Raw genomic sequence first — 72,089 nt, 5'->3', positions numbered from 1 at the left:
ACCGGGACACTTTTGCGGGCGACCATGCTTGTGCACGCACACCTTTTTTTTATGTAAACGTGACACTCAGAGAGGTGCTCTTATCATTTTGTTGAAGCTCACATTTATCAACATCTCACATGAAATAAAACAAACAGGCATTTTGTTATCTAGTAGCATAGTGGTATACAGATCAGTTAAATTATGGTCAGACAACAGATTTTGTAATGGCTGAGAATAGGCCAGGCTATGTCCATAGGCCAAATTTAAACTGATTTATTTCATGTGTTTGTGAGAACACCAAGAAGAATGCATATGCACATGTAGGCTATATCTCTAAAATTGTATGCACTATAGCATGAACTTAAAAAGTAAATATGTGACCTCAACAGAGCCTAGGTCAGAATCAACCTTACTAACCATTCCCCACAACTGAATGAATAAAGCAAGAAGATGTGTACAAAAGTGAACACTTTAATGGAAGGTGCAACAAGCTGTTCAACACAGCAATATGGCCAAAGTGTCAGAATGGTATGTTAAACAGAAACAAAAAAGAGACAAGTGATTTGAGAATATATACGGAAGCCAAGAGAGGCTCTTCATATAATCCAAGGCCCTTCATATAATCCTTTTTTTTTTATTCACCTTGTTATCCCGAGATAACGATATAATTAATTCAGGATCTCGAGAAAACAACACAACTAATTCGAGATCTCGAGAAAACAAAACCGTTATTCCGAGATCTCAAGAAAACAAAACAATTATTCCGTGATCTCGAGAAAACAAAACAATTATTTCATGATCTCGAGTAAACAGCTGAGAAATGGTTCATTCAGGTGCGCCAAGAGACTTGTGATATGCTGATTTTGGGGCTATTTCTCATTCTGTATAGACGCAACTTTGGTCATTAGAATGTCTGGGATAATCGATCACCTAATAAGGCAATATTTTGATCAGGGGTTGACACAGGGAGAGATTGCATTAAGTCTTTTAATAAGGGATAATTTCAAAGTTAGTCCGCGTCACCTCTGCAGAAGACTGGCCCGACTTCATCTCTACCGACGGAGGTACAGTGATCCAGCTGAGATCATGAAATAATTTTTTTTTTTTTCTCGAGATCTCGAATTAGTTGTGTTGTTTTCTCGAGATCCTGAATTAATTATGTCGTTATCTCGGAATAACAAGGTGAATAAAAAAAGATTATATGGAGGGCCTCTCGCGGCTTCCGTAAATATACACTCAAACAAAACAGCAATAAAGGAGGAGAGGGGCAACAGCCCGAGGAAAGCCCCCACAGGAGCGCATATCATTTGCAACGTAGGCTACCCAACTCAGTACAAGAACAAAACACTTACAATGTGTGCAGTAGGCTTCGTGCGCATTGTTCTGCACCTCTCGGAGGAAGGGGTAGGTGCCCTGTAAATCTTTGGAAAAGGTACATTTTCTTTTCGGCATAATTGCTGCGGCATTACTGCTGCTAGCTGCTAGACAAAGAACATTCGTGCCAGTTAATCTTTATTTTATTGTTGCATGGCAACACGTTCTGTTGTCTGGAATAATGTGGCTAAATAAACACCCATGCCACAGGGCCAGGGGGCAGTAACCAGGAAAGTTTGCGATTCCTGTCAGTTCATCAAAATAGTAAATGCAGACATTTCTCGGCTAATGATTCCCATACTGCTCAGTCGCAAACGTCGCAAGTGGCGAAAACCGGGACATATCCATGTCCCGACAGACTTTTGTCGGGACTCGGGACACACAACCCCAAATCGGGACTGTCCCGGTAAAACCGGGACGTCTGGTCACCCTAATTTTATAGCTATATTAAATATGTAAGACGGACATAAGCTCATATGTCATTTTAACCACATTTAAAAGTATTGAAGCAATTTTGATATGATATCATGCTGAATTTGGGATCAACAGCATTTTCCCAGCTTCCTGAACAGGAATTCCAAGTAACAGGCTCATCTTAATTTTTGTTTGTTTTATTTCTGAGGCAGAAGTTGGACTTTCAGGGTTACAAAATTTACTCAATAGCATTAGCTCTGGAAATGATTTGACCATCCTTGAAAATATGCGGAAAGGTCATGTCACATTTCAAGTGAACTTAAAAATATCCATGATTATTTTTCATAACATTATGGAATTTGCACAGAGGGAGTGTGTGTGTGTGTGTGTGTGTGTGTGTGTGTGTGTGTGTGTGTGTGTGTGTGTGTGTGAGAGAGAGAGAGCGTTTTAGTTGTGTGTGTGTGTGTGAGCATTTTAGTTTTGTGTGTGTGTGTGTGTTTGTGTAAGTGTCAAGTCAAGTTTATTTGTATAGCGCTTTTAACAACAGACATTGTCGCAAAGCAGCTTTACAGAAAATTAAAGACTTTAAACATGAGCTAATTTAAACATGAGTTGTGTGTGTGTGTGTGTGTGTGTGTGTGTGTGTGTGTGTGTGTGTGTGTGTGTGTGAGAGAGAGAGAGAGAGAGAGAGAGAGATGGCCATAGTAGCTGGGTGGCTCTGCTGTTTGCTGTCTGGCTGGAACTTTCATTGTGTCCCCCAAGTAGCCTGTAGCAGCAGCCTTCTCACAAGGAGAGGTTGCTGAGTTTCTTATTTTTGTTTGTTTCTAGGGCCTTTTGTTTGGTGTGTTGTCCATGCGGTTATCAGCAGTTGTCCCAGGAGCACCCCAAAGTATTGGTGGGGACAAGTTGTCTTCCCCAATACAGATGGTTTATAGGTGCATAAATACCCATCACCAGTACGCACATGAAGACTCGGGTTCCAGTTAGGTAGTTTGGGATAGGCTTTAGGGAGGGGGTGTTCTTTAATAACTCAATCTCCCTGTGGTTGCGTACTGTGTGACTCTTATTGCCTTGTTTTGTTCTTTTGGAGGTGCTGGCTAGGTACTCAGTGGGATTGAGTTAAAACATGGAGACTGAGCATAGTAATGCTTCGCTCTCTGAGTTTCTAAAAAGGCCATCACATAGCACTTTAATTCAGTTGGCCAAGGCAGATCTAGTTGATTTGGCAATTCATTTAGGCTGGTCAAAAATTGACAAGGTACCAAAGAAGTCTGAGATGAAGAGTAATTGGTCTTATTTTTGAGGGGTTAGCTGTATCTGCCAAGCTGTTGGAAGTGGCTCAGGCTTCAACAGTTCCCAGTCCAGTCAGTTCAGGGCTTGTTGGGGGAACATTAGTTGAACAGTCTATACAGCTAGAGAAGGAAAAAAGCTAAATTAGAGATGGAGAAGTTGGAATTTGAGCTGGAGAAGGGGCGGAAGAGGGCTGAGAAAGAGAGAGAGGTTGAGCAGTTGCAGTTGGACCTGGTGAGGGAAGGGAAGGCACGTGAGTCATTGTTAGCCAGTAGTAGAAGTGGACACTGGTTTTGACTGTGCTGAAAGCTTGTGCCTAGATTTGATGAAAAGTATCCAGACACATTTTTTACATTGTTTGAGCGTGTGGCACAAGCTAAAAGATGGCTGGACAGTCATAAAACTATGATGTTGCAGTGTGTGTTCACAGGAAAGGCCCAGAGAGCTTTTTCTGCCCTTAGTTGTGTTGAAAGTGGCAATTATGCTAAAGTTAAAGCTGCAGTTCTAAAAGCATATGAACTAGTCCCAGAAGCATACAGGCAGAAATTTCAGAACTGGAAGAAGGGGGACAAGCAAACTTATGTTGGATTTGCACAGGATATTTGGGCTCATTTTACTCACTGGTGCTCTGCCTCTGGGGTGGACACTTATTAGAATTTGTGTGATTTAACTGTTAGAGCAGTTTAAGGTTTCATTGCCTGGCCACCTTGCCACTTACATCAATGAGAGAAAGGTGAAGACAGCCTCAGTTGCTGCAATTCTTGCTGATGAATATGCTTTTACACATGCTGGTGGTTCAGTTATTGGTCAAGTCCACAGAGAAAATCAGTGGAGGGAGAATTTCAGGTTTAAGCCTAGTAGACCACCAGCGGTCTCTCAGAAGCCAACTCATCAGGCTGGGAGGCATATTCCAGGGACAGATGGAAGATTTGATCCAGCTAAGACACTCCATCATGTACCGTACTAACTTGATTGAGCATGACAGATGTGGGGGATGCGAAACCTATTAAATAACACCCCTACCAGCTGCCCAGCGGAAAGCAAGCGCAGATGGAGAGGGAGGTAGAGTACGTTACAGCATGGGATAGCAGAACCAGCATGCTCTAGCTGGGCCTCCCCATGTCTGATGGCAGATAAGGTGGATGGGTCAGATAGATTTTGTACAGATTTTAGAAAAGTAAATGCTGTCACCAAACCTGACTGTTTCCCAATGTCTAGGATGAAGGATTGCATTGATCAGGTGGGAAGTGCAAAATTTGTCACTAAACTTGACCTTTTGAAAGACTATTGGCAGGTGCCTTTAGCACCCAGGGCCAAAGATAATCTCTTCTTTTGTCACACAATAGGGGGTTGTTTTCCTATTCTGTAATGCCATTTGGGCTGCAGAACACCCCAGCAACGTTTCACCGGTTTATGAATAGTGTTTGCACAACATATTTAGATGACACAGTATTGGACAGGTTGGTGGGAGCTAGTTTAACTGTCAATTTGGCGAAATGTGACTTTGCTAAGGCAATAGTGACCTATTTTGGCAAGGTTGTAGGCCAGGGTGAAGTATAGCCTGTGCAGGCTAAGGTAGAGTCCATTGAGAACTATCCAGTGCCTTTGTCTAAAAAACAGCTGATGAGATTTCTGGGGTTAGTGGGATATTACCACAGTTTTTGCTGAAATTTCTCTATGGTGGTTGCCCCATTGACTAACCTTTTAAGGAAAAACACTCCTTTTGTCTGGTCCCCTCAATGTCAAGGGGCATTCACTGCTGTACAGAAACTGATTTGTTCTGCTCCTGTTCTTGCAGCTCTGATTTAAATAAAAAACATTTTAAGATACAAGTGGATGCAAGTGACATTGGTGCTGGGGCTGTCCTCCTGCAAGAAGGGGAGGGGGGATTGAACATCCTGTCTGCTTCTTCTCACGCAAGTTTAACCATCACCAGTTAAATTATTCAGTTATTGAGAAGGAGGCACTGGCTTTGATTTGGGCCCTTCAATTCTTTGAAGTGTATGTATACAGATCATAATCCTTTAACTTTCTTGTCTAGTATGCAGAATGCTAAACAACAGACTTATGCATTGCTTTACATGCTTGATGTGAAGCACATTAAAGGTTGTGACAACGTGCTAGCTGACGCACTTTTGCAGGCACCTTGTTAATCCCATGAGGACCCTATTAGTTGGCGGTCTTGTTGTTTTTTTTTTTTTTTGTGTGTGTGGGTCATTCCATGCCAAATCAACAAGAGGTTATGCTCGACCATCTCAGATTTCAATGAAATTTTGAGGGCTCAGAGATACTATTAAAAGAAGTTAATCCCCAAAAACTTGAGCTTCCTATCACCAATAGTTTCAGAGATACAGGCATTTGAATTTTTCAATTTTTTTGTTTTTTGCTCAAAACATACAATATTTCAAAGTGCAATATAATCTTTATTATGCAAGATAGAAACCTAAAATTTTGCACAGAGAGACTCAATGTCTTGTACTACAAGCTTCAACTTAGAATTTCAATGGTCATTGTATACTAGATGGTGATTTTAATAAGGAAATTAAAAAGACAAATTTACATTTTTTGCATTTTTAATTCATTCTGGAAGCTTGCCTGTGGCAGTAATGCTTAAACTAAGAATGTTATTCAAATCTACACTGAAATATCTACCAATTTCAGTTTTACCAAGTCTCCACTATTCCTAGTTTGTCTGTAATAGGGTTTTGAAATTTGCCGATTTCTAAAACATGCCATTTTCAGTAGCAAGAAATGCAATGTGGGATAGCAGTTAGGAACTTGTAATTTTTTTTCACTAATCCCCAAGACCCATATTTTATATTTCCAAATTTTTGTTCTGTGTCTCTCAAGTATTTTTAAACTACAGGGGTTTAAAATTCCATTTTCACCAAATTCGAATTTTTGATATATTTTCATATAACTGATATTTGAGGGTTAATAAATGCTTCAGTAAGGCTCAAGTAGGTTAGGAGACATGTTTCTTCCTCAATTTTAAATAAAATTTCAATTAATGCTCAGTATTAATTATTTGTAAATTGATTTTAATCTAAGACTGTGTAACATTAGCAATCAATGACCAGCTATTGTGTACCAGTCAACAGCCAGCCTTATCAATATCAACACAGCACAATAGGTGACCTTTGATACCAGAACAGGTGGCTCATATCTTATAGTTTTAGAGTCTGTAAACTGCATACTTGTTCAGATAACATTATATTGCTTGGATTATATTAAATACATTGTAATACAGAGCACTGAGAAAATTTACCAATGTTATTAACTGAATGTGTTTCTTTGCAAGGATTGGATATTTTGAATAGTTGACTAGGGAATTTAATTGTAGTTGCTTTCAGTTTGAGATCAGTATAAATGAGTTTGTTCTTAGACATCTAGAAATGGCTGAACTTCCTCCCTGTTCTATAGGAATTGGACTAAAGAAAGATGACTCCCATAAACTAACATACAACAGAAATTGTAAGTTAAATACACTCTCTCAGTATAGTTTGGAGCAAATTTAATTAATTAAACAGAGAACTGAACTTGAGAACATTTCAAGCACAGACACAGTATGTCTGCATCATGAGAAACCGTTTCTGATGAAATATGAAGAGCTACAGAAAAGTTGTTGTGATCCATATGAAAGGCACAAGAAAAAAGTTAAAACAGAATTAAGTTCAATTCTTCCTGAAACAGCAGATTCACTTTCAAAACTGATAAATAAAAATATTAAACCTGGACAAAAATTGTGTTCTAAATGTTCACAGAGAGTGAAAGAACATTTAAACCAAGCAGATTCAGCAGGTTCTACAGAATCAGAACAAGAGAGCATGTGTGTAGATGTGGATCCAACATACACTGGTGAGGTAGCTGAATCACTTGACAAAAGCCTTGTGTCAATTGATTGCTCTCCACTGAAAATTGCCAAGTATTGAGGTTTTTCACCTGACGTCACAGGGTCACGTGACGCCCCGGTGTCCGCCATTTTGAAGGTCAAGCTACATACTAACACTGCAGACAGAGAGGGAGAACCAGCTTGAAAAAAAAAAAAACGTGTTAGAGACACCGGATCCAGTGTAAATAGCTGCCGGAGCGCGCTCCGGCTTGCTCCCCCTCAAATTAAGCAGCGCGCTCTGGGAGCAAGCCGGAGCGCGCTGCTTAATTTGAGGGGGAGCAAGCCGGAACGCGCTGCTTAATTTGAGGGGGAGCAAGCCGGAGCGCGCTCCGGCAGCTATTTACACTGGATCCGGTGTAAATAGCTGCTGGATCATGATTACAGTAAACTAGTAAATACAGTAAAGGAAAAACTTTAGACTGAAAGGTTTTAACAGTCATCCAAATGACTGAACGTAAACATTGCTACAGTAACATACTAGCTATGTTGTTGACATTAGCTAGTGCTAACAGCTAGCTGCTAGTACACTGCTACAACACAGACACCGACCCTAATAATACAGTTCTTGGTCATTGCCTGGTAACAGCAAATTTATAACGGGCCATGTCTCAACAGACTAAGAAGTTATTTCAATGACATTTAATAACATTTTGTTTATCCTGAGGACTGAAAGTAAATGAAAATGTGAACAAACCTTAGCTGTAATAAGATGGCGACCACCGGCTCCAGGGACGACCCACTGATGTAGGCATGTTACCCAGCCTGACACAAAATATTTGTAGGCATCCAAACTCTTATACGCTTTCAGATCAATACCTGTGTATGGCGATGGGTTTTTAATGACATAGGTATACAGATCATGTGGGCCGAAGTCAGGTAAAGACGAGGGCTTCGTATACTTCCGTACGTCAGTGAACAATCCTGGTGGAAGCAGGTAAACGTCGTTCTCTAAGCCTGCTAACCTCAATTTTTGCAAAATCCCTCTGCTCACCCTGTAAATGCCCTACGTCGCTGGATAGTGAAGATGTTTTCTGCATCTCGCTCATTTTTCTTTTATGTTTTTCGTTTGTCGCCTTCCTCGCATTCAAACTGATTTGAGCCGTGACGTCCAAAATGGCAGCCTAACGATGCATCACATGACTTGGTCAAGTGGGTGAAAAACCTTAATAGCCACAAACAGAAAGCTGCATATGGCAAAGCAAAGCTGCAACGAGTAGAGAAACTTTACGTTCTAAAATGAAATTTTATTAATTAATTAAATTTGCTCCAAACTATACTGAGAGAGTGTATTTAACTTACAATTTCTGTTGTATGTTAGTTTATGGCAGTCAGAATCTTTCTTTAGTCCAATTCCTATAGAACAGGGAGGAAATTCAGCCATTTCTAGATGTCTAAGAACAAACTCATTTATACTGATCTCAAATTGAAAGCAACTACAATTAAATTCCCTAGTCAACTATTCAAAATATCCAATCCTTGCAAAGAAACACATTCAGTTAATAACATTGGTAAATTTTCTCAGTGCTCTGTATTACAATGTATTTAATATAATCCAAGCAATATAATGTTATCTGAACAAGTATGCAGTTTACAGACTCTAAAACTATAAGATATGAGCCACCTGTTCTGGTATCAAAGGTCACCTATTGTGCTGTGTTGATATTGATAAGGCTGGCTGTTGACTGGTACACAATAGCTGGTCATTGATTGCTAATGTTACACAGTCTTAGATTAAAATCAATTTACAAATAATTAATACTGAGCATTAATTGAAATTTTATTTAAAATTGAGGAAGAAACATGTCTCCTAACCTACTTGAGCCTTATTGAAGCATTTATTAACCCTCAAATATCAGTTAAATATATCAAAAATTCGAATTTGGTGAAAATAGATTTTTTAAACCCCTGTAGTTTAAAAATACTTGAGAGACACAGAACAAAAATTTGGAAATAAAAAATATGGGTCTTGGGGATTACTTAAAAAAATTTACAAGTTCCTAACTGCTATCCCACATTGGATTTCTTGCTACTGAAAATGGCATGTTTTAGAAATCGGCAAATTTCAAAACCCTATTACAGACAAACTAGGAATAGTGGAGACTTGGTAAAACTGAAATTGGTAGATATTTCAGTGTAGATTTGAATAACATTCTTAGTTTAAGCATTACTGCCACAGGCAAGCTTCCAGAATGAATTAAAAATGCAAAAAATGCAAATTTGTCTTTTTAATTTCCTTGTTAAAATCACCATCTAATATACAATGACCATTGAAATTCTAAGTTGAAGCTTGTAGTACAAGACATTGAGTCTCTCTGTGCAAAATTTTAGGTTTCTATCTTGCGTAATAAAGATTATATTACACTTTGAAATATGTATGTTTTGAGCAAAATGCAAAAAAATTGAAAAATTCAAATGCCTGTATCTCTGAAACCGTTGGAGATAGGAAGCTCAAATTTTTGGGATTAACTTCTTTTAATAGTATCTCTGAGCCCTCCAAATTTCATTGAAATCTGAGATGGTCGAGCATAAATTTGTCAGATATTTGTTGAATTGGCATGGAATGACCCGTGTGTGTGTCTGGGTGGGGGTGATGGCCATAGGCCTTGGGCAGGCTGTTTTGCTTTCCTGCCTCTGCTTTCTCCTTTTAGGCTCCATGATTGCCTGGCTCCTCTCATCTCATTGGGTGATCAGTTTTACCTGTTGGTGGCCTTTAAAAGCCATACTGTAAAACCCAACATGGCTTTCCCTGCTGGAAGACTGGCACCTCTCAGGCACTTCACCCTGGTTTTGGTTTGTGTCTATAGTTTGGTTTGCCCATTGAAATATTGCTTATGTTAGCTTTCTTATTCTTAAGACACCCTCACCACACTAATGATTCCTTGACTTAACCATTAGTTTAATTTTGCTGAGTTATCTTTAATAAAGCATTTGTTCTTTTAAACGCTGTTATTGTTGATTACTTTTAAATTATCTCTTTATTGTGCAAGTTATTCTGTAAATTATTTAATGTTGTGTGTCTGGATGTATGTATTAGCTCTATGTTTTGTTAACTGTGCTGCTGCCTGTCTTGGCCAGGATGCTCTTTTAAAAGAGATTTCAAAAGATCTCAGTGAGTCTTTTTTTTTTTTTTTTAAGATTTTTAAGAGAGATCTCAATGAGTCTTTCCTGGTTAAATAAAGGTTAATATTGTTTAAAAGGCCTTCTTTGTTATGCTCTCCAGCAAGCCAGACATAGTGTGTATGTGTGTGTGAGTCTATCAGCCTTCAGCAGTTTATCAGAACAATGTCTTTATTCAAAATCCTGTAGCAGAACAAAAATACAGCAACATGCTTCACCTTTTTCTCTCTGACGTCTGTATGTTTGCTATCCATTATATAATAATATTGTAATATTAATGGTATATTTCAGATATTTTCCACAGTATATTATATTGATGTATTTGTCACAACCCTGACCTGATTTATGGAACAATCAGGAAAAAAAATATCTTAAACTGTGGACATAAACATACTTTGTCTTTTCCAAAGAAAGCATCATGTCTCAAGAAAAACATGAGCAGAAAATGACTGACATGACCAATAATAATAATTATTATTATTATTATTATACCAGTGGTGTAGTGGGGGGCGGCACGGTGGTGTAGTGGTTAGCGCTGTCACCTCACACCAAGAGGGTCCGGGTTCGAGCCCCATGGCCGGCAAGGGCCTTTCTGTGTGGAGTTTGCATGTTCTCCCCGTGTCCGCGTGGGTTTCCTCCAGGTGCTCCGGTTTCCCCCACAGTCCAAAGACATGCAGGCTAGGTTAACTGGTGACTCTAAATTGACCGTAGGTGTGAATGTGAGTGTGAATGGTTGTCTGTGTCTATGTGTCAGCCCTGTGATGACCTGGCGACTTGTCCAGGGTGTATCCCGCCTTTCGCCCGTAGTCAGCTGGGATAGGCTCCAGCTTGCCTGCGACCCTGTAGAACAGGATAAAGCAGCTAGAGATAATGAGATGAGATGAGATTATAATACCACAGCTTATACTTACACCAGGGTCGGCATGGTGGTGTAGTGGTTAGCGCTGTCGCCTCACAGCAAGAAGGTCCGGGTTCGAGCCCCGTAGCCGGCGAGGGCCTTTCTGTGTGGAGTTTGCATGTTCTCCCCGTGTCCGCATGGGTTTCCTCCGGGTGCTCCGGTTTCCCCCACAGTCTAAAGACATGCAGGTTAGGTTAACTGGTGACTCTAAATTGACCGTAGGTGTGAATGTGAATGGTTGTCTGTGTCTATGTGTCAGCCCTGTGATGACCTGGCGACTTGTCCAGGGTGTACCCCCGTCTTTCGCCCGTAGTCAGTTGGGATAGGCTCCAGCTTGCCTGCGACCCTGTAGAAGGATAAAGCGGCTACAGATAATGAGATGAGATGAGATACTTACACCACAGCATTTTATCCATTTATAGTTAGAAGTTCTCGCTTACGTAAAAGCAACTATAAACAGTCGTTCCCCCACCAGCCTCTCTCTATTCTCTCTTGAAGTTACTAAGACAAAAACACAGCTTGCCATGGTACAAAGAAACCACAAAGAAGTGTAAACTCCTCTGTCCTAAAGATGTTGGAAACTTTAAAGTTACTTCAATGTGCTGACACTGGAGACTCCTTCCATAAGTATTAACTAAACTTATTTTTAAAATCTCAGTATGTTTTAATTCATCATTGATTATGTGGCGCGTGCACCTTACAAGTCCCTGTGATGAGTGAGCTTTTACCACAGAAATGATAACACATTAGAATGAGGCTTAATATAAACCTGTGATGTGCAGCTGCACGATTCTCAGAGCTGCGGTTATAGAAAACTAATCAACACCTTCTGACCAATCACAATCCAGAACTCAGCAGTGCTTTTTTTAATTACTAATAAAACTTTCTGCCAAAATAACTGTACTGAAAAGCATATATGCTGTACACCGATCAGCCATAACATTATGACCACTGACAGGTGAAGTGAATAACTAGCCCATATGGTCAAATCCCACAGAAGAGATACTGTAGCACAAACTGCTGAAAAAATTAATGCTGTCTAAAACAGAAAAGTGTCAGCATTAACTTTTTCAGCAGTTTGTGCTACAGCTGTTCTGTGGGACTGGCCTTCATGCCCCATGCAAATCAATGAGCCTTCAACAACCATGACTCTGTTGCCGGTTCACTGGTTGTCGTTCCTTGGACCACTTTTGGTAGGTACTAACCACTACATCCTGGGAACACCCCACAAGATGTACCATTTTGGAGATTCTCACACTACGTTCAGACTGCAACCTGAAACGACCCATATCCGATTTGTTGTGAAATCCGATTTTTTTGTTAGGCCGTTCACATTACCAATTATATGAGACTTGTATGCGATCTCCAATATGAACGGAAAACGACCCAAAAGTGTCCCGCATGCGCAAATTGACACGTAATAAGCACATCTACGTAACACGTAAACAAAAAAAAAAAAAGCGCGCACTCATGTTTAATGATTTCTTTTTTTGTTTGTTTGTTTGTTTGTTTAATTATCTGGTTAGTGTTAAAGTGTGAGGTCTCGTGTGTGTTTTTGTTTCTGAACTGAAATGAAAACATGTAGCCTGGTAACGAGGGTTGACTCCTAAATGTCTCTCTAATTTCTATATAAGTGCACTACATGTTACTAGGAAGTAATGGATTTTTAAACTCTATATAGTGCACTCGAGCTTCAGTAGGCAGTCATTTGGGATACGGCCGCTGTATTACCAAACTCTTAATTCAGGCTTAATAATTTGCACATATTTATTTCGTCATATTAATAAACTTTTTCTACATTTTTATAAATATTTATTTAGATTGTTTATAGCCAGCTGAATTCTGCAACTTCTCTCAGCGCTGGCTCAAGGTGCAGAAACACCAGTGCAGTTTGCTATGGAGATGAGGCGAGACCTGGCGATGTGGTTTTTGTGGCGGCAGCTAATGAGACCGAAGGTGTCAAATTACTGGAAATTTCCAGAACAATTTTATAATCTTGTAATACAGGATGGTTTAAGTTATAAATCAGTTATAGAAACTTTTATTTAATCAGGCTAACAGATCAACATCCAGGTCCCTACCAAATCCACCATTAGCTTGATCAATTCTATAAAAGTCTATTTAAATTCTGAAAACTGTACAAATGTTGTTGTTTTCCACCAAAGAGGTGGGATTAGCCAACGCAGAGTAGTGACGTTTGTCTCTTGTTGATGACGTGTAGGTCGCATGAATGCGACCTGTCCGGTCAGACTGCAGTCGCATGTGAAAATATCGGATATGCATTGGAATTAGGACCACATATCCAAGCGGCCTGGGTCGCATGTGAAAAAATCGGATCTGTGTCGTTCAGATTGTCAATAACAAATCAGATACAGGTCGCATATGGGCAAAAAAAATTGGATATGGGTCGTTTCAGGGTGCAGTCTGAACGTAGTCTCAGACCCAGTCATCTAGCCATCACAATTTGGCCCTTGTCAGAGTCACTCAGATCCTCACGCTTGCCCATTTTTCCTGCTTCCAACACATCACCTTCAAGAACTGACTGTTCTCTTGCTACCTCATATATCCCACCCCTTGACAGGTGCCATTGTAATGAGATAATGTTATTCACTTCTTCACCTGTCAGTGGTCATTATGTTATAGCTGATCGGTGTAGATAATTACAAAAGTGTAGGCTATCATGATATTATTATTATTATTATTAGTAGTAGTAGTAGTAGTAGTAGTAGAGTAGAGTGGGGTAATACACCCCCGTGGGGTAATATGCCCCCGGCCTGTTTTACCCAAAATAACCACCAGATGGCGCAAAGTTACATTTCTATTGTTGCGATGGACTGGCTTGACAACGGGGATATACAAATATCCACTGTGGATCGCATATCAGCAACGCAGCGGAGAGAAATCAAATTTCATGGTAAATGATATAATTTTCAGATATCAGTAAAACTGTATTTAGATAGCTGCTATTTCATCAGATATCACAGCTGTGTATGTGGTATGAGTAGACAAGTCAGTATGTTAAAAAAAATACATTAGGTATAAAAAGTTGAATCACATTTTGAAAGTAAGGCCCTTTTTTGTAAAAGTGTAGTCTGTGGGGTAAAACGCCCCCTTAATGGCGGGGTAAATGGCCCCCAGGGGGCATCATTTCCTTTTATCATAATTACTGTATTTCATACATTTCTGAATAGCAGATACATAGTTTTTAATAACATCTCACTTACCTGGTTGAGTAAAGCAAGTAATTTGAACTTAATATTAAAAATAATTGAAATAAAAAAAATTGAAATTAAAATGCGAAATATAATAAAATAATGCATCTATTCATTAATTCAGGGATATTTTCTTGTTTCTTTCACATTATAGGCTTAAGTAAACACTTTTGCTATACAAACAGCTTTTTTTGAGTGAGGGGGCCTATTGCCCCACCTCAGGGGGCCTTTTACCCCACTGGGGGGGTAAAAGGCCCCCTTGGCACAATGCTTGTTTTTGTTAAAAAAAAAAAAAGTATTAACTTTAGGCAAACTTTAGGTGGCGTTATTGTTCATGTCACTGTTGTAAAAAAAAATACAGTATGATTAAAACTAAACACATGGTTCATTTCAACTTGGAGAAAAACTGAATTTTCCTTAAGGGGGGCTTTTTCCCCCACTCTACTCTAGTAGTAAATAGCATATCTAATTATATAAAGATGTTGGAAACTTTAAAGTTACCTCAATGTGCTGACACATGGCACGGTGGTGTAGTGATTAGCACAGTTGCCTCACAGCAAGAAGCTTCTGGGTTCGAACCCAGCAGCCAGCGAGGGCCTTTCTGTGTGGAGTTTGCATGTTCTCCTCGTGTCTGCGTGGGTTTCCTCCGGGTGCTCCGGTTTCCCCCACAATCCAAAAGACATGCAGTTAGGTTGACGTGGGGTGGCCTTGGGCTGAGGTGCCCTTGAGCAAGGTACCTGACCACTGACTGCTCCCTGGGCGCTCTGGTGTGGCTGCCCACTGCTCTGTGTGTGTGTTCACTGCTTCAGATAGGTTAAATGCAGAGGATGAATTTCACTGTGCTTGAAAGTGTGCATGTGACAAATAAAGGTTTCTTCTTCTTCTATATCAATCATCTTTAAATAAAAATTTAAGGAAACTGTAACTGTGAGATTTTACGTCTTGTATCTTTTTATGTTATCAATGTCATAGAGTTTGAGAAGGAGCAGTGGCTCTCTCTCCTGAAGCCTCTTAGTTGTTACTCGGAGATGGTGCGCGCGGGGATCACGTCTCAGACCAGACGCATGCGCGCCCTTGTATCGTCTCCTCGCCGCGCTCGAGCCTTTCAAACTCGCCGTTTATCCGCCGGCAAAGTCCGCGCAGTTCAGAGGAGGAATATCCGGGACGCGCATGAAATAATTCATTTTTATTAAACTGAAATCGGGTCTTTATTTTTATTTTATTTCTGTTTTTGTCACGGTGCAGTTGGAGGGACACCCCGCTCTGACTCTGTCACAGCTCGGTATTTAATATCATCTTATTCTAAATGTCTGGTTCTGGAGTAAAAGAGAGAAGCTGGTGATGAGTGAATAGTACTGTAATGAAGAAGTTCATGTACTTCTGTAGACAGCAGAACTGACTCACTGCAGACTCCTAAAGGTAAAATACTGCCATTACTTCAGTAGTACGTCTGCAAAATTACTCTATCTATCTATCTATCTATCTATCTATCTATCTATCTATCTATCTATCTATCTATCTATCTATCTATCTGTGGATCCCTAATTTTGCTACTCTGAAAATGTAAGCCTTAGTTACAATTTTATCATTTGTGAATTAATTACTTACTTTCTTTCTGCATCATGTTTGCAACAACAGTCAGCTCCAGAAGCTCACAGAGAACCTGCTTTCTTTCACCAAGTGTCACTGCTGAAACTCAAATTGGACTCATTTGATCAGAATTGTGTGATTGGGCTCATATGGTCAGATTCGTGTGATGGACTCATTTGATCAGACTTGTGTGATTGGATTCATATGATCAGGCTCCTGTGATTTGACTCATGTGATCAGACTCATATGACTGGACTGATATGATCAGACTTGTGTGACTGGACTGATATGATCAGACTCGTATGACTGGAATCATATGATCAGACTTGTGTGATTGGACTTGTACTCAAATAAAACCAAAATCAGACTTCATGCCTCTTGACGTGTATCTGCATGACCGTATGCACTGTACTGCTGCCACATAATTGGCAGACCGTGCCGGTGTTCCTAATAAAGTGGGCGCTGAGTGTATATTGACACACACTGACCATGTGCATTCTGGGATCCCTAGTGGTAGAAAGTGTAATTACAGGTAAAGTGATGAGCTCTGATCCTGCTGATTGTGCTGTGCTGCTCACTGCACGCTGCAGGCACGTGACAGATGAAATGTTCCCTAAAATCTTATAAACAAACAGTTTTGAACATTGCTGATGCCTGGAATGTCAAAATGGCAAACTATGAGCATCTGAAGGGTTTTCCCTCCAGGATACTACACACATGCCTTTTATTTATTTATTTATATTATTATTATTATTATTATTACTATTAATAATCTCATTATCTCTAGCCGCTTTATCCTGTTCTACAGGGTCGCAGGCAAGCTGGAGCCTATCCCAGCTGACTACGGGCGAAAGGTGGGGTACACCCTGGACAAGTCGCCAGGTCATCACAGGGCTGGCACATAGACACAATTCACACTCACATTCACACCTATAGTCAATTTAGAGTCACCAGTTAACCTAACCTGAACATCTTTGGACTGTGGGGGAAACCGGAGCACCCGGAGGAACCCACGCGGACACGGGCAGAACATGCAAACTCCACACAGAAAGGCCCTCGCCGGCCACGGGGTAAATAATAATAATAATAATAATAATAATAATAATAATAATAATAATAATAATAATTTAAAAAAAATCAGTTGTAATGATGAACAAAATTCTAACATCAACTTTTCCAGTCTGTAGTTTCTATATTTAATAAATGGAATAAAAATGTATCGTGATCCAGCTCATCCCAGAATAGTGTACTGTGATATATTTTATCACATCAAAACATGGTATTTCATATTAACCAGATCATTTTTCAATACATTTCTGGGAGGTAAAAAATAAAACAGAAAATGTATTTTATTTTTAAAAATTTTGGTTTTAAAATAAGAGTGCTAATAATTGTGCAGTTGATATGCTCTCTCTCTTTCACAGTGTCTAGCATGAAGCCACTGGAAAGACAAAGAAGGATGGGAGCGGTGGTCCGATGTATATTGGTGATGCTGACGTTACTTGCCATGTTTCCGAATGTTGCCATGTCCTGCCCTCGTCCTTGTGCCTGTTACGTCCCCTCTGAAGTGCACTGCACTTTCCGCTCGCTCACCCTCATCCCCTCCAAAGTGCCAAGATTAGTTCGGCGCATGAACCTTGGGTAAGGGCCAACTCTGTGAGGACTCCTTGCCAGAACTGATTTTATTGTGACAATTTTTCATTCTTAGAATAAATAAGAAATAAAAGCCTTGGGGGTGTGCAGTTACAGGAAAATAACCCCAGACAGGGTGTTACTCTTAACACCCAGAAGTTGATTATTTTCTTATAACAGTAGGTCTCAAACTGTTTTATTCTTCTCATATGATACCAATTTGCCAATAATTACATAAGAGGATATTCATGTAATACCCTCTATGTGAAGATGAAGATCCTCTATGGTGTGTGAAGATATGAAGTTTATCTTCAAGTGGTGAACATATCACGAGTGAGTGAAGCAAACAAGTGAATTATTTTTCAACACAAGAAGATAAACTTCATATCTTTGCACCACTGTGTAATGTTCTTTATATATAAATATAAAAAATATATATTTTATATTTGAAAGAGTTGAATACCTGAATGGAATGTATAATAATAATAATAATAATAATAATAATAATAATAATAATAATAATAATAATGGCTATTTTTGTGGTACATCAGATATATTCCATTTCAGCTAGTATGATACTGAACTCATCTTCGACTCATTCAATATCATGCTCGCTGAATGGAATATATCGGCCATACCACGAAAAAAAGCCAGCCAATATTATTATTAATAATAATAATAATAATAATAATAATAATAATAATAATAAATGGCTTTTTTTCGTGGTATATTAGATATATTCCATTCAGCTAGCATGATATTGATCTCATCTTTGACTCATTCAATATCATGCTAGCTGAATGGAATATATCTGATATACCACGAGAAAAAGCCAGCCAATATTATTTAAATATGTCACTCAGATCCGCAATGTATCTTGTATGAAAAATGTGTTTTCAACACAAGAAGATAAACTTCATATCTTCAAGCCAATGTGTGATTTTCTTTGTATTATACAGACACGTTAATAAACAAAAAGTACCCAAATTTATCAAAACAATTCATCGATTTCCTTATGAGTGACATATAGAGATTTATGTGATGGTTTTGTTTCTCCATGTCCTGGATGTAGCTCATATGAAAAATATGACACACACACACACATACATATATATTTTATATATACACACACACATCACACACACACTATATATATATAGAGGGATCCCGCATGACGTCACCGCGCCGCGAGATTTCGGTAGTCGCCATATTGGAAGACCAAGTACACATCTATGCAAGTACATAAAACAAACTACACCTGAAATGTAGCCAGGGCCGGTTCTGCCCTAATCTGGACCCGGGTGCAACATCGCGCAACCCCCCCCCCCCCCCCCCAAAAAAAACAAAAACAAAACACCAGTCTAAATCAGGACAACCAGTGTTCGAACTACGGGGGTACTCGGGGGATCCGAGATCCCCTGAAACAGACATGAGATCCCTTGAAAACATGATTTGGGAAATGTTGGGGGGTCTCTAAAATATTGGCAAAATGATGTTTACTGACATAGCAATCGTGTGTAACGGGAAGCATTTGCATATCCGAAGTGTTGTGTTTACATCAAAGATAAAATAAACCGATATGACAACGACTGCTGCTGCCAGGTTGGTTGTTGAGTAGCCTGACTGTTTTTTTTCTTGTGTGTGGTATCATTGTTGACGCAAGGTTGTTTTTTGAACATGCCAATGCGGACACGATTTCCCCTCATGAGTTATGACTTCAGATGCGATGCGTGTGTGGAGGTGTGGAGTCCGCATGATATGTGCGTAAGATAGGCTTCTCATGTGTTTGGAGATCCGCGCTCCGAGACAAGCGCAAGCACCCCCCAGGGAAAAAAAGGGACCCCCCGAAAATATCGGCATACTTTGAACACTGAGGACAACCAACTATAACTATAAACATTTTAGATCAACTATTTTAACTAAATGGGCTATAATAAATAGCCTGCAGGCAGCCACGGTGGGCTGCCTCAGAAAAGTAACCATTCAATGACACAACTGAAAGCCTGCAGCCACGGCGGGCTGCCTCAGAAAAGTAACCATTTGTCCTACCTTAAAACTCGTTTTGCATTTTCTGCCTCCTTTTTTGTATTTTCGACCCTGCGTTTATTTTCTTTCCTTTTCTGAAAACCCGATTTGTGTCCAGACATTTTGTTCTGCTACCAACGAACTAACTCGTCAGGTCTCGTCTCTCGAGTCCGCGATGAAGGGCAACAATTGATACATTTTTACAAACAGCCAATAAACAGCCAATAGGGAGGTTGCAACGTTCAGGCTCTCCTTTGCTCACAGACACTCAGTAATGCACTTATTCTCTGTCTCCTGGCAGAAAGCTCCTTAGTTTGCTCCCCTTGTGTCTCAATCACAGCTGGTATTCTGAAGAACGACTTCTTTTCACCTTTCCCATCAGCTTTGTTGGAACACCCTAACACAGCACAAAAGTTTACCATTGTAGGTTTATGATGAATCAAGTGCCTCGTGGGTTTAAATTCCGCGCGCTGCCGTTATTTCCCCCGATCACGAGTTTGTTGTTCTTCCAATATGGCGCAGGGTCTGTTTACTTCCGGTTTTTGGTGACGTCAGTGGGAAGGGTCTATATTGTGTGTGTATATATATATATATATATATATATATATATACACACACACACACACACATTATATATATATATATGTGTGTGTGTGTGTGTGTGTATATATATATATATATATATATATATATATATATATATATATATATATATTATACACACACACACACACACACACACACAGCCCCGATTCCAAAAAAGTTTGGACAAAGTACAAATTGTAAATAAAAACGGAATGCAATAATTTACAAATCTCAAAAACTGATATTGTATTCACAATAGAACATAGACAACATATCAAATGTCGAAAGTGAGACATTTTGAAATTTCATGCCAAATATTGGCTCATTTGAAATTTCATGACAGCAACACATCTCAAAGTTGGGACAGGGTCAATAAGAGGCTGGAAAAGTTAAAGGTACAAAAAAGGAACAGCTGGAGGACCAAATTGCAACTCATTAGGTCAATTGGCAATAGGTCATTAACATGACTGGGTATAAAAAGAGCATCTTGGAGTGGCAGCGGCTCTCAGAAGTAAAGATGGGAAGAGGATCACCAATCCCCCTAATTCTGCGCCGACAAATAGTGGAGCAATATCAGAAAGGAGTTCGACAGTATAAAATTGCAAAGAGTTTAAACATATCATCATCTACAGTGCATAATATCATCAAAAGATTCAGAGAATCTGGAAGAATCTCTGTGCATAAGGGTCAAGGCCGGAAAACCAGACTGGGTGCCCGTGATCTTCAGGCCCTTAGATGGCACTGCATCACATACAGGCATGCTTCTGTATTGGAAATCACAAAATGGGCTCAGGAATATTTCCAGAGAACATTATCTGTGAACACAATTCACCGTGCCATCCACCGTTGCCAGCTAAAACTCTATAGTTCAAAAAAGAAGCCGTATTTAAACATGATCCAGAAGCGCAGACGTCTTCTCTGGGCCATGGTTCATTTAAAATGGACTGTGGCAAAGTGGAAAACTGTTCTGTGGTCAGACGAATCAAAATTTGAAGTTCTTTATGGAAATCAGGGACGCCGTCTCATTCAGACTAAAGAGGAGAAGGACGACTCAAGTTGTTATCAGCGCTCAGTTCAGAAGCCTGCATCTCTGATGGTATGGGGTTGCATTAGTGCGTGTGGCATGGGCAGCTTACACATCTGGAAAGACACCATCAATGCTGAAAGGTATATCCAGGTTCTAGAGCAACATATGCTCCCATCCAGATGACGTCTCTTTCAGGGAAGACCTTGCATTTTCCAACATGACAATGCCAAACCACATACTGCATCAATTACAGCATCATGGCTGCATAGAAGAAGGGTCCGGGTACTGAACTGGCCAGCCTGCAGTCCAGATCTTTCACCCATAGAAAACATTTGGTGCATCATAAAATGGAAGATACGACAAAAAAAGACCTAAGACAGTCGAGCAACTAGAATCCTACATTAGACAAGAATGGGTTAACATTCCTATCCCTAAACTTGAGCAACTTGTCTCCTCAGTCCCCAGACATTTACAGACTGTTGTAAAGAGAAAAGATGTCTCACAGTGGTAAACATGGCCTTGTTCCAACTTTTGTGAGATGTGCTGTTGTCATGAAATTTAAAATCACCTAATTTTTCTCTTTAAATGATATATTTTCTCAGTTTAAACATTTGGTATGTCATCTATGTTCTATTCTGAATAAAATATGGAATTTTGAAACTTCCACATCATTGCATTCCGTTTTTATTTACAATTTTTTACTTTGTCCCACCTTTTTTGGAATCAGGGTTGTACTTGTTGAGTGCCACCTATGCCACCAACACTGTAATTGCACAGTGTAGAGTGTTGGTGTTCTGGAGATTCCTGAGTCACTGGATTAAGCTTGTAACTTGATACTGTGTCATGTATTTAGACTAATTCACCAAAATGATTTATTAAAACACAGAGTAATGCAAAGTGAATATGAACACAGCATCACAGTGTTGAGTGTGTGTTTAACAGGTTTAACAGCATTTCCCGACTTGACAAGGACTCTTTAGCTGAACTGAGGAACCTGGAGCTTCTGATGATGCACGGAAACAACATCCATCAGATCCCTGATGGTGTTTTTCGAGACTTGATATCTTTGCAGGTAAACTTTTGTTTTTTGGTTGCTGAAGAAGGGACATGTAAAATGAGATTATCCTTAAAGAACAGTTCATCTGTGGTTATTATTAAAATAACCAATCATTTTCATGTGTGACCTTTTTTGCACTAGATTCAATTTTTCCTTATGTTTTTTACACAAGTTATTTCTTTGCAAATGTGATTTAAAAAAAATATCTGATTAATTTATTTCAATGTGATTTTTTTAAAATAAATGATTTGTTTTTTTGTAAGTGATTTCACTGACAATCATATGTGAAAAACATATAATCGCATCTGAAATGTATGGGATTTTTCTATAAAGGTACAGATGAATATTTTTACTACTTGCCTGTTGTTGAAGGAAGCGATTAGACATCTGGTTCAGGATTCCTTGTCAAACTTTTACTTGAGAACTTCCGGAGCGATGTAACAATACAGACAATCTGAATCAGACTCCTTGTTACAGGGGAGCCCCTAGTGGCCATATGTGTGCGCAGTACCAATAATGTATTCAGTGTAATTCCATTACTTATGACCTGCTAGGCTATAACACAGACAAACATTCTACACCTGTTGTCTGACCCTAACTTCAGTTTCATGAACCAATCACTGTTTAAAAGGGAAGAAAGGCATAGACAGGAAAATTAAAAACTAATCCTTCTGAGAGAGCAAACATTTAAACCACTGGAACAATGGAAACAAATCCTCTCTGAATCTGAGAATACTTGATTGCTTGAATCATTTTTACTTTATTATAATCAGCATCACTGTCCAAAACTGACATGCATATTTCTTCCAGGTCCTGAAAATAAGCTACAATAAAGTCAAAATGATCACAGGTAACACTTTGTCTGGTCTGACACGGCTTGTAAGGCTGTACCTGGACAACAACCACATCGAACTCATCCATCCGGATGCCTTCAGAGGGATGATATCACTTAGTCTGCTCCATCTTGAAGGGAACCATCTGCAGAAACTACATCCTTCTACGTTCAGCACATTTTCTTTGTTAAATCACTTCCTGGTCTCCACAATCAAACATCTCTATCTAGCAGACAATTATCTGATGTCCTTGCCAAAAGAAATACTAAGAAATATGCCGCATTTACAGAACCTTTTCTTGTACGGAAACCCCTGGACCTGTGACTGTAGGCTGGACTGGCTCCAAGATTGGATGGCACTCCATTCAGGTAAAGAGAAAAATGGGTTGTCTTGCTCTTTGGTAGCAGCTTGTTAGCAGTAAACGTGGTTTGTCTGTGTGTTTTTGACATCAGTCTATCACTTCAACATGCCATATTTCTGACTTCCTGTTTCAACATATGGAATCAAATTTCATGGGCAAGTTCTAAAATAAGAACAGTTCATGGTTGGGCATGAAGTACTTATTAAATATATAGAGAATATATGCACCCAGTTTTAGTTTATGAAGCACATCCAGTAAAGTCTTCCTTTTTTATTCATTTCCAGGTGTGATGAAATGCAAGAAGGACAAAGTGCATGCCAAGAATCATCTATGTCCAGTGTGTGTCTCACCACAGCATCTGAGCGGAAAACATATCTCTGAACCCAAGGATCTCCAATGCACAGGACCAGTCATTGGCAATTCTCCAGGAAAGGATGTTTTACATGAGGAATACGTCAGTGAGCTTCTTTCTCTCGAGGATTTCAAGCCACCTTTTGGAAACATCACACTGAACCTGTCAGATCAACATGGAAACACAGTGAACTTAACCTGCCAAGTTGTAAAGCCAAGGGAGTCCTCAGAAATCACATGGAACTACACTGAGTCTTTGAAGATCTTTGCCAACATGAATCTCTCTTTTGACCTTGAATGCCCAATGGACAGGGATAAGTATGCAAGCTTATGGCGACTGCTTGCATACTACATCGAGGTTGCTCTGCACCTGCGCAGGGAGATTATGTTAAGTAAAGGGCCTGAACTGAGCTACAGATACAGACAGGATATTGAGAGAGACGTATATTATTACACCGGAGTCCAAGCTAATATTCTGTCCCATCCGTCTTGGCTCATGCAATTGTATGTGAATATACAGCTGAACAGGCTCTATTCCACATCCAAGACTGTAAAGCTCATTTTTACTACTCAGATGTCTTCCACCACAGATAGTGAGCAGGCAAGATGGCAGAAGAGATCCTGGGTTATGATCAAACACAACAATTTAACCCAGATGACATTTAGTTCAGTCGTGGGCAGTATGATTGAGATGGACTGCAGTGTGATGAGTTCTGGAGGTCTGAGCATTAAGTGGATGTTACCTGATGGCTCTAAGGTTCAGGCATCATTCAGTAGTGCAAACAACCGGCTATCTGTGTCTAGTACGGGCAAACTTCTTATCAAAGCAGTGGATCATTCAGACTCTGGTGTATATTACTGTATTGCTGAAGTGCTAGGAGATGTAGATCTTCTTCCTTTTCGTTTATCAGTTGTTGAATCCTCCAGACTCATTGTAGGTGATGAGGTCAAGGTTGCTTTCAAGAAATTCATTGGGGAATCTGCTTATTTACCTTGCAATACCATAGCATCACCAGATGCCGATGTGAACTGGATCTTTCCAGATGGCAGTATGATGAATGCCAAAGCAAACTCATCGAGAGTTTTTATCTTCTCCAATGGAACACTCTTTATTCCTCACTGCAGACCTGATGACAATGGATATTACAAATGCGTGGCTCTGAATCAACATGGTGAAGATACTCTTTCTGCTAAGCTCACTGTTATGAGACGGGGAAGAACACAGCCTCTCAGACGGTATCCCCCGTCTGCAGCAGGTGTGTCTACAAAGGTCAGAGCAATTTTAGAGGATATGGAAGAGTCATCTGGTGATGATACAGGTCAAAAAAGAATGCCATCAAATAGAGGTTTTATGAACCAAAGGAGGGAACCACAGTCAAGGTCACATGCCTATTCAGTCAGGAATTTGCAGGGAAACTTTCCGGGACACAGGAATCCAATTAAGAAAGGTTTGAATGGACAACAAAGAAAAGATGCTCTTTGGAACAGGAGAAAAATGAATAAATCCAACAACAAAATAGAACCACAGAGATGGGCTGACCTTTGGGCCAAAATTCGCCAGAAAACAGTTCCAAATACCACAACACCTAGCCCTTACTCAGGCATTCCACTAGAAAGGGTTCAGACTGTAGATCCAAAATTTCACACCAACATAGAGGGATCTTCTCTGGATGATGCAAGCCCACTGAAGAAAGAACCATACACCATTATCATGTTTCAAACTCACAATGGACAACCAGTCACAGCTCCTTTATATATTCAATACCAGTTGCACCAAATAATGCCTCCTGAATCAAGCATTAAGTCAGATGAAGTGACACTGAAACCTGTGAAAACCACAGCTGCACCTAATTATGTTACCACCAAGATAAATATCCTGGACCGGAACTATGTAAATCCCTTAACTACCAGCACTTCACACAGAGAAGAAAGACAACGAAGCCAATGGGAAAATAACCCAGCTGTTCCCAATTCAGAGTTAAAGAATGTGCTTGGCATCTCTGTGAAGTCTGCAGATGTTAAAGAATCCTACAAAAAGCATGAAAAAGACAGTGCACAATGGATGAGTAACACTTCAACACAGACAACCAAAGTCATTTCAGCTAATGTTATAAAGCAAAGAGCTCCATCTAGTTCATATTCCAGGACCCCTTGGAACTCGAGGAAGCATTTTGGAAGCAGGGGTCGAATAAACCGATTAAGAATAAGACCATCCTTGTCCCTAATTACTAGCAAACCTCAGTTAACAGCACCCACAGCCACTAGAAAACAAAACCCATCAATCATTATAACCACATCTGCTACACTAACAGCAGGCACATCAGCCGATTCCACTGCTACAGCTATTACTTTTTTCCAAAACCTGAAATCCTTAACCAACAATGATCGTAATGGTAATGATCAAACAAATGTCTCGTTGTTAGCTGACAAAATCAATTTACTTGATTTTGAATTTTCGACAACCCAGAGGACTAAACCAATTCTAAATGTCCTACAATATGGTTTACACCCTTCAATGCACATTACACCACTAGCAGTGACTGGGACCACATCTCAGAGGAGAGCAAATAAAGATACATCTGAGGAGAGTTGGAAAGATGTGCAGACATTCACTACAGAGGTCAAGATGACTTACCACGTTGCTTCTACAACTCAGCCAGAGGCAGATTATAAAACTATTGCAGCCTCTCAAGGGGGTTTTACAACCCAATTTTCAGCACTAAAACCATCTAAAACAAAGTCTGTCCCTGAGGATGAAACAACAGACACCAGTCCTCACATATCTGAATCACACACAATGGAAAGTTTTAGCAGCTTACAAATACTCAACTCTACACATAAATCTGTCAAATATGCAACTGATCCAGTCAAACTGCTTCAATCCCCAGCTATATTTCCATATGAAGAAACTAAGGCAGAAGATTTACTAAAGAAACCATTTTCTGATTCTTCAGTGAAACAAAGTCAAACTGGGTTTCTCACCACAGTGCTTCATACTGTTCCAGATGAATACAATTCTGTTTTTCCCATTACAACTCCAGGCCCAGAGGTGGGAGATAGAGAGTTGCTGTTGACTAACATAAGCAAACCCTCAGGTATCATTTCAACAACAATATCTACAATGCCACCGCCAACCACTAAAGCCAAGATTCAATTATCAGCAAAGCCTCACATCACAACAACGTCAACAACCATGACACCCTCAATAAAAAGCACAGAGTTTGGCTTTAATACTCCAATTATAACCAGTAACTTTGCAGAAACAACCCCTTTAAAACCCAGCATCCCGAAAGCAGATAACAGAATTCCATTTTACTCAAGAAACCCTCCAACTAACCACACTCCTGATCAGAATCCTGGAAGAGCCCTTAATTATAAGTACCCCAACCACAGAAACTCATTTATCATTCATCAAACACCATCATATATCGATTCATCTGTGGATGTCCGAGGAGGCTCAGTTGGTACAATCAGATCAAGCATGTCACCCAAAGCTTTTATAACCACGACTCAGACAACACCTACAAGCCCAACACCAACTGCAAAGCTTCTAAGCAGAATTCAAACCAGTGTAGTCTCTACAGACCAGCACCTTGGCAAGAATGTCCCTCTTCTTGAGCCACCATATGTTCCTGTACTGAGCACAAGGTCCAGAATCACCACTGCTAATCTTACCACCATTGCTGTGAATGCTGAAACAGATGTGCAGTTTCCATGCAATTCTGTGGGGGAACCGAAACCTTTTCTTACCTGGACCAAAATCTCTACAGGTATAAATAAACAAACATCAAACATACAGTGGATATAAAGTGTACACACCCCATTACAATGATAGGTTTTTCTGATGTAAAAAAATGAGACTACGATAAATAATTTCAATACTTTTCCCACCTTTAATGTGACGTATAATCTGTACAATTCAATTCAAAAACAAACAAATCTGTTAGGAGGGAAATAATATAAAAAATAAAAAAGTACAATAAGCTGGTTGCATAAGTGTGCACACCCTTAAACTAATACTTTGTTGAAACACGTTGATTTAATTACAGCATTCAGTCTTTTTTGGGTAGGAGTCTATCAGCCTGCCACATCTAGACTTGGCAAAATTTGCCCACTCTTCCTTCCAAAAGTGCTCCAAATCTGTCAGATTGCGAGGGCATCTCTTGCGCACAGCCCTCTTCAAGTCATCTCACAGATTTTCAATTGGACTTAGGTCTGGGCTCCGGCTGGGCCATTCCAAAACTTTTTTGGGATCATTATCATGCTGAAAGATGAAATTCCTCTTCATCTTCAGCTTTCTAGCAGACACCTGAAGGTTTTGGGCCAAAATTGACTGGTATTTAGAACTGTTCATAATTCCCTCCACCTTGACTAAAGCCCCTGATCCAGCTGAAGAAAAACAACCCCAAAACATGATGCTGCCACCACCATGCTTCACTGTGGGTATGGTGTTCTTTTGGTGATGTGCAGTGTTGTTTTTGCGCCAAACATACCTTTTGGAATTGTGGCCAAGAAGTTCAACCTTGGTTTCATCAGACCATAACACATTTTCCCACATGCTTTTGGGAGAGTTGATTTTTTTTGTTGCAAAATTTAGCCAAGCCTGGATGTTTTTCTTTGACCCTACCCCATAGTCCAGACATATGGAGAATATGGGAGATTGTTGTCACATGTAGTACACAACCAGTACTTGCCAGAAATTCCTGCAGCTCCTTCAGTGTTGCTGTAGGCCTCTTGGCAGTCTCCCTGACCAGTTTTCATCTTGTCTTTTCATCAGTTTTGGAGGGACGTCCAGTTCTTGGTAATGTCACTGTTGTCCCATATTTTCTCCACTTTTTGATGACTATCTTCACTGTACAGGTAGTCGTCGACTTACGACCTATGCAACTTACGACCGATCGACTTTACGACCGTCTGGTTATGACTGGCAAGTGTTTCCCAGCTGAGCTAGCTGAGCGTACGACAGTTTCCACCCCAGCTCCCAGCAGCGCCTCTCGCCACGTACAACAGTTTCCGCCCCAGCTCCAGGCACATGCGCAGTCTCTCTCGCACTCCCTCACGCACTCCGTCATACAGTTTCCACCCCAGCTCCAGGCACATGCGCACTCCGTCATACAGTTTCCGCCCCAGCTCCTGGTTTATGAAACGAGCAAATCCTCCCGCCAGCCCGAGCGCTGCAACAGCTGATGATGACATAGACGACCCACAGCCAAGCACCAGTGATGCCAGCGGTCACTAAATTTTGTATTTTGCTATGTTTTACATTTGTATTTTGGCATGTTTCAAACTAAAATGTTTTCTATTTTTCACACCTGTATTTCGTATTTTTTGTTTTGCACATATTAAACGAATTGTACTGTACGCAGTGTAGTATGCAGTGTTTGACTTGAACCAAATAATGAGCCAAGGTAATGAAATAAGAAAATATTGATAAAATAAGACTTTAAGATGATTACAATATCATTACACATCACAATATACTTACATTCATTTAACATAGGCCGACTTACGACCAGATCGGTTTACGACCGGTCAGTCGTAACCAAACGCAGTCGTAAGTCGACTACTACCTGTATATCTAATGCCGTGGAAAATTTTTTTGTACCCTTCTCCTGACTAATACCTTTCAACAATGAGATTCCTTTGATGCTTTGTAAGCTCTCTGCGAACCATGGATTTTGCTGGAGGATGCAACTAAATAAATGTCTGAACTTTATTTGGGGTTAATCGAAGTCAATTTAACTGATGGCAGGTATGTACCCAAAAAGACTGAATGCTGTAATTAAATCAAAAGGTGCTTCAACAAAATATTAGTTTAAGGGTGTGCACACTTATGCAACCAGCTTATTGTACATTTTTTAAAAATGTTTTTCCCCCTAACAGATTTGTTTGTTTTTTTAACTGAATTGTACAGGTTATAGGTCATTAAAGGTGGAAAAAGTTTTGAAATTATTTATCGTGATCTCATTTTTTTTACATCAGAAAAACCTATCATTTTAACAGGGTGTGTACACTTTTTATATCCACTGTAATTTCTTCATCTTAAACAATTAATATCAACAAATAAAATGATTATTATTCAAATTAATGAGTTGGGTCTGTTTATTTGTCTTCCAAATGTAAACCTGATTTTTTTAACAGTATTTTGGATGCTTAGCCTAACTTGAATGCAAGCCATAACATCTTGCCTCTGTGTACAAAGCAGAAGCCATTAATATTCTCTCCTGGCTCATGACATGTCCAAAGAACATACGCGCACCTGATGTTTCTTCATGGTGACCCAGAGAGAATCCCCAAAAAAACTCGTTTAGAACAGTTATTTACTGTTACACATGCGGTGTTTCAAAGAATCTGGGATTACTTCAACAGGTTACTTTCGTATTGATGGACACAAATCTTTCTTTTTATTTCTGTTTTTAGGAGCTATTCTATCAGCAAACACCAAAATCCTGAGATTTGAGGTCCAGCCCAGTGGAACCTTGGTAATTCGTAATGTTCAGCTCCAGGATCATGGCCAGTATGTCTGCACTGCTCAGAATCAATATGGTATTGATAGGATCATGGCTACCTTGATGGTTCTGGCCCAAAAGCCAAAAATCCTGCTTCCATGGCAGCATGACATGACTGTGTACTTGGGAGACCACGCCAACCTTGAATGTCAAGCACAAGGTCTTCCCCATCCTCAGGTAAGCTGGGTGCTTCCAAACCATACAGTGGTACAAACAGTCAGCACTAGGAAGCAGAGACTAATGCTTTTTAGCAATGGGACACTTCACATGAAGCAGACTACCCTTCCAGATAGTGGAGTCTATAAGTGCATTGCCAATAATGTAGCTGGAACTGCAACAATAAAAATTCGGCTCCACATTACTCCACTTCCACCCATAATCCAGCAACAGCGACAGGAAAACTGCACCATTTCTGAGGGTCAGACCATGTACATCCACTGCAGCACTAAAGGAGCCCCATATCCACTGATTCGGTGGATCATCTTTAGTGGAATGCAAATCCGCCCTTCACAGTTCATTAATGGAAATCTGTTCGTCTTTCCCAATGGGACGCTATATATACGCAACCCAACAGAAAAAGACTCCGGTACCTATGAGTGTGTTGCTGTGAATGTTATGGGTGTCGCCAAGAGACGCGTGAGTGTGTTGGTGAAGAGGATTTCCTCTACAGCCAAAATTACCTTTACATCGCCACTAAGAACTGAAGTCATTTATGGTGGATATCTACATTTAGACTGCAGTGCTTCAGGAAGCCCTGAACCAAAAATCATCTGGAAAACGCCAGCAAAAAAACTCATTGATGCACATTTCAGGTATGTCTATAGGACAAGTCATAAATATGTAACTTCTTTTTAATCATAGGAATTAGCCTAAATTGACACTAGCAGATAAAAATGTGTGCAACATGGAGCTGATCCTGTGGCACATGTGGTCCAACATTTCTTCAGTTCTTCACTCAAATTTAGTTCTCACCTACAATTAATTCCCTTTTATTATTTGATGCAAAAATAGAAGAAAAACTTAAGCATGGGTTTCACCTTCTCCGGTCATATATGATCTCTCATTAAATGTGTAGAGACACATTATGAAGAAAAATAAAACATGTAAGGAAGTATCAGAGATCATTGTTGTTTCTGGTGAGTGTATGTACGTAGCTAGTGCAGTTAGTTCGCTTTGTTAATATGAATAAAGTAAAGCAGATAACCAATTTCCACAGTGATTACTATTTGTTACTTAATTTGTGTAGATCTAGTTGGGCTATAGGATACACGTTTTGACTATGAGAGTTTCTCCTCAGAACTAATCATTTTAGTTGTGGAAACACATCTACTGATGCAACTGGACGAATCATCAGTGATGTTCCTGGAATCATTGGGTGTTTCTCCTCAGAACTAATAATTTTAGTAAGTAACAGTAAGATTCTGTTCTTCTTTTGGACAGTTAATATTTGGCATTTATTATTATTACTACAACTACTATTACCTTTATTTAACCAGGTGAGTCTCACTGAGATTAAAAAGAAAATCTCTTTTCCAAGAGAGACCTGGCCAAGAATGACAGCAGTACATATAGTTTCCATAACCTTTAGTTACCCATGCCCTTACAAAATCTGTACTTTTCCCTTACATACACCCATAAGCCCTTATACACGAGAAAAAATTCCAATATATAATCCAAAGCACAGGTGGCACGGTGGTGTAGTGGTTAGCGCTGTTGCCTCACAGCAAGAAGGTCCGGGTTCGAGCCCCGTGGCCGGTGAGGGCTTTTCTGTGCGGAGTTTGCATGTTCTCCCCGTGTCCGCGTGGGTTTCCTCCAGGTGCTCCGGTTTCCCCCACAGTCCAAAGACATGCAGGTTAGGTTAACTGGTGACTCTAAATTGACTGTAGGTGTGAATGTGAGTGTGAATGGTTGTCTGTGTCTATGTGTCAGCCCTGTGATGACCTGGCGACTTGTCCAGGGTGTACCCCGCCTTTTGCCCGTAGTCAGCTGGGATAGGTTCCAGCTTGCCTGCGACCCTGTAGAAGGATAAAGCGGCTAGAGATAATGAGATGAATCTAAAGCACCGATTGTTTTATTCCACATTATACACTCCTGTTGTAATAGGCATATTTATCACACTGCATCAAGTTAAAGGGATCAAATAAGCATGTACTGAATAAAAAGAAATTTTAGATCCCAGAGAAAACAACTGAATTAAAAAGGACTATATGTACAGTCAAGTAAACAATTATCTACTAAAGAGAATGACTGAACTATAAACTTAATTATTTAATATACATTGTATCAGTAATACCAGAATTATTGATGTAAATTTTGCAAATAAAGTGTATTAATATTAAATAGTTCATAAAAATTACACAAAGTTCTATTTGACAAGTGTTGACATCACCTACAGCAGTACTAAGTAGGTATGTTAATTAAAATAGTAGGTTACATGTAATAAATTATATATAATCATGTCAAACAGTAAATGAAGGTTAGTAAAAGTTCCATTTGAGAAAAAAAAGTGTTGAACACCACAAGCAGTGTTAGATCCAACTAAAGATGACTGAGCCACATCAAGTATATTATGTAAACAAGGATAAGTGAAAATATTAATAAATTATGAAGTTAAATTGAAAATCTTCCCAGTAATTTGTAACAAGAATTTAAAGCTTATTCCTTTTTGGAGTGTTCTTTATTGTACAAAGATGTTGCAGATTTGGCACTAGCTATATCATCACTGCTTGGGTAGCAGTTGTAGCACTCCTCGTCACAGTTCATTTTAATTTGCAGATATGCAGTTAATGTGTCTGCAGCCATATTTTTTCTGTACTCAGTATGAATTTTCCTAACCAATGAAAAAGCCCTCTCACTATCTGCATTGCTATATGGGAGGCACAGCAAAGCAGTAAAAAGTTAACTTTTCGACAGAGAATAGACCCCCTTTCACCCTTTATTCAACTACGTATTTCGGTCGATTTATAGTTGAATTTTCGGCGATGATTCATCCAACTTTACTTCCTGTTTTATGTACAACAGGAAGGCTACAAATTAAGCAAAACAGGCTAAATTAAACTAGCTAACAATAAAGCATCGGGGCTCTTGCCTAGGATGAACACACGCATACTTCAACCATGAAAGTGAAACTTAATTTATATCAATGTGCGTAGGCTACGTCCTGTTTAATGTACAACAGGATATAAAAATGCATGCAACAATGCACCTCTCCTAATGTTTGTCAAGCTATCTAATGAGGCATAACTTTTAACATTTATAAGGAACAGAACACACTTGAACAAGTTCTTAGAAACATTTTATGATTTATTTATAATTGTGGCCTATTCCTCCTGCGGCGCAGACACCTGTACATGGAAACAGAAAAACATAACCAAAATTAATTTGATGCAGCATTGATAAAGAAAGTCAGCAGTAGGCTATGGGTTTCTAAATGCCACCCTACCTCATTATTTGGACATGGGGAAAAACTATATTTAAAATCCAAAGAGGGATGGAGGGAGGAAAATTAAAACAAAAGAAAGAAATGAAATATAGAGTAGAGAATATCTGATAAAATTAAGGATGTTTTTATTCAGTAAACATTTAAAAAAATGTTCTACAACACTCTAGCCTAGTGACTTACCAGTAACAAAATAGACTTGAAGTATTCAGATCCGCTCTGCATAAAGCAGCTAAATCCTCTCTCTGTCTCCCGGCAGAAAGCTCCTTGGTTTGCTTGTTGTCTCAATCACAGCTGGTATTCTGTAGAAAGACTTCTTTTCACCTTTCCCATCAGCTTTGTTAGAACCCTAACACAGCACAAAAGTTTACCATTGTAGGTTTATGATGAACCAAGTGCCTCGTGGGTTCACATACCGCGCGCTGCCTTTATTTCCCCCAAATCACGAGTTTGTTGGTCTTCCAATGTGGCGCAGGGTTTGTTTACTTCCGGTTTCGGGTGACGTCAGTGAAAGGGGTCTAATGGGGGCATTACCGCCACCCACTGGATTGGGGTGTAAAGCAGTCTGAACAAAACGTGTAAACATAAACATAGGAGAAATGAACCCGTTTTTCTAACTCGTCCTCACTTAGTCTACTTTTCTTTTTTGATTAGTCTGGATTTGATATTGTAAATTTAAATGTGAATCAATGTATATTCATCGGACATGAACAAATGAATAAATCTTGAGTAATCTTGAGGCGTGTGTGTCCGGGGCGCGGTGTCGCGGGGGGGGGTCGAACGAACCCTCCGATCCCCCCTGGCTACGGGCCAGTTGCTCATCCTACCAATGTTGAAAACTGGCCGGCAAAAGTGACGATGGTTCAACGTCGTATATTCAACCTTCTCTGACGGTCGACAGATCAACCTTTACCCACGTTGATTCAACGGTGATAAATCGACCCTCTCAGACGGCGGAGAAATCGACGTTTCACGGCGCCGTTTCAACGTTGATTTTCTGACGTACGACGGAAACCGACCATTCTGACCAAAACTCTACGTCGTTTCAACGACCCTCTGCTATCGGGGTTGTTTCAGCATTGGAAACCTGGCAGCACCCAGAGCAGTTTTTACATTGAAGACCTTTCCCCAATATACATCTATTGGTACTTTTTTGCCATCATTCGCTCTGCATGGCACAACATCATCTGGCATAAGCTGAAAGTCCTCCCACTCCTCCTTCAACTGCTCAAGGTCCAGGTCTAAGCCAAAAAAGGAAGTTAAATTGACAACACTACTATAGTCCAGGTCATCCTTTTTAGATGGCTCTAACTGCAAGATTGGCCAACACTTCATTGTCAAATGGAAAGTCTAGATTGTTAAACAGGTACACAGATTCAGCAAACTGGTACACCGTTTTACAATTTAAAGAATAAATTCTTACCTCATGAAGCTGTCAACAGCTTCAAATATCACTGAAGCTTTACCAGAAACAAGTTCTGGTAAATCCAGCATTCTGGTTTTTACACAGACATCTTCAAAAATGCGTGCCAGAATGGCCAAGTGCTTGGTGCTGTTTCTGTCGTTGCGCTTATCTATCATAAGGCTAAACGGCTGCTGGCGCATTTTTTCGACAACAGGATTTGTATAAGCAGGGGCTAAACTTCCTTTGATGACCATGATTGTCTTCGTTCGTTTGCATGCAAAATCCTGGGTGAACAACAAATGAATCATCATCATATCTTGTCACGATAGTGCTTTATCCAGGAGATGGCGGTATTGGTGACTTCTCTTAGGTCCACATCAGAGCAGTGAGGACCTAGTGGATAGTCCCGCAAGATGTGGTCCATCGTCTGTTCTTCACCACAGGGACATCTTGCATCTGTCGCAATACCCCAACGTGCCAGGTTCTTCTTCATTTTACCCACTTTACTCCTTGCCCGGTTCAATGTCACCCAGTCCTTGCGACTGAGAGAGCTTCCTGTTCACAACTGCTCTTGATGTTCGGGAAGCGCTGCGTTGAGATCGGCGTCGTTTAGGTATTTCCATCTTTCAAGACGGAAATTTGATGTCTGAGCAGGGTCAAGAGGTTCAACGGTGACGAAGCTCTTGCGCGAGGCAAGACGGCGAGATACTTCCTGGTGCTGGTGAAGTGGATGGCGCTCATCGTTGGCCTGCTTGAACCGCTCTGCACGAGACAGAGCTTCTCGTCATACGTTGGGCGGTGCAATGCCCGACAGCCTATACAAGCTTGGCAGTGGGGTCGCACGCATGGTTCCTGTTATAGTGCAGCATGCACTATTCAGTGAGGGGTCTACTTTGTTGGCGTGTGCAGACCTAGCCCAAACGGGAGCGCAGTATTCAGCAACTGACTAGCACAGTGCTAAAGCTGTTGTTAGGATGGTGTTGGCGTCGGCTCCCCAGTTAGAGTTTCCCAGTTTGGCCAGCAAGTTGTTTCTGCTGGAGATCTTCTTTAACTTAAGGATGTGTTCCTTGAACGACAGTGTCCTGTCCAAGGTCACTCCTAAGTAAACGGGGTGCTTGGTGTTCTTAAGCAGCTTGCCGTTCCATCTGATATCCACGGTGGTCTTGGATTCCTTGTTATTCAGGTGGAAAGTGCAAACTTGAGTCTTTCCTGGGTTTGCATTCAAGGACCATTTTGTATAGTATTTGGTCAGTGCCTCAAGTGCTTCAGTTAGCCTTTGTTGGATAGTCTTGAAACTATCAGATTGTGTCGCTAGACACAAATCGTCAGCATACAGAAATCTTCTGACATTGTTGAAGACTGGCTGATCGTTCATGTAAATATTAAATAATATCGGGGATAGGACAGAGCCCTGTGGTAGGCCGTTCTTTTGGCTCCTCCAGCAGCTCTTCCTTTCTTCCATCCATTTCGACAAAGAATCTTCTGTTTGTCAACAAAGACTATGATTCGGACAGTTGGGATGTTGCTTACTGTCTTGGCTAACTTCATGAGCAATGACCTATGGTTCACCGTGTCATAAGCTGTGGACAGGTCCACAAACACAGCGCCAGTGATGATCTTAGCCTCGAAGCCATCTTCGATGTACTGCGTGAGATTTAGAACCGGCCCGAAGCACTATTTACCTTGTCGAAACCCTGCTTGTTCGGGGATTAGTTGATCTTCAACCGAGGGTGCTATTCGCTCCAATAACAATCTCGCATATACTTTATAGAGTACACACAAGAGTGAGATTGGGCAATCACTCTTAGGATCCTCGGGCTCTTTCTCTGGTTTCAGAAGAGCAACAACCCTCGATTTTCGCCATATCTTGGGAATGGTGTAGGATGTCGCACACGAGTCGAAGAAGCTTACAAGCCAGTTCCTGGTTCATCCCCCAAAGTGCTGAACAGTCTCCGGAGGGATTCCATCAAGTCCTGCAGTTTTTCCTGGCTCTAGTTGTTTTATAGCAGCATTTACTTCTTCAGTCGTGAATGGTTCGAGTTGGTCGTCACAGGTGTTTATGACGCATGCCATTTCATTTTTCATCTTCTGTAGACATGCTCTTTCTTTGTTGATGGGTTTTCCATTCATCAAGAGCTGATTCGCGACTTGGTTTGGTGTCACAGCAGCAGATCGTCTTGGCAACTCCTTGTTGCAATCAAGTTTCCTAATCGTATTCCACGCTTTCTTGCTATTGTGAGTTAAGTCCATGCTGGTTGTGGTTTCTTTCCATTGCACCTTTCTCTCATCACTAACAAGTGCGATGAGGACTTTGCCCAGTTCTATTGTATTCTCTGCGAATGGATCTGCATTATATGTACACACGTACTCAAAGACTTCTCTGCTTTTGGTGTTTAGACCTGGGATGTATTCTTTCCTACATCCTCTGGGAATGTTGCGCTTAGCACAATCCCATACAAGCTTCTGAAAAATTTCATAGTGCTGCGATGCTGGTGGTATAGCAGCAACACTTTCATCTAACTCTGCAGTGAAGTTGTCCCAGTTTGCTTTACAGAAGTTGAAGCATGGCATGGGCTTGGTGGTAACCCTTGGTCATAAAACGGGCTTAGCTTCGACCAAGATTGGTCTGTGTTGTGATTTTGGTATGGGGCTCATAACTGATTTTTCGAAGTTGTGACGATGTTGCGAGGATACAAAGACGAGGTCTGGGTTGTACCCTCGTTTCCATCTAGTGCTAGAGAAAGATGGTTTATCCTTTGCACTGTGGAGTAGCATCAAGTTGTTGTTTAGGGCCCATTCCTCGACTGCTTCACCGTGATTGTTATTATGGTCATAGCCCCATAAGGTATTATGGCTATTGAAATCCCCAATAACCAATAAAACCTTATTTCCAAAGTCAAAATTAGCGGGCCATTCAAACGGGATCGGTGGTGGCTTATACACCGAGATTAAGGTGACTTTCTCAGTTTCCATGCGAAGTATTTCGATCCCATTCAATGTGCAATCCTTGCTCTGGGAAGTGATGGATGAATCCCGAGCGTAGATAGCACTTCCTTAAGTCTGGCTAGGGCAGTGGATTATCAAAGCCATTCCTGGGACGCTAGGGGGTGTGGCATTTTTGTGGGTCTCTTGGAGGCACAAAAAAATCCAAATCCATTTGCGACAGGAGGACTGATTTGTCTTGGGACATTCCTTCTGCGTTGAAGGTGCAGACTTTAAAGGAAGCCATGGTCGGGGCCGAGGGTCTATCCTTTTACCACCCCTGAAGTTTTGCACTCTTCGTGTGTTGTAGCAATTGGTCTCTGGCGATGCCAGATTAACGAGGGACACCACGTGAAGGTTTGCTACTTGTCCCCCACAAATGAATAAAAGGTTAGGTATACAGTATGTACATAACTAGAAAGTACAGATTACTTTCCTGGTCAATAAAAGAAAATCAGAGCACGGCAAACATGTAGATGGTGTTAAATTGCTTCCATCCCCTACTACACATTTTAGAGACAGGTTACCAACGGTCGTTACCACCATTACTCTTCCTTCAATACTTTTCCAGTTTACTGACGATTGGTGGTAGTAACGAGTGTTGGTCATCTATGTCTACATATAATGTCTATCAGCAATTAAAATGTTTAGGGAAGCAAAACCAGAAATTGTCAGGTAACTATAGTTGCCGTTGTATAATTGGTGACTCCCAGTATCACCTCCCTAAATTATCATGATAATGGAGGAAGCTTTCCTACATGCAAACAGCAAAAACTTAAAAAAAAAATGCTTACCTGTGCAGTCTTCCAATCGGGAAACTTTTTTTTTTTTTTTGCTAGCTGCGAAAAATGGTCTGCCACAGTCAGGGGGTTGTGTTCCACAAGAAATTGGCAGAACATAACTTCTGCAGCTGTCACAGAAGTCTGGGCAGTCCCAGCTGATGTACTTGCGCCAAAATGCTGCTCCATAGACCTGAAGGTCCTGCATTTATGTGCCTTGGTTTGGAAATGCAATTTCAGGTCATAAAAATCTGAAGCTGCCACTTTAATGTGCTTTCTGCACGGAACACAGAACGAATATTGGGGGCCATTCGAAGACGCCTGGATCCATCCTTTGTACTCTCCATCCAGAGTTTCCAATTCTTTCAGATGTTTTTTAGTTCCAGCACGTTTTCTCTTTGCCATTGCATTTCCAGATGCCATTTTTACAAGATAAAATTTGTCAAATTTGATGTGCACATGAGGACTGCTCAACTACAAATGACAGAGAAAACCATGTGCAACTATAAAACCACATAAATCAAAAATAGTTCCATTTCATTGGGCATGCGTGTTTGAAAAAATAAATGGTGGATGCTAAGAAAATTTTCTCGGAGTAACGGAAAAAATCTCAGATACAAAACGTAATTTTCCCATATGAAAATCAGCATACGCCATATTAGCCAAAAAATTGCATTTTCCCATACAAAATACAGGGAAACCATATAACCTGACATGTATGAGTTTCACATTCAACATTAAATTACAGCAAAGACATCTCAAAGTGCATTCCAGTGTGTAGAGAGAAATAGATATTACTAATTAAAACATTCACAAGTTTGGATAGACTCAGATTCAGTGGACTTAACAATATATTTAAAATCATTGAGTGAAACTAGGTACTGGAGTTTGAGCTTGTTCTGCAGGCTATTCCAAGCAGATGGTGCTGAAAACAAAGGCCTTCTTCCCTAGCTCAGTCCAAGCTTGAGGAAGAGTTATGAGAAGAACATTGAGACCTTAACCTATATGCACCCTGTTTCACAGAGAGATATTCAGTTACCGGTAGATAACATGGAAGTCTGCCTAGAATGGCCTTATAGAGAAAGATATACCAGTGACTAAGCCGATGAATTGACAGAGAAGGCAGATTGACCTTGGAGTACAATACACAATGATGAGTGAGGTGTTTACAGTTTACAACCCCAGTTCCAAAAAAGTTGGGACAAAGTACAAATTGTCAATAAAAACGGAATGCAATGATGTGGAAGTTTCAAAATTCCATATTTTATTCAGAATAGAACATAGATGACATATCAAATGTTTAAACTGAGAAAATGTATCATTTAAAGAGAAAAATTAGGTGATTTTAAATTTCATGACAACACCACATCTCAAAAAAGTTGGGACAAGGCCATATTTACCACTGCGAGACATCCCCTTTTCTCTTTACAACAGTCTGTAAACGTCTAGGGACTGAGGAGACAAGTTGCTCAAGTTTAGGGATAGGAATGTTAACCCATTCTTGTCTAATGTAGGATTCTAGTTGCTCAACTGTCTTAGGTCTTTTTTGTCATATCTTCCATTTTATGATGCACCGAATGTTTTCTATGGGTGAAGGATCTGGACTTCAGGCTGGCCAGTTCAGTACCCGGACCCTTCTTCTACGCAGTCATGATGCTGTAATTGATGCAGTATGTGTTTTGTCATTGTCATGTTGGAAAATGCAAGGTCTTCCCTGAAAGAGACGTCATCTGAATGGGAGCATATGTTGCTCTAGAACCTGGATATATCTTTCAGCATTGATGGTGTCTTTCCAGATGTGTAAGCTGCCCATGTCACACGCACTAATGCAACCCCAAACCATCAGAGACGCAGGCTTCTGAACTGAGCGCTGATAACTTGGGTCGTCCTTCTCCTCTTTAGTCCGAATGACATGGCGTCCCTGATTTCCATAAAGAACTTCAAATTTTGATTCGTCTGACCACAGAACAGTTTTCCACTTTGCCACAGTCCATTTTAAATGAGCCATGGCCCAGAGATGATGTCTGTGCTTCTGGATCATGTTTAGATACGGCTTCTTCTTTGAACTACAGTGCGGCAAAAAAGTATTTAGTCAGCCACCAATTGTGCAAGTTCTCCCACTTAAAAAGATGAGAGAGGCCTGTAATTTTCATCATAGGTACACTTCAACTATGAGAGACAGAATGGGGGGAAAGAATCCAGGAAATCACATTGTAGGATTTTTAATGAATTAATTGGTAAATTCCTCGGTAAAATAAGTATTTGGTCACCTACAAACAAGCAAGATTTCTGGCTCTCACAGACCTGTAACAACTTCTTTAAGAGGCTCCTCTGTCCTCCACTCGTTACCTGTATTAATGGCACCTGTTTGAACTCATTATCAGTATAAAAGACACCTGTCCACAACCTCAAACAGTCACACTCCAAACTCCACTATGGCCAAGACCAAAGAGCTGTCAAAGGACACCAGAAACAAAATTGTAGACCTGCACCAGGCTGGGAAGACTGAATCTGCAATAAGTAAGTAGCTTGGTGTGAAGAAATCAACTGTGGGAGCAATTATTAGAAAATGGAAGACATACAAGACCACTGATAATCTCCCTCGATCTGGGGCTCCACGCAAGATCTCGCCCCGTGGGGTCAAAATGATCACAAGAACGGTGAGCAAAAATCCCAGAACCACACGGGGGGCCCTAGTGAATGACCTGCAGAGAGCTGGGACCAAAGTAACAAAGGCTACCATCAGTAACACACTACGCCGCCAGGGACTCAAATCCTGCAGTGCCAGATGTGTCCCCCTGCTTAAGCCAGTACATGTCCAGGCCCGTCTGAAGTTTGCTAGAGAGCATTTGGATGATCCAGAAGAGGATTGGGAGAATGTCATATGGTCAGATGAAACCAAAATAGAACTTTTTGGTAAAACCTCAACTTGTCGTGTTTGGAGGAGAAAGAATGCTGAGTTGCATCCAAAGAACACCATACCTACTGTGAAGCATGGGGGTGGAAACATCATGCTTTGGGGCTGTTTTTCTGCAAAGGGACCAGGATGACTGATCCGTGTAAAGGAAAGAATGAATGGGGCCATGTATCGTGAGATTTTGAGTGAAAACCTCCTTCCATCAGCAAGGGCGTTGAAGATGAAACGTGGCTGGGTCTTTCAGCATGACAATGATCCCAAACACACCGCCCAGGCAACGAAGGAGTGGCTTCGTAAGAAGCATTTCAAGGTCCTGGAGTGGCCTAGCCAGTCTCCAGATCTCAACCCCATAGAAAATCTTTGGAGGGAGTTGAAAGTCCATGTTGCCCAGCAACAGCCCCAAAACATCACTGCTCTAGAGGAGATCTGCATGGAGGAATGGCCAAAATACCAGCAACAGTGTGTGAAAACCTTGTGAAGACTTACAGAAAATGTTTGATCTCTGTCATTGCCAACAAAGGGTATATAACAAAAGTATTGAGATGAACTTTTGTTATTGACCAAATACTTATTTTCCACCATAATTTGCAAATAAATTCTTTAAAAATCAGACAATGTGATTTTCTGGATTTTTTTTTTCTCATTTTGTCTCTCATACTTGAGGTATACCTATGATGAAAATTACAGGCCTCTCTCATCTTTTTAAGTGGGAGAACTTGCACAATTGGTGACTGACTAAATACTTTTTTGCCCCACTGTATAGAGTTTTAGCTGGCAACGGCGGATGGCACGGTGAATTGTGTTCACAGATAATGTTCTCTGGAAATATTCCTGAGCCCATTTTGTGATTTCCAATACAGAAGCATGCCTGTATGTGATGCAGTGCCATCTAAGGGCCCGAAGATCATGGGCACCCAGTCTGGTTTTCTGGCCTTGACCCTTATGCACAGAAATTCTTCCAGATTCTCTGAATCTTTTGATGATATTATGCACTGTAGATGATATGTTCAAACTCTTTGCAATTTTACACTGTCGATCTCCTTTCTGATATTGCTCCACTATTTGTCGACACAGAATTAGGGGGATTGGTGATCCTCTTCCCATCTTTACTTCTGAGAGCCACTGCCACTCCAAGATGCTCTTTTTATACCCAGTCATGTTAATGACCTATTGCCAATTGACCTAATGAGTTGCAATTTGGTCCTCCAGCTGTTCCTTTTTTGTACCTTTAACTTTTCCAGCCTCTTATTGCCCCGTCCCAACTTTGAGATGTGTTGCTGTCATGAAATTTCAAATGAGCCAATATTTGGCATGAAATTTCAAAATGTCTCACTTTCGACATTTGATATGTTGTCTATGTTCTATTGTGAATACAATATCAGTTTTTGAGATTTGTAAATTATTGCATTCCGTTTTTATTTACAATTTGTACTTTGTCCAAACTTTTTTGGAATCGGGGTTGTATTATGAACCTTAAAGCTCCATGGTATATCAGGGGTCGGCAACCTTTTTGCCATGTAGTGCCAATTAGAAATTTTCTTGTTAGTGTGCCATTCAAATAGGTGTTGTTAACTATGTGTAATTAGACACCACACATTTTAGACGGATATGGATATTTAATGCATTGAGCAAATGTAAAACACCATTGCACTTGTTTTATGCCATTAACCTCACACACTTTAACCCACTTTATGCCAGTTGTTTGCTGCACCCTTACGTTTTCTGCCATTTCACCAATTCGTTGCTCAACAGTTCTGGCTGATACGGGCATGTCTTTTATTCTTGATTTTATTGTCTCTTTACTTGGCAGCCCCTCAAAAAGACTATCCGAGCTGGAGAGAAAGGCCTCCTTAAAGGTGTCATTGCATCGCTTTTTCATTAATTGTGCGGTGGTCTCTAGTATGAATGAATGCCCTGTGAGCCGGTTTTGGTGAAAAAAATCCTGTGGTTCTCCTGTTTCAGGCTGTTCTAGTTTGCTGGAGGAGTGGGTGGCGGGAGAACAACAGGATTTCAGCTCTTACTCATGAATATTAATGACGTAAACGTGTTACCTCTGATTGGCTAACAGCACTGTGACACTACCTCCAGTGGGTCAGAACAAGCGGATGTGGGTGTCTTTGTAAAAACTGTTTTGATTTGCTATTATGGTCTTGACATCGATGTTTTGACCAATAACAATGTAGATAACACGAATTTTACATCACATTCAACGAGATTTAAATGAGACTAAAGATGGCGACTTACAAATAATGTGTAAACATCGTTGGAGTTAATAAAGTTTGAACAGCATGAAGGAACATACCCCAACCCCCCGAAATTAATTTAAAAAAAAAATTCTCAACGGATTTGGCATAATATAAAAAGGTCGTTTTTTACTAAGAAAAAGCAGAAAACTCTCATCCCTGCCTAGCTTGTGACCATGTCATGCATGCTAACGTGGAGAATATGAACATGCTATTTTGTAACAAAAACCTTCGAACAAAAAGCTCGTTTTACTTGCAGCTTGTGAGCTGGTGGTCGATTGTCTTGATGGTACAGATCCAGGTATTAAAAAAAAACCTCGAAGCAAAACCACTACTGAAGGCACTGAAGTTTGAAAAGTCACTGTGGTTGAAATGATCAGAACACAGTACTAATGTTGCATTATACTTTGCTGGTGGTGTTCCAAAGATAAATTCCAACCATTTCTTCTTCAGCTCTTCTATCTTGCAACGTTGCTCCGCTTAGGTTTTGTTTCTGTCGGCGGCTCCAGCCCGACTTTGGACGCTCGTAACTCGGGCAGGGGAGGTCCCAGCCTCCCCAAACTTGGCAGCCAGCGACCTCTGCCCTCTCCCCAATGAACCAGTGCTGCCAGGGTGGGCCAGCCCCACGCCTCGGGACATAATTTGCCCCGAGGCGAGCCGCGGCGCTCTGCTTAGGTTTCATTTCTGTCGGCGGCTCCAGCCCGACTTTGAACGCTCGTAACTCGCGCAGGGGAGGTCCCAGCCTCCCCAAACATGCAACATTGATGTGTTACTGCCACAAATAACACAGGCACGAACTTGTTCAGCCATGTTTTCAGCTTGCTGTTAGGTCCTCTTCGTTAGCTACTGACGAGATGGGCTCTGCTATCTCTCCTCGCGCTTAAATCCGAACTTTCTTCCCGTGGGCGGTCGCAAGCCAAGGTGGGGGAGGCCATGAATACTAATTTTCAAAGTGACGTCACTTCGTATGGCTTTTTCAGATCTGCTCTTTTTTCCTGACTATTTTCTTTCATAAGCTAATACAGGGAATGGGGGTAGAATTACATTTTCACATGCAGCATGCATATGCAACTCGGAGTGAACTATGGTATTTCAAAAAGAGCCAGTATTAAACATTTTTGGTGGAAGGGCACCTTTAATGTATTCACCGTCTGTGAATGGCTTTCCATGTTTAGCTATGCAGTGAGAAATTATAGAGCTAGCTTCAGTGGCATTGTTTTTAGCTGAGGCAAAGACTTTTAAAGTGTGGGCTTGCTTCCCATATCTGCACACTGCGTGTGAGATTGATTCGTCCCTATCTGCCTGATCTTTGAAAGCCTTTTCGTGCTTTGCCTCGAAATGACATTTAACACTGGATGTTCGACACACAACACTTTCAAAACACAACGTGCACACAGCACGGTCCCTCTGAGAAACGAACCCATATTCTTTGGCCCACGAGGAGAGGAAAGCCCGAACTGTCGGCTTCTTTGCCATCTTGGCGCAACTTGTCAGCAGTATCTGGCAACACTGGGAGGGGGGCACTATATTGTTGTGTAGTCATGCTAAAAGAGCAGGCTCGCCATGCAACAGCCAGCAACAGTTCAAGATGACGTTTGAATATTTTTAATGTGTTGAATAATTAGGTTTGTGTATCATCGTCAGTGTGCCACTGGAAATTCCTTGGCGTGCCAGTTGTGGCACGCGTGCCTAGGGTTGCTGACCCCTAGTCTACAGTATCAAAAGCTTTGGACAAATCAATAAAAAGAGAGACATAGTGTTTCTTATCATCCAAAGCTTTGATTATGTCATTTACAACTTTGATAGTGGCAGTAGTGGTGCTCTGATTTTTCCTGAAACCTGACTGGTGTTTAGATGGTATTGAGTGAGTGATTAAAAACTCTTTCACCTGTTTAGTAACTAGGGATTCCAACACTTTGGCTAATACAGAAAGTTTGGAAATGGGTCTGTAATTATTAAGCTCTGTTGGGTCCCCCCCCCCCCTTTAGAAGAGGTAAAGCATAAGCAGTCTCCCACACTCTAGGAATTTCATTTGATAGATTGAAAGATTAAAACAATGGGTCAAAGGTTCAGCTATGAAGTCTGCAGCTAATTTTAAGAAGAAAGGTTCTGAGTGATCTGGACCAGCCGGTCTCCTAGGGTTCAACTGTTCCAGGGCTTTGTGAACCTCAGCAACAGCAAAGGGGATAAAACTAAAGGAGTTTTCAAAAACAACAGAGTTGTCACCCACATATTTCATACAGCGCCCTCCACAATTATTGGCACCCCTGGTTAAGATGTGTAAAAAAAAATAAATTCAATTTTTATTGCAGAAGTATAATCTCATACTGAAAATTGTAGAAAAATATAACCCTTAACTCTAGTGAATTAAAAAAAATCCCTGATGAAGAAAATTATTTTTCATAAAATCACCTGTTCCAAAAATTATTGGCACCCATAACAATTCCTAGAAAATAAATGTAATTGAAGCATTTCTGTCATTTCTACTGTAGTTTATAAAGTTGATCAGAGTATCTAGGAACCTTTAGTTAGTAATTCATCACATCCTGTTTCCCTGGGGTATAAATATGATGTGACACAGAGGCCTATTTCTCTTATCCACTCTTCAACATGGGAAAGACAAGAGAACACACCATTCAAGTAAGGCAGATGCATGTCGACCTTCATAAGTCAGGCAATGGCTACAAGAAAATAGCTACTCGCCTAAACCTGCCCATATCTACAGTCAGAGGAATCATCAAGAAGTTTAAAACAACTGGAACAGTGGCAAACAAGCCTGGACGAGGATGCAAGTTTATCTTGCCACCACGCACAGTGAGGAGGATGGTAAGAGAAGTAAAAAGTTCTCCAAAGCTCACTGTTAGAGAATTGCATCAAAGAGTAGCATCTTGGGGTCACAAAGTCTCCATAACAACCATCAGGCGCTATCTACATGCCAACAAGCTGTTTGGGAGGCATGCACGGAAAAAGCCTTTTCTCACTTACAAGCATAAACGTAAAATGTCTGTAGTTCGCCAAGTGGTACTGGGACTTCAACTGGGACCATGTGCTTTGGTCAGATGAGCCCAAGATAGATCTTTTTGGCAACAAACACTCTAATACATCACGAAAGATGAGTATGCGGAAAAGCACCTCATACCCACTGTGAAGTATGGGGGAGGATCGGTGATGCTGTGGGCCTGTTTCTCTTCCAAAGGCCCCGGGAACCTTGTTAGGGTGCATGGCATCATGAACTCTTTGAAATACCAGGACATTTTAAATCAAAATCTGGTGGCCTCTGCCCAAAAGCTGAAGATGGGTTATCACTGGGTCTTTCAGCAAGATAATGACCCTAAACATGTGGCCAAATCAACACAAAAATGGTTCACCAGACACAAATCAAGCTCCTCCCATGGCCATCTCAGTCCCCAGACCTTAACCCAATTGAAAACCTGTGGGGTGAGCTGAAGAGGAGAGTGCATAGGAGAGGACCCAGGACTCTGGATGATTTAGAGAGATTGTGCAAAGAGGAATGGTTGAATATCCCTCTTTCTGTACTCTCCCATCTTGTGAAATGTTATAGGAGAATATTAAGTGCTGTCTTGTTGGCAAAAGGGAGTTGTACAAAGTATTAACATCAGGGGTGCCAATAATTGTGGCACATATAATTTCATGTAAAATAATTATTTTACATGAAATTATGTAAATCCCACATTATTTCTTAATGTGGGATTTTTTTTCCACTGAATAAATGCACTTGAATTAAAGGTTGGATTTTTCACTTTTTTTTTTTTGCAGTTGTCCTATATTATTTAAAAAAATGAATTTATTACAAGCCTAAGAACATATTTTAATGAGGGGTGCCAATAATTGTGGAGGGCGCTGTAGCTGTAGGGACAACAGAATTAAACAAGAACCCAGATTAAATAAAATGCTCATTAAAACAATTCAACATTTGTAGTTTATCAGATATAGCCACATTTTTGACTAAACAAGAAGGAAGATAAGTTGATTTATCAGATGCAGATAAGGACTTAATAGTTTTCCAGAATTTCCTTGGGTCATTTAGATTTTCTGTAGTTACAGAGAGATGATACTCAGCCTTAGCTTTTCTGAAAAGGTAAGTAAATCTATTTTGCAGCTGTCTAAAATGAAGCCAGTCAGCATCAGTATCTAACTTTCTAGCTTTTGCCCATGCCACATTACACTCATGAAACAAGTTTGAAATCACAGCTGTGAACCAATCATTATCCAGCCCCTTAATTCTAAATTTACATATAGGTGCATGTCTGTTTAGAATTCCAAGGAAGCCATCATGGAAAAAATTTCAGGCTGTTTCACAGTCATCAATCAGGGCAACTCTATTCCAGTCAAAATAAAATAAATCATGTAAAAAAACATCTTCATATTCTCCCTTTCAACAAAATGAGGTTTAGATTTAGGAACCTTAGTATCTTTTACAGCAGCTACCACACAGTGATCACTCATGTCATTAGGGAAAAACACCTATAGCAGAGTATTTAAAAGGGGCATTAGTCAGGATTAAATCAATGAGTGATTTCTCGTGACATTTGGGATTTGGCCTTGTAGGGGAGTTAATTAATTTGAATCAAATTCAGAATGTCACACTGTGCTTTAAATGCATCCAATATAGGCTACAACCAATCCCAGTTCAAATCGCCTATAACCACAATCTCATTGTAATCAAACTGTGACAACAAGTTAATTAGTGTAGATAAAGAATCACTTGTTGCTGATGGAGGTCTAAAACAACCTACTGCCATGACATAGTGGTCTTTAGAGACTTGAAGATTCAAGGCCAGAAACTCAAGTTTTTTGCTCACTGATTTTGAGAGCACTAAACTAACATTAAATTTGCATTTAATATAAATGGCAAGACCTCCACCTTTTTTAGGTTGATCAGAACAATACGCTTTATACCCCTCAATATTAATATCTATCCTCTGATAGGCACTTTTTTTCATTTTTGGTAAACGTTTCATGGCAGCATTGTGGTGTAGAGGTTAGCACTGTTTCTTCACAACAAGCAGGTTCTGGGTTTGAACCTGCTGGTTGACTGGGGCTTTTCCACGTGGAGTTTGCATGTTGGGCGGCATGGTGGTGTAGTGGTTAGCACTGTTGCCTCACAGCAAGAAGTTTCTGGGTTCAAGCCCAGTAGCTGATGGGGGGCCTTTCTGTGTGGAGTTTGCATGTTCTCCCTGTATCTGCGTGGGTTTCCTCTGGGTGTTCCGGTTTCCCCCAAAGACATGCGGGTTAGGCTAATTGGTGGTTCTAAATTGACTGTGAATGTGAATGGTTGTTTGTGTCTGTGTCAGCCCTGTGATGATCTGACGACTTGTCCAGGGTGTACCCCGCCTCTCACCCATAGTCAGCTGGGATAGGCTCCAGCTTGCCTGCAACCCTGCACAGGATAAGCGGTTACAGATAATGGATGGAGTTTAGATGTTCTCCCTGTGCTTGCCTGGGTTTCCTCTGGGTGCTCTGGTTTCCTTCCAGAGACATGGGAGTTAGTCAGCTGGCTACTCTAATGGCCCTTTTCCACTATATGGTATTGACTTGACTACTCCCTTTTGGTATAAGGCACTTCATTTCATTTTCCACTACAGATAAATGTATCTGGTCATTATAGGGATACCAGATGAAACTGCTGTGATGTCATGGTCAATGTGACACACAGTAACAATGGAGGATATCAAAGAGATGTTGATTCTCAGTATGTGCCTGTTTTGTCACAACAAGGAGATAAATTTTGCCTTTGATCTGCCACCTTCGTCGTCTCCACCACTCATTCAGTTGGTGAGAAATAAAAAAATAAAATAATCCAAACAGAGCTAAAGATAGTTTCTTCTCCACTGCTCCTTCAAATCTTTAGTAATGTTTATGTTAGCTAAAGAGCTATAAGATGCTAACTATAGGAAAGCCATTCAGCACAAGAGATAAGAGCACTGAAGTGTCACAGGTGTTTAATGGCAATCAACAAATTCATTAAAAAAAGTTAAAATACTGTACATTACCCACAGTTGACAGATGTTTCAACACATTTATTTCAAATGTGTCTACAGAATTACTTCAAACAATGTTGTTTGTGTGAGCATGCCAAATACATCCAACTGCTGTCTTGTAGAACACAACAAATAATCAATATAATCAACTGCTGTCTGCTGTTGGTAACATTATATCGTGTTCCAAATGAAACCGTTTTAGTGATCAAGTTCCCTGTGAAGATCCTTTGGGTTCTTTACTTTGTGCAGCCCCTAGGGAACAGGGGATACAGCATAAGAACCCTTGTGCGGTAATTTCCCTGTGGGTGGGTGGAGCACAGAGGACGGCAGGACAGAGATCAGGTGAAAACAAGGCTTTTATTGCCACACTTTTCAGTTTAACAATATGTGTCAGACGCACAGAGACACACACATCAGCGTCTCGTCCAGGGATGAGCTCCTTCCGCTCTCGCTCTCCCTCCTGATATAGGGTGCGGTCACTGGGAAGACACACAAACACAGGTTAATTGCTCTCAGGTGTAGTGATTCTGCCACTTACCTTCCCTGACTCCGCCCTCCTGTCACAGACCGGCGCTTGACCACACCCCCGCTGCCACATACCCCCACCGCCCGACTCAGGCTGGGCGGCCGTCCGGCCTGCAGCCGACTCCCCCCCCCCCCCCCCTTGACGGGAGAGGAAGTCCGCCACGACCATCTGCGCCCCCGGCCTGTGGACCACCTTGAAATTAAAGGGTTGGAGTGCCAGATACCAACGGGTGATCTGCGCGTTGGCATCTTTCATGCGGTGGAGCCACTGGAGGGGCACGTGGTCCGAACAGAGGGTGAAAGGGCGCCCCAGCAGGTAGTACCGGAGGGCGAGAACCACCCACTTGATGGCCAGACACTCTCTATGGTGCTGTAGCGCCCCTCACGCACCAACAGCTTCCTGCTGATATACAGGACAGGGTGGTCCTCCCCCTCCACCTCCTGGGATAAAACCGCCCCCAGCCCTCTGTCCGACGCGTCGGTCTGCAACATAAAGGGGAGAGAAAAGTCAGGGGAGTGTAGAAGTGGCCCCCCACACAGTGCATCCTTTACCTCTGAGAAAGCCCGCTGGCACTGCTCCGTCCACTGGACCGGATCTGGTGCCCCCTTTTTAGTGAGATCAGTCAGCAGGCTGGTGACTTCCGAATAATTAGGTATAAACCTACGATAATAGCCAGCCAGCCCCAGGAACTGTCTCACCCCCTTTTTGGTCTTGGGCCTCGGGCAGGCTGCAATTGCTGCCGTCTTATTAATTTGGGGACGCACCTGCCCGTTGCCCAAGTGGAAGCCCAGATACCGTACTTCCACCCGCCCAATCGCACACTTCTTTGGGTTGGCTGTGAGCCCCGCTCGCCTCAGCGACCTAAGGACGGCCCTCAGATGTTCGAGGTGCCGCTGCCAGTCATTGCTATAGATGATTATGTCATCTAAATATGCTGCCGCATACGTGGCGTGAGGGCGGAGGACTCTGTCCATCAGCCGCTGAAACGTCGCGGGTGCCCCAAACAGCCCAAACGGAAGGGTGACGAACTGGTGTAATCCAAACGGTGTGGAAAAGGCCGTTTTTTCTCGGGATAGTGGAGTCAAGGGGATCTGCCAATATCCCTTCGTCAAATCCAGTGTCGAATAAAAGCGAGCAGTGCCGAGTCGATCGAGCAACTCATCAATACGAGGCATTGGGTACACGTCGAATTTAGACACCGCGTTGACTTTTCTATAGTCCACACAGAACCGGACCGACCCGTCGGCCTTGGGTACCAAGACTACCGGGCTGCTCCAGTCACTGTGGGACTCCTCGACGGTGCCCATTTCGAGCATGGTCTGAAGTTCTTCCCGAACCACCTTTTTTTTGTGTTTGGGTAGCCTGTAAGGGCGGCTACGCACTACCACCCCCGGGGGCGTCTCTATGTGGTGCTCTATGAGGTTAGTGCGACCGGGCAGGGGCGAGAACACATCCGAAAACTCGGTCTGCAACTGGGCGACCTCCGTGAGTTGGGTCGGGGAGAGGTGGTCTCCACAGGGGACCGGAGAGGTACGTGATGCCAATGTCCCTTTTTGAACCTCCGGCCCCAGCTCCGCCTTCTCCGGAACTACCGACACCAACGCCACGGGGACCTCCTCGTTCCAGAGTTTAAGTAGATTGAGGTGGTAAATCTGTAGGGCCCACCCATGTCCGTTCACCTCACCTCACCTCATAGTCGACATCCCCGACTCGCCGTGTGACCTCAAAGGGTCCTTGCCACTTGGCGATCAATTTGGAGCTCGACGTGGGCAACAGTACGAGTACCTTATCTCCCGGAGTGAACTCTCTAAGGCGCGTACCCTTGTTGCACAGGCGGGCTTGCCGTTCCTGGGCCTGCCGCAAATTCTCCTGAGTTAGGTGGGTGAGCGTGTGGAGTTTTGCGCACAGGTCCATAACGTACTGAATTTTGTTCTTACTTTGTGAAGGTCCCTCCTCCCAATTTTCCCGCAGCACGTCCAGGATGCCGCGCGACTTACGCCCATATAATAATTCGAATGGGGAGAACCCCGTGGAGGCTTGGGGGACCTCTCGCACTGAGAACAGCAAGGGTTCGAGCCACTTATCCCAATTACGTACGTCCTCACTTACGAATTTTTTAATAATATTTTTGAGGGTGCGGTTGAACCGTTCTACGAAACCGTCCGTTTGTGGGTGATACACACTGGTGCGGATCGGCTTAATCCCCAATAACCCATAGAGTTTGCGCAGTGTTCGTGACATAAACGTAGTGCCTTGATCAGTCAGAATCTCTTTCGGGATTCCAACTCGGGAGATGATGCGGAAGAGTGCCTCTGCAATACTGCGTGCTGAGATATTGCGCAGAGGCACTGCTTCCGGGTATCGCGTTGCATAGTCCACCAGAACTAATATAAAGCGGTACCCTCGTGCTGACCGATCTAATGGCCCGACGAGATCCATCCTAATTCTCTCAAACGGGGTCTCGATTAACGGTAGAGGGCGCAAAGGCGCTTTTGGAATGGCCGCTGGGTTTACTAACTGGCATTCACGGCATGCCGTACACCACCTATGGACATCGCCACGAATCCCCGGCCAATAGAATCGGGCCATTATTCGGGCTAGTGTTTTATCCTGCCCCAAGTGTCCAGCCATGGGATTAAAGTGAGCCGCCTGGAATACCAATTCCCGGCGGCTTTTCGGAATTAAAAGCTGCGTGACTCGCTCTTTAGTTTGAATGTCCTGCGTCACTCGGTATAATCTATCCTTCATAATCGCGAAGTAGGGGAAGGACGGGGTGGCGTTCGCCTGGAGCATTTGACCATCGATTACTCTCACTTGGTCAAATGCATGCCGCAGAGTCTCGTCTCGCGACTGCTCTAATGGGAAATCCGCGAGGGATTCCCCAATAGAGAGAGGAGGAGCCAGCGGCTCCTCACTCTGACGCAGAGATGACATAGACGGCTCTGTGACAGCTGCTCCCGCCAAAGCGACACCGGGACCTCCCCCTGTCAAATGGCAGGACCCACTCTCTACTAGGCGTGTCATTAAACCCCGAAATCCCGGCCAATCAGTCCCCAAAATTAACGAGTGGGTAAGGCGAGGATTAACCGCCGCCTTCACTATAAATTTTTCCCCTCTGAAAATAATGTGGACCGACACCAAAGGGTAGCGGTGAACATCCCCGTGCACACACAACACCTTCACCCCTTGTGCTCCCCCCAATGCCTCGTTTTGAACCAGGCTTTGGCGAATTGAGTTCTGATTACAACCAGAATCCACCAACGCCTGATATGTAGCCCCTTGGATACTCACCGGTATGCGATACGCTCCGGCCCGATCGAGGGCGGCCTCTGGCGCGTCGGGGATCCGAACCACCGTGCCCACTTCCATTGCTGTGCACTGCTGTTGAAGGTGGCCCGGCTCCCCGCAGCGCCAGCAAACCGGCCCGGGCTTTCCCTCTGCACCGGTGATCTGGGGCTCACTCACCTGAGGTGGGGGAGAGACAGACACAGAAGGGAGAAACGGGAGGGCACTGCGGGTGCGGCGGGCCGGCTGGGGTGGTGCCGGCCCCCGCGGTGAGGGAATGGGGCGAGGACGGGACACAGGAGGAGGGGGAGAGAGAGAGAGAGAGAGAGAGAGGAGAGAAGAGACGATGCCATCTGCTGTCCTGCTGCCGGGACAGCCGCCAGATGATCCTCCGCCAGCTCGACTGCCTGATCCAGCGACGCCGGGCGGTGGCACCGGACCCACTCCGCGGTTCTGGCTGGTAAGCGGGCGATGAACTGTTCCAGTACCACCTGGTCGACGATTCCCTCGGCGTCGCGATTGTTGGCCCTCAACCACCGCCAGCAGGCGTCCCGGAGCTGCTGGCCGAACGCGAACGGCCGGCCGACTTCCTCCAGTCGCAGCGCGCGGAAGCGCTGGCGCTGTTGCTCCGGTGTGCGCCCCACGAGCTAGAGGACAGCCCGGCGGAGGTCCGCGTAGGCCAGCCAGCGGTCGGCGGGGAGCTGTAGCGCGGCCAGCTGTGCCTCTCCCGTGAGCAGGGGGAGGAGGCGCACCGCGCGCTGCTCCATCGGCCGCCCCGAGGCTTCGGCGACCTGTTCAAACAACGTGATGAACACCTCGGGGTCGTCCTGCGGGCCCATCTTGGTGACAATGAGGGGAGACGGGCCCGCGGCCGGAGCGCTGGTGGACCCCACCGACGCGAGGAGATGCCGGAACGCCTCGCGATCTTCCTGCTGGGCCAGCACCAGGGCTTCGAAGCGCCGCTCCTGCTCCTTTCAGAGCGTGACGAGCGCCTGGTGCTGGCTTTGCTGAGCCGTGGCGAGGGCGTGGACCAGATCGGCGAACGGGGAGGATTCCATGGGGCTGCTGGTTTGGTGCTCCACTGTCCCGGGTTTCGGCACCACTGTGGTAATTTCCCTGTGGGTGGGTGGAGCACAGAGGACGGCAGGGCAGAGATCAGGTGAAAACAAGGCTTTTATTGCCACACTTTTCAGTTTAACAATATGTGTCGGATGCACAGAGACACACACATCAGCGTCTCGTCCAGGGATGAGCTCCTTCCGCTCTCGCTCTCCCTCCTGATATAGGGCGCGGTCACTGGGAAGACACACAAACACAGGTTAATTGCTCTCAAGTGTAGTGATTCTGCCACTTACCTTCCCTGACTCCGCCCTCCTGTCACAGACCGGCACTTGACCATGCCCCCGCTGCCACACCTTGTTATTGGAATGCAACCATTAGTTTGTTCAGGACATCCTGTCTCGCACAATGATGATGCAGTGATAGTGATTCTCTCTGATCAATCAGTAGTCTGCAGTGTTTTCATGTCAACTTTTGGTATTGCTTCAGCTTGCTTAGAACCTCAACAGAGGTTAGACCAAAAAAAAAAAAAAAGTACTAGGTACTGCCTGATGGAAAACCAAAAAACTGATTAGAGTCAAGTTGTGCCAGTACCATGCAGTGGAAAAGGGCTAGAAGTTGTCCATAAGAGTGAATGTGAGTGTGAATAGCTGTCTGTCACTGTGCGTTAGCACTGTGGCTAATTGGCGACCTGTCCAGGCTGGACTGTGTCTCTCGCCCAATGTCAGCTGGGATTGGCTCCAGCTGACCCTCGGTAGGATAACCGGTATGGAAACTGGATGAATGGTAAGTATTTCTAGTGTATGGCGATTGTTGTTTTATATTGTGTTGGTGATACTTAGTGTCATCAGTTGCCACAGTGCAAAGTTTTAAGGAAGCTCTTCTGGTAAGAATTTGATTGTGCCCAGAAGTTGTAGTAGTAGTAGAAGAAGAATTTGCTTGCAGATAAAAGGGCCACCCTTACAAGTTCCAGATGCGATGAGCAGATTTTGCACTACAGTGCAACATCTGTTGCTTATTCCAAAGCAAATGCCTCCATCTTTTCTCTAGAGTCTAGACAGTTGATTAAGTAGTCTGGTCAAAGCTCATAATTCCAGGAGTTATGGGCAGATTTGCCCAGTGTGTGTGAGTTCATCCAAGTTTCAAGCAAAGAGACCAAAAATATAATGTGTATGAATCATACAACGAAATGCGGCAACCTTTTTCTTCAAAAACAGTGCTTATGAAAATTCTATCATTTTAATGCCCTCAGATGTTTCCTTAAACAAAACATTACATATTTCTCAGTTAGCCTTCCTTTATGTTACTCTTTTCTTTCTCTGATCTGCAATTATAGGTTGAACGAGGAAAAGATGTTGTCGCTTAGCCACTTAGTCTGATACCTTACAAGCTACCTTCTGTTTTTTTTTTCCTTTTATTGCCCCAGCAGCATAGTTGATATTCTCCAGCCTTTTCTCTCCCATTTGTATGTGGTCATGTTTGGAACATTATTTAGTGAGTTTGAGTTGACCGGTCTTAAAGATAAATTCAGGAAATGTCTCTGGTAGATTATGGTTGTGCTTTGATTTTCAAATGGAAAAATAGTACTTGAATAAAACGCAACAGTGCGCAAGTCTGTTTTTGCTCTATAAGCAGTTGTTTGTTCTATAAACATTGTTTACACGCCTGGCTAGGAAATAAGAAGTGAGTGATTTAGGTTCGTGGAAAAATAACATCACAATGTGATGTACATCACATAATACCCTTAGATCAAAACCTTGAGCAAGTAGATCAGTGAGTAAAACCTGCCATGTGTGTCAATTTGGTAGAAAAGTGATTATCTTTCCATTTATTTATTTCACCAGATCTACTTTAACAAATCTACTTTAACAGACAGAGCTTTAACTTTAACAGCCAGAGCTGTTAAAGTAATTTTAAAAAAAAAAGCTGTTAAACAGGAATCTAATTCAAACATGAAGCTATTAAAAGAGCCAGCAGCCACTGACAGACCAGATATATTGCAGGGGTTATAAATAGTATAATGTACAATCCAGAAATGTCTTTATTACTGTAACTGTTTATTCAATATTAGAATGTTACAGTACAATAGAATTTGCCTTGCTTGCTCACTTATGTTTAATAACCCTATTGGAATGAATGCAAAGATGGCATTAATAAAAAAAAAATCTAGCTAGCAAATGTACAAATCTAAAGCTAATTTGGGTGGCCTGGTGGTGCAGTGGTTAGCACTGTTGCCTTACAGCAAGAAGTTTCTGGGTTTGAGCCTCGTGGCTGATGGGGGCCTTTTTGTGTAGAGTTTGAATGTTCTCTCCATGTCTGAATGGGTTTCCTCCGGGTGCTCTGGTTTTTCCCACAGTCCAGAGACATGCTGTTAGGTTAACTGGATACTCTAAATTACCCATAGGTGTGAATGTGTGCGAGTGCACAGAAAGGAACTGACCATCCTACTGCTGCAATTCTGGCCAAGTCTACCAAACATGGTTCACTTCAAGCCTGGATTAGGTTTGGCAGTGGCAATGAAAACTAACTCACCTCAATGTGTTTGGTGACTTTTTAAAGGCTGATTTTTCATTTGTACATGTGATGTAAAGGAGACATGTCAAACCCTTTATGAATTTTTGGTAAGTCTAGCTAAAGAGAACATCTTACCGAGGTATGGGCATGGACACTCACCTTGCTGATTTATATCTGTGAAGGTTCTCAGTCATCCAGGTCATCGTAAACTGTAGGTGCTAAAGAAGGCAACTGGACTTACTCTCAGTCCTCCTGTAGGTGTTAGGGTCACTGGAGGCTGGGTGTGAACGGTGTTAGCAGCCTAGAGAGTTGTTAGGGTGATCTGTGGGTCATTGGCTCCCTCTGTCATCATGCGAGTCATTGAAGTCAGCCGAGTCTTGATGTGGATAGGTATTCAGTTGTCTGGGAAAGTGTGCCAAGGACTGCATTGTAGGTGGCTGATAAGTGGTGCCTCAGACCACCACCTCTGTTCAGTGATGGTCATTCCAGGTTGATGAAAGATGGCTTATTTTACTCCTCTTTCGAACCACTGGTCTTCTCTGGCTAGAATGCATACATTGCAGTCCTGAAATGAGGGTCCTTGGTTATTGAGATGAAGATAGACTGCAGAGTCCTGGCCTGAGGAACTGGCTTTCTTGTGTTGAGCCATGCACTTGTGAAGCGGTTGTTTTGTTTCCTCAATGTACAGGTTTGTTCATTCCTCACTGCATTGAATTGCATACTCTATGTTGTCCTGTTTGTGTCTGGGTATTCTGTCCTTAGGGTGGACCAATTTCCGCCTGAGCTTTACAGGGTCTGAAGTGTACAGGGATGTTTTTGTGGAAAATCCTCCTGAGTTTCTCAGATAGTCCAGAAATGTAGGGAATTACAATGTTCTTGCGTTTGTTGCTGTTTTCTTCCCTGTCTGTTATGTTTCTTTTTCTGGTCTTGATGAAAGCCCAGTTGGGATACCCGCAATTCTGAAGTGCTTCCTTGATGTATTTTTGCTCTTCCCCCCCCTCTAACATTGTAGGAATCTTCTGACCCCTGTGATGCAAGGTCTTAATGACCCCCAGTTTGTGTTCCAGTGGGTGGTGAGAGTCAAACAGTAGGTACTGGTCTGTGTGTGTGGGTTTCCAGTAGACCTCAATGCTAAGGCTTCTGCCTTGTTTGATGTGCACACTGCAGTCCAAAAAGGCTAGGTTGTTCCCACTGATGTCCTCCCGAGTGAACTTAATGTTGATATCCACTGCACTGATGTGCTCTGTGAAGGCTTCCACCTCATGGGTTTTGATTTTTACCCAGGTGCCATCCACATACCTGAACCAGTGGCTGGGAGCAACTCCTGAAAAAGTGGTCAAGGCTTTGTTTTCCACTTCCTCCATGTATAGATTGGCCACTATAGGGGACACTGGTGAGCCCATGGTGCATCCATGCTTCTCTCTGTAGAAGCATTCATTGAACTAGAAATAGATGGTGGTCAGGCAGAGGTCAAGCAGGGTGCAAATGTGGTTTGTTATGTCCGGTAAAGTGCTGTCTTGAAGTCATTTCCTAACCGATTCTACTGCTTCTGTGGTGGGCATGCAGGTGAAAAGAGAAGCGACATCATAGGAAGCCATGGTTTCATTTGAGTCTAGCTTTAGGTCTGCAACTTTAGTGGCAAAATCCTGGAAGTTATTGACGTGATGTGGCATGTTAACAAGAGGAGCCAGGATCAGCAACAAACACAAACAGCAACAAAATGCAACAAACAGCAACAAATTCAAGAACCTTGCATTTGTCCTTACATTTCTGGACTGAGAAACTCAGGAAGATCTTCCACAAACACAACATCCTTCTATACTTCAGACCCAGTAACACTCTGAGGCAGAAATTGGCCCACCCAAAGGACAGAATACCCAGACACAAACAAGACACTGAACAGAGAAGGTGATCTGAGAGACCACTTATCAGCCACCTACAATGCTAGCCTGGGACCGCCCATCCTAAGCGTGATGCAACATGAGGGCCTGTTGCGAGCTTAGTCTGGCCAGGCAAGCTATCTACAGCTCTTCCAAGCTCCCGAAAAATCGGGAACCAATCAACTTTGAGCATCTCCAACGGCCCTGGGTAGAGGCGTGTTCAAGGCACTGACGTAGTAGAACTGCGACCGGAAGCCATAGATTGTTTACAGAATCTATGCCGGAAGCGCTTCATTCATGCTTCTGCATCTATTACGCATAGATGCTGTATTGAAAGCATTCAACGGGAAGTTCTCATTGAAAACGGAGCAAAGAGAAGCCCTGGAGGTATTTATTGAAAGGAAGGACGTTTTCGCCTTGCTCCCGACCGGCTTTGGTAAGAGTTTAATCTACCAGTTAGCCCCGTCGCGTCGCATACGTCAGAGGAAAGAGTGATGTGATTGGTTTAAGCTTCGTCACAGCCTTTTCTGGCTTTGACCAGTAGCAAACTGAGGCATTTCAGGGAGGCGGGTCAACCACGGGCTCTGGGAAATGGTTGGGCTTAATATCTTGGCCAGACCAATAGCTCGTAGAGCTTTGTCGCGTTAGCCAGACTACTACAATGCAGTCCTTGGCACACTTCCCAGAAAACTGAATACCTATCCACATCAGGACTTGGCTGACTTCAATGACTCATATGATGGCAAAGAGAGCCAATGACCCACAGATCACCCTAAAGACCCTCTAGGCTGCGAATACCATTCACACCCGGCCTTCAGTGATCCTAACATCTACAGGAGGACTGAGAGTGTCAACCACCCATGTGACCCCAGCAACTCTCCTTAGGCTTGCTTTTGGTCCACTAGAGGATAAATACCTGAAATCCCCCACTAGTCAGACAGAACTCAAGAAGCCTTTTGGATGAGAGGTGAAACGTGTTCAAGAATTTCAAGCAAGACCAGTTGCCTTCTTTAGCATCTTGCTGATGGTTAAAGATTGACTCTGGCTTGACACATGGTGTGTGCTGTGCTGATTAATAGAAGGTGCTGGCCTTTTCTCAAAGGCCAGTTGTGCAAGATTTCATTTGACACCAATGTAAAAGTTTGTGAATATGTCTTTAAAAAAATACTAATTTAAAAAAATATTTTTGTGTGAAAACATGAGTGATTGGCATAGAGTTTTTTGTTTTGTTTTGTTTGCTAATCTCATACCATTTGAGATTTTTAAAATTACTTTGAAGGTGAAAATTAAAGTCTATAGAACAGAAATGTTTGTTTCCCCTCTTGTAAAATTACTTGAATAAGAATGCCTGTATTCAATTTCAATAATATTCTAATTCAAGCACAAATCTTCCAAACTGGTACTTAAGTACAACAAGGAAGTACATTTACTCAAGATAGTTACTGGAGGAACAGAAAGAGTTGGAAACTGAAATGTGAATGCTAGGAAGTGCTGTTAATTATAAATACTACTCACAAAACAGTTAACATGGTATTTGTTATTACAGAGCATTACTGTTTTTGTGTTTCCCTAGACTCCATGGAAAGAGAACTGCATCATTCCTTTTCATCCTGTTAATTATTTTTACCTTGAAAATACCAGGGATGTGAATTGGGGCTGGTGAAATTATCTGAAAATTTTAGCCGGGGGTCTGGGGGCCATAGGCCCCCAGCTGGTCCAGGGCAGCGCCCTGGTGGGGGGACAAGGGGGGGCGAAGCCCCCCGAAGCTCCTGGGTTCTGGGGTTTTCTGACTTAAAAATTGTACTAAAATGGCAAGCAAACACACAAGAAAAAACTTGTCATGATTAACAAATTCAAGCCAATTTAATGGTCAACATGCAACTCTGAGCCCCTATAGTAAATTCAATGATTCTTAACTGACAAAAAGCCAAAACATGAAACCTAAAAATGTCATTCTAAATTAAATCTGCATTAGAATAAATAGAAAATTGTATAAGGAAAAACAAAATTTATACTTTCAATTACTGTAGAAGTTGAACATACCTAAATGTGCCTTTTCAAACAAACATGATGCAACATAAGAATTCATCCACAAGTCTTCCGGAACTCTCAAAGAAAAAAGATGCTAGCATCCATGTCCAGTTCCAGCATATCAGTCACTTTTTTTCTGCAGTTTCTACTCTAGCAATGTCAATTTCATATACATAACTCTATAGTGTTCACTCACCAAAGGATAATCATAACTCCACAGTGTTCATTCACTTAAGGATATTCAGAACCCCAGTGTTCACTCACTTAAGGATATTCAAAATTACTGTGTTCACTCACTTAGGTTTCGTTTCTATCCCGGGCTCCAGCCCAACTTTGCACGCTCGTAGCTCGAGCAGGGGAGGTCCCAGCATCCCCAAACTTGACAGCCAGAGTCCTCTGCCCTCCCCCCAAAGAACCAGTGTGGGCAGGGCGCGCTAGCCCCGCGCCTCGGGACATAATTCGCCCCGAGGCGAGCCGCGGCGCTCCGCTTAGGTTTCATTTCTATCCCGGGCTCCAGCCCGACTTTGCACGCTCATAGCTCGGGCAGGGGAGGTCCCAGCATCCCCAAACTTGACAGCCAGAGACCTCTACCCTCTCCCCAAAGAACGAAATTGCTGAACAAATGTCTCACAGTCTTATATCCAACGTCTGTAGCAACCTCTTTCTCCAACCATTCCCAGCGGAACTTGTTTTTCACTATTCTGTCGATTTCTTTAACTTGATTTGCATCTTTACGCTCGATCACGGAGGCTGCCATCTTTCAACTCTTTGTTTGAAGCGAGCTTACGTACAGCTATCTAACAAGCACGTTCATTGGTTGTTACAGAGCGATGGGCCAATCACGTACCTCGTTTCATCTCAATGACGAAATTACTGAAAGTCGGAACGAATAGGATACAAATGCGGATTTTTGAGCGAAAAATCGGAAAAAATTTTTTTTTCAAATTTTGAGGTGAAAAAAGCGGAATTCCGCGAATTCGCGGAAAAATCACATCCCTGAAATACCATTATATTCACATTTTTTGTCCATACTGTGCCATTATTCACAAATTATTATTTAGCTTTAAATTAACCTGATGTTTCCTTCTTTCCAGCTTCGATCATAGAATGAAAGTCTTCAGCAATGGAACTCTCACCATTAAATCAGTTACAGACAAGGACCATGGAGATTACCTCTGTTTGGCCAGAAATAAAATCGGGGAAGATTTTGTTCTCCTGCAAGTGACCATCATGATGAAAGCAGCCAAAATTGAGCAGAAACAGTTAAATAACCAAAAGGTTCTTTATGGAGAAGATTTGAAGGTGGACTGTATTGCATCCGGTCTCCCGAACCCTGAGATCAAATGGAGTCTTCCAGATGGAACTATGATTAATAGTGTCATGCAGTCAGACAGTGGAGTGCACACGAGGAAGCATGTTGTATTTGACAATGGTACTCTCTATTTCAGTGACGTTGGTATGAAGGAGGAGGGAGACTACACATGCTATGCTGAGAATCAGCTTGGCAAAGATGAAATGAAAATTTATATCAGAGTAGTGGCAGTTGCTCCAACTATATACAACAACAACACTTTTAAGGTGATCAGAGTCTCACATGGGGAAACAGCATCACTTACTTGCAGGGCAAAAGCACAGCCTCCACCAGCTATAACATGGCTTTCCCCAAACAACCACATCATAGCCCTGCCAACATCAAATAAGTACCAGATTTCCACAGATGGGACTTTGCAAATTCATAAGGTACAACAGTCAGACAATGGAAACTACACTTGTTTTGCCAAAAATATAGCAGGAATGGACAAGAAGGTGGTTAGTGTTGAAGTTGTCACTTCAGTGCCCAACATTAATGGACTAAAAAGTTCTATAACCAGAGCACAGGAGACTGCTGAGAAAGACCAGCGGGTTCTCTTGCACTGTAAAGCTGAAGGAACACCATATCCCCAAGTCATGTGGATAATGCCTGGGAACAGTGTGCTTCCAGCTCCTTACTATGGCAGCAGGATCATGGTTCACCACAATGGTACTCTCGATATTCGCAACTTATGCAAGAGTGACTCTATGAAGCTGCTCTGCATAGCTCGCAATGAGGCAGGTGAGGCCAGACTGGAGGTACAGCTTCACGTTACAGAGCATGCTGAGAAACCAAAGCTGAAAAGCTTTGCCACAGAAACTGTCCAATTTACCAGTGGCGTCTCTGTGATCCTTAACTGCTCCATGGAGGGAAACCCCCATCCTGAGATCACCTGGTTCCTTCCCAACAGAACAACCCTTTTGAGTGGAATGACCATTTTCCGTTTCAACCATCTCCCTGATGGAGCTTTGTTCATTAGAGAACCTTCTGCTTCAGAAGCAGGGAATTACCAATGCGTGGGTCGTAACAGTGCAGGTTCTGTGGAACGGACAGTGACTCTAGAGTCCAATCAGAAGCCTGTCATCAGCAGCAAGTACAGCTCATTGGTAAGCATTATCAATGGTGAAAACCTTCAGCTGAACTGTCTGTCAAGTGGAAACCCAATACCCAAGCTTACCTGGACTCTACCAAGTGGAAGAATCCTCACTAGGCCACAGAAAATGGAACGATACATCATATTTGACAACGGTACCTTAACAGTCCAACAGGCTTCTGTCTATGATAGGGGAACTTACCTTTGTAATTCTGTCAACAAACACGGGTCCTCATCCATGTCAGTTGCAGTGATTGTGATTGCTTATCCACCGCGCATCACCACTGGACTTTCAGCGGTCACTTATGGGAGACCAGGACTTGCAATCAAGCTTGACTGTGTGGCAGTTGGTATCCCAAAGCCAGAGGTACTTTGGGAAATGCCTGATAAAACCCAGCTCAAGTCAGGCCCCCATCCACGACTTTATGGCAATAGGTACATCCATCCACAAGGCTCTCTGGTCATCCAGAACCCATTGAACAAAGACAGTGGCTTCTATAAGTGCACTGCCAAAAACGTGGTTGGCAGTGATAGCAAAGGAACCTATGTATATGTGTTTTGATACAAAATATTGTATAAATACCTACATGGCTAAAAGAACTGCAGTGCAGAGAATACTGATCATAGTGAGTGAGGATATGGTTTTTTTTTCTGCTGGAAAACACTCTCTTGTAAATACAGTTACCTGTAAATATAATACCTACGTAATTAACTGAAATCAATATGATCATCACAAACAAAAACATCAGCAGATATGATACAGAAACTGTTCATCTGCTTTCTTGATGCTGGGAGAAAATTCTTGGTGCTTGTTTTGCATCCATGGTTCTCAAAGTTGCTCCAGAGACTCCCAGGTATTCATAAAGGAAAGTGATGGTTTTCTCATTTTGAAATTTTTAAAATTATAACAATCCCTTAATAACCACCTTTTTTAAAATGATCCAGATAACTGCATTATCACGAAGCTTACAAAGATATTACTATTCACCTATATCAACAATATATTTTATGCTAAAGGACCCAGCTTTAAAGTAATTTCAAACATTATATTTTTTTAAGAAGTAATGTCTATTTTGTGGTGAATATTTCTGTTTTTGTACACTATGTTTTTATTGTTAAATGTGTTTGATTCTTATTTAAACACAAGGATGTATTTTTGTGTTAACAGAGTAAAAAATGGGCATTCCAAAACTTTTTTTTGCCATTGTGTCACAGTGCTTTATTTTCACTTTTCGTGGTTGCTTTTAAGCATTACTAATCTCTCTCTCTCACACACACACACACACACACACACACACACACACACACACAAGTTAGGAGAGCCCCTCTCTCATCGCACTATCCCTCCTTTTTACTTTACATCCTCAAAGAGACACACACACACACACACCATTAATTGCCAACAGGTGTACTGACTTTGCCACTCAGCTTCCCTGGCCCCGCCCTCCATTCACAAACTGATGCTTGGCTACCACATACTCCCACCGCCTGACTCAGGCCGGGGAGCTGTCCGGCCTGCAGCGTCCCCCCCAACGGGACAGGAAATCCGCCACCACCATCTGCGCCCTTGGCCTGTGGACCACCTCAAATTTAAATGGCTAGAGGGTGAGATACCAATGGGTGATCTGTGCATTGGCATCCTTCATGCAGTGGAGCCACTGGAAGGGCATGTGGTCCAAACAGAGGGTGAAAGGGTACCCCAGCAAGTAGTATCAGAGGGTCTGGTCCACCCACTTGATGGCCAAGCACTCCTTCTCAGTGGTGCTGTACTTACTTTCACACATCAAGAGCTTGCGACTGATGTACAGCACTGGACATTCCTCAACCTCCATCTTCTGAGACAAAATGGCCCCCAGCCCTCTGTTTGATGTGTCTGCAAAATAAAAGGGGAAAGAGAGAGAGAGAAGTCAGGGGAGTGTAGAAGTGGCCCTCCACACAGTGCAGCTTTTACCTTGATGAAGGCCTGTTGGCACTGCTCCATCCACTGGACCGGATCTGGTGCTTCCTTTTTAGTGAGATCAGTCAGTGGGCTGTTGACATCCAAATAGTTAGGTATGAACCTACAATAGTAGCCAGCCAGCCCCAGGAACTGTCTCACCCCTTTTTTGTTCTTGGGCCTCAGGCAGGCCACAATCGCAGCGGTCATGTCAAATTGGGGATGCACCCAAGTGGAAACCCAGATACTGTGGGATTCTGTGAGATGTACATCCTGTTTTCCAAGTTGTTTGCGACAAGTCTTTTTTCTGCAAGTGTTAGCTTTAATCAATAATCTTTATCTTCTCTACAAATAATTTTCCAGTATCCTTTTCATTTTTGATTGTACTTTCACTTTTCTGCATTTTAAATCTTTTTAGAAGAACACCAAGACCAGAAGGTTTTTTTCCTCCCACGCAAAGACTGCAAGCGGAGGCCATCCACATCGGCTCTGCTTTAATATCAACACATCTTCAATTAAGGTACGTGAATCCATTCATCATGGCACACCTCAGCACACTGAATAAGCTGAAGTGCAGGATGTTTAGTCATTCTTCCTCCGTCACTAGTGATATCTTTATTTGTGATAAGTGCAGATTAATTAGTTCTCTGATGGAGAAGATTGCAGCATTAGAGGTGCATATCCAGACTTTAGAGGGAGTTAGTGAAAATTAGAACAGCGTAATTTCTTCAGGGCAAAGTCTAGATGCCCTAGGTGGAGTTAGTAATCCCCCAACTCCGGCATTAAAACCCTCACAGTGGGCCGAATGGCTGATGACTCAGCAGCATAAACGTAAAGCCAAAGCTACCACTGAGGCTCACCCACGGGAGCACCACTCCACGTGTCAAACAGGTTTGCTCTCCTCAGTGATGCACCCACTGAGAAACCTGAAAGAGCTCTGGTTATAGGAGACTATTATATGGCACGTGAAATTAGCTAGGCCTTTAGGGGCACCAGCAGCTTTAGTCGGGTGTATACCAGGAGCCAGGGTGCTGGACATAGCAGGTAATCTTAGGGTTCTATGCAAGCACAGGTTCTCAAAGATAGTTATCCATGTAGGAACTCATGATAGTAACCTCAGACTGACTAAGGCATACAAGAGTAACTTTGTAGAGGTGTTTAAATTAGCAAAGGCAATCTCCGATGCTGTAATACTGTATGATCTGGCCCCATTCCAATGTGGTGTGGCAATGTAGCTTACAGCAGCTTATGGTCGCTGAGCTGCTCATTGTCCAGGTGGTGCTCTGAAAACAGTGCGGGCTTTATAGTAATTCGACTAATTTTGAGGGCAGGTGCTGCTCTCACTTCTTGCAGCATAGCTCATTGTCTCAGAACAGGTCTAGTTAACTTCTGACAATCCAGATCCAAGGCCAGGGGACAGACAAACAGGCTAAACTGACTGCCCAAATCATTCATATACATACATACATATATATATATATATATATATATATATATATATATATATATATATATATATATATATATACACACACACACACGTGTGTGTGTGTGTGTGTGTGTGTGTGTATATATATATATATATATATATATATATATATATATATATACACACACACACACACACACACACACATATATATATATATATATATGTGTGTGTGTGTATATATATATATATATATATATATATATATATATATATATATATATACATACTGTGACGACCATACGGTCCATGGTGACGACTGGGAGTGCTCCTGGGCGTGGCTGCGCTGATTGCCATCTGGCGGGATGAGCTCATCTGCGCCCTTATCTATTGGACTTCCCTCAGTTAGTTACCCGTGAGCATTAGGCTTCACGTTTTGCCACTTGTTGTGTGTTGGGTTTTCTGTGATTGTGAACTTGCAAGTGTTTTAGTAAAAGACTCGTGGTATTTTTGAATTTGGTGTTTGTTTTTTTTTGTTTTTTTTACGTCTTTGAGCCGCACGTAACACATGGGGGCTCGTCTATTTGTGATTAGTGAATTGGTTGTTTTGTATCTGGTTTGCATGTGGTTTAGTCAGTAGGGGAGGATAGTGAGTGCAGTGTGCGGGATTGCCCATTGTTGGAGATTCAGCCTTATTAGGTGAGTAAGCAGTGCTCAAATGAATGTGATTTAACCCTGGGTAGGTTTAGCGGCGTGTTTCATTTTGAGACACGTCGGGTTGTTTTCATAGAGGGATCCCGCATGACGTCACCGCGCCGCAAGATTTCAGTAGTCGCCATATTGGAAGACCAAGTACACATCTATGCAAGTACATACATACATAAAACAAACTACACCTGAAATGTAGCCAGAGCCGGTTCTGCCCTAACCTGGACCCGGGTGCAACATCGCGCAACCCCCCAAAAAAAACCCACCAGTCTAAATCAGGACAACCAGTGTTCGAACTACGGGGGTACTCGGGGGATCCGAGATCCCCTGAAACAGACATGAGATCCCTTGAAAACATGATTTGGGAAATGTTGGGGGGTCTCTAAAATATTGGCAAAATGATGTTTATTGACATAGCAATCGTGTGTAACGGGAAGCATTTGCATATCCGAAGTGTTGTGTTTACATCAAAGATAAAATAAACCGATATGACAATGACTGCTGCTGCCAGGTTGGTTGTTGAGTAGCCTGACTGTTTTTTTTTTCTTGCGTGTGGTATCATTGTTGACGCGAGGTTGTTTTTTGAACATGCCAATGCGGACACAATTTCCCCTCATGAGTTATGACTTCAGACGCGATGCGTGTGTGGAGGTGTGGAGTCCGCGTGATATGTGCGTAAGATAGGCTTCTCGTGTTTGGAGATCCGCGCTCCGAGACAAGCGCAAGCACCCCCCAGGGAAAAAAAGGGACCCCCCAAAAATATCGGCATAGTTCAAACACTGAGGACAACCATCACATAACTATAACTATAAACATTTTAGATCAACTATTTTAACTAAATGGGCTATAATAAATAAGCCTGCAGGCAGCCATGGCGGGCTGCCTCAGAAAAGTAACCATTCAATGACACAACTGAAAGCCTGCAGCCACGGCAGGCTGCCTCAGAAAAGTAACCATTTGTCCTACCTTAAAACTCGTTTTGCATTTTCTGCCTCCTTTTTTGTATTTTCGACCCTGCGTTTATTTTCTTTCCTTTTCTGAAAACCCGATTTGTGTCCAGACATTTTGTTCTGCTACCAACGAGCTAACTCGTCAGGTCTCGTCTCTCGAGTCCGCGATGAAGGGCAACAATTGATACATTTTTACAAACAGCCAATAAACAGCCAATAGGGAGGTTGCAACATTCAGGCTCTCCTTTGCTCACAGACACTCAGTAATGCACTTATTCTCTGTCTCCTGGCAGAAAGCTCATTAGTTTGCTCCCCTTGTGTCTCAATCACAGCTGGTATTCTGAAGAACGACTTCTTTTCACCTTTCCCATCAGCTTTGTTAGAACACCCTAACACAGCACAAAAGTTTACCATTGTAGGTTTATGATGAATCAAGTGCCTCGTGGGTTTAAATTCCGCACGCTGCCATTATTTCCCCCTGATCACGAGTTTGTTGGTCTTCCAATATGGCGCAGGGTCTGTTTACTTCTGGTTTCCGGTGACGTCAGTGGGAAGGGTCTATAGTGTTGTGGTGAAGGCGAGTAGAGCATTGCTCGGGAGCACCTCCGTGGAAGCGCAGGCTGTTGCTGATTGCCAGTCGCGGCCAGCGTTCTGCTGGTAATAGTGCATAAGTACCCCTCGCTTGTAACCGCATGAAGACTAGGTATAGTGTAAGTAGGATTTTTGGTTGTAGTTAGTTGGGGTGATCACTTTTATTTGTGCTTGTTTACGCTTTTATTTTCTCCAACATGGATGTTGATACATTTGTTGAGACTCCGTGTGAGTCGTATTTGGACAGTTGCACTAAAGAAACACTGTTGCAAAATGCCTCCCATTACAAGATTTCTATTTCAGACGCGGACCGTAAATTAAGAGAGCATTAAGCTGTCGCTGAAAGGGGCGTTGCTTGACAGGGGAATTTTACTTCAGGAACCTGGTCCAAAGTGTGCTCCGGGGACGCCACCTGGAGGTGAAATATTGACGTTCGAGCAGAGGAAAGAATTGCTGTTGTTGGAGATAGAACAGGAAAAATTGAGACAAGCTTCAGAAACTAACCATATTGCTTTGGAAAAGGCGAAGTTAGATCTGGAATATCGAAAGCTTGATTTAATCAAGGATAGTAAACTGGGTGTAGAGGGTTCAAAAGAGTTGTCATCTAGTTTGCGGTTGATTCCTCAGTTTAATGATAAGGACCCGGATGTATTTTTTACTTTGTTTGAACGTGTTGCGGACACCAGGAAGTGGTCTGATGAGCACAGGTGTTTGTTGTTACAGTGTGTGTTACAGGGGAAAGCACAGGAGGCTTACTCCTCTTTGTCTTCGGAGGATGCAATAGCCTATAGAGATCTTGCAGTCACGTGACCAGAAAGTACACAACCGCCATCTTGTCGGTCAAAAACACCGCTGAATACTGCTGCACTCGTGTACAGAATGGATCAATTTCAACCGACGGACTACACGGCTCATTTTTCTAATGAACAGATAACTAGATATATGTCTAAAATAAACGATCTACAGATTTGTGACCCTTATGGCTTACCGGGGGGGCGGCACGGTGGTGTAGTGGTTAGCGCTGTCGCCTCACAGCAAGAAGGTCCGGGTTCGAGCCCCGTGGCCGGCGAGGGCCTTTCTGTGTGGAGTTTGCATGTTCTCCCCGTGTCTGCGTGGGTTTCCTCCGGGTGCTCCGGTTTCCCCCACAGTCCAAAGACATGCAGGTTAGGTTAACTGGTGACTCTAAATTGACCGTAGGTGTGAATGTGAGTGTGAATGGTTGTCTGTGTCTATGTGTCAGCCCTGTGATGACCTGGCGACTTGTCCAGGGTGTACCCCGCCTTTCGCCCGTAGTCAGCTGGGATAGGCTCCAGCTTGCCTGCGACCCTGTAGAAGGATAAAGCGGCTAGAGATAATGAGATGAGATGAGATGGCTTACCGGACGGAGTTTTCACGACCGGATTTTGAACTGCCAGCGGAATACCCGGACGTGTATAATTACCTCATTAACTTTCCCTCGCTGTTCAGTGGTGAAGCACTGCGTGCCTATAAATCTCTGGACAGTTATCTTTACAGAAATTCAGGATTTGTCAGCGACTCAGATGTGGCATCTTGTAAACAAGAATCCTCATTGGATGGGTAAGTCACTTAAGTATTGAGTATAGCACTGACCAGCCGATTATAGAATAGAATAAGGTAATTCCAAATCGTCCGTCTTGTTTACATGGATCTGGCGTTGGAGAGGTAGAGGCTTAGCAGTGGAGGTTTGAGTGCCTGTTTTCTGAGCTTAGTCAACAGGCCGGCTCTGCAGCCTCGCTTTTGCTTCCGCTCCCGGCACCGCCTCCTTCGCTTTGCTTCCGATAACAATCCACGGAGACTCCGCTGGTCTCGCTATCTCGTCCGGAATGTTTTTTTTTTTCTCGTCCGGAATGTTGTGCATGCAAAAATACACACAAAAAACATAAAAAACGTGCACAGGTAGGGAGAGCTTGTAGCCGCAGCCATTGTAGTAGAATTGTATATAGTAGGGTTTTCCAGAAGAAAAGGTAGAAGTAAAAGCAGAAGTAGAACCAGAAGTAGAAGTAGAAGGCGGAATATGGCGTTTGACCGACACGATGGCGTCTGTCACAATCTGGATCGGCTGTGACGTCACATGCAAGTGCTCCATTCTAAGGTTAAAGCAGCTGTTTTGAGAGCATACGAGCTTGTGCCTGAGGCATATCGCCTGAGATTTCGGCAAGCAAGAAAAGAATTGGGACAAACGCATCTGGAGTTTGCGAGAGATTTGCGCAAGTATTTCACTCGATGGTGCTCTGCCGGGGACATTAAAACGTTTGATGATTTGTCTGATTTGATGATAGTTGAACAGTTTAAATCTTCTGTGCCTGAACGTGTAGCTATCTTTATTTCTGAGCATAAAGCTAAAACTCCTGAAAAGGCGGCGGAACTGGCTGATGAATTTGCATTAACGCATAAAAGTAGTTCTCATGATGTTGGTAAGCCTGGGTTAAATGCAGCCCAGGGGGCGAGTAGACCATTGCCGGGGCCTTTGACATCGTTGCCGAGTCAGGCCACGGATTTAGTATGCAATTACTGTCACGAAATTGGGCACTGGAAGGTGGATTGCTCCGCCTTAAAAAATAGATCATCACGCTCGACTTATAAATGTGTTAAATCAAATGCACTAGCTAGGTCTTTGCATTCTATTGAGTCGTGTGCATGGAGCTCGGGGGGTGACAGAGATTTTGCAAAAGATTGTTTAATGTCCTATTTGCCCTTTATTACTGATGGCTTTGTTTTTTTCCCAGGTCAGAACAGTGTTCCGGTGAAAATTCTGCGGGACACAGGTGCTGAAGATTCGTTTATTTTACAGTCTGTGCT

The 72,089-nt window shown here is 42.4% G+C and overlaps 1 protein-coding gene across 1 annotated transcript; it reads left to right on the top strand.

The window, feature by feature from the left end:
• Positions 1-17,201: 17,201 nt before the first annotated feature.
• LOC132895996 (matrix-remodeling-associated protein 5-like) lies at positions 17,202-64,281 on the top strand. Its single transcript, XM_060936726.1, has 6 exons — positions 17,202-17,410; positions 21,981-22,110; positions 22,906-23,296; positions 23,574-27,410; positions 30,061-30,961; positions 62,306-64,281. The coding sequence occupies exons 1-6, from the start codon at positions 17,202-17,204 to the stop codon at positions 64,215-64,217; spliced, it is 7,380 nt and encodes a 2,459-aa protein (XP_060792709.1). The 3' UTR covers positions 64,218-64,281.
• Positions 64,282-72,089: the final 7,808 nt, after the last annotated feature.

Source organism: Neoarius graeffei, chromosome 13, assembly GCF_027579695.1.
Source record: "Neoarius graeffei isolate fNeoGra1 chromosome 13, fNeoGra1.pri, whole genome shotgun sequence".
In the NCBI taxonomy this organism is placed as follows: domain Eukaryota; kingdom Metazoa; phylum Chordata; class Actinopteri; order Siluriformes; family Ariidae; genus Neoarius; species Neoarius graeffei.
This window is presented reverse-complemented; position numbering and strand designations above follow the sequence as displayed.

Excerpts from the sequence above, each read along its gene's own strand:
- LOC132895996 (XM_060936726.1), top strand. The coding sequence starts at position 17,202 with ATGAAGCCACTGGAAAGACAAAGAAGGATGGGAGCGGTGGTCCGATGT. Across the intron at positions 22,111-22,905 it reads GAGACTTGATATCTTTGCAG|GTCCTGAAAATAAGCTACAA; the intron begins GTAAACTTTTGT and ends TATTTCTTCCAG. Across the intron at positions 27,411-30,060 it reads CTGGACCAAAATCTCTACAG|GAGCTATTCTATCAGCAAAC; the intron begins GTATAAATAAAC and ends TTCTGTTTTTAG.